At 34.6% G+C, this 72,089-nt stretch overlaps 1 pseudogene; it reads left to right on the top strand.

The window, feature by feature from the left end:
* Positions 1 to 20,939: 20,939 nt before the first annotated feature.
* LOC130854277 (40S ribosomal protein S11-like) lies at positions 20,940 to 57,781 on the top strand (annotated as a pseudogene).
* The last annotated feature ends 14,308 nt before the right edge of the window (positions 57,782 to 72,089 follow it).

The following is a 72,089-nucleotide window of genomic DNA, read 5'->3' as shown; positions in this document are numbered from 1 at the left end:
TTTGTTAATCCTCAAAGAGCATGTATGTTTATCTTTACAGCTAACTCTTTTTTCACATCCTTAATTCAATATTAGATAGAGAAAACTGTAAAGGGTAAAGCCAGCAAGTAGGAAGGGAATATGTTGTTTGTTCTCCATTACCCTTAATTAATTCTTAATCATTCTTACTATTATTCTCAGTTTAAAAGGAAAATATCCAGCATATTTCAGGTCCGTGTAAGCAATGATCATGTTTGGGAATAAATAATATTATAGATTTGTGAAAATTTTTCCTAAGTTAAGAAACTGCCAAACAGACTATTTTTATAGGACTGCCAATGTTGAGTGACTCTTTTAAAATCACTTAGCTAGCTCCTGTTGTTTTGTTCTTCTTCTGATTGATTTGTGGACGTTGCTTCTAAATAAGACTTTTCTCTTCCCATAACGAAAACGCTTCCTTTGGCTCTAGCATTTCCAACAATCCTGTGCTTAACTTTTCTCTCCTTCTTCTTTTGTTGACAATATATCTCATACTATTGAGCCTCATTGCCGATTCCCTAAACCTCTTTTTCAAAATAAATCCTCTGACCTTCTTTTTCTAAAGTCTAATGACCAAAACAGACTCTCACCAGCCCTCCAAGTAATCTTATCTTTTCAGTCACTGACTGTATATAAATTTACTCCTGCCACAGGCAAACGGACTCCAGTCATGCTTTGTGAATACTTACCAAAGAATCTCCTTGAGTCATGGCATCCAATATACTCTTCTTTCTCTTTCTCCCCATGACTTCCCCCGCCTCTTTCTATTGTAGACTACACAATGTATTTCTGGAATATTCCAAGCGCTATACAGGCAAACATCATTTTATGGCTTATGTCTATATTTCATACATCTTTTCTGCGTATAATAAAGAGGTAAGTTGTTATAACAGAAAAAGACCTTAAAAACAGTGTAATTCAATCTTTATTGTACCCAAGAAATTAAAAAAGGAATTCAAGTTATACATTAGTTATACATTCACAACTCTTACTCTATTTGCTTTGCAGTTTACAAAAGATCATAAAGTTATGGCTTGGGGGTTAGCTCCAACAAGTAGATGTGCTTTGGCCCTCATAGGGACTTTTTTGTTTGTTTTGTTTTGTTTTTTAAAATTTTTATTGGAGTACAGTTGATTTACAATGTGTTAGTTTCAGGTGTACAGCAAAGTGATTCGATTATACATATACATGTACCTATTCTTTTTTCATATTCTTTTCCCAGATAGGTCATTACAGAGTATTGAGTTCCCTGTCTTATACAGTAGGTTCCTGATTAGTTATCTATTTGAGACTTTTAAATATTTTTAGTTGTTTCCAGACTCTAATAATCTGAGATTTCATATAAAACTTTAGATTTTCAAATTCTCTTAGAAGTCAGATTATTTGATAATTCTTTTTTTTTTTTCAGCTCTTTATTGGAATATAATTGCTTTACACTGTTGAGCCAGTTTCTGCTCTACAACAAAGTGAATCAGCTGTATTTATACATATATCTCCATATCCCCTCCCTCTTGAGCCTCCCTCCAACCCTCCCTAGCCCACCCCTCTAGGTCATCACCAAGCATTGAGTTGATCTCCCTGTGTTATGCAGCAGCTTCCTACTAGCTGTCTATCTTACAGCTGGTAGTGTATATATGTCTATGCTACACTCTCACTTCATCCCAGCTTCCCCTTCTCCCCCCTCCCCCCACCATGTCCTCAAGTCTGTTCTCTGCATCTGCATCTTTATTCTTGCCCTACCACTGTCGTACAGAGTGAAGTAAGCCAGAAAGAGAAAAACAAATACCGTGTGCTCACTCATATATATGATAATTCTTGATGCTCATCACTTAATGACAGCATTTGGCTAAATCTAAGAAGCACTTACATTAGAGAGACTGGTCTCCCCAGTTGGCAAGTTTCAAATATTTTCTAATATTTCACACTTTTCTCTGTATTACTGATTTATGTAATTTCCTGTCCCTCACACGAATTTGACTTATGACATTCTTTTTCTATAGCCAAGTGCTTCTCACGTGAACCGATAAAAACCTGAAAAATTTGGCCCAGTTTTCATATCTCTGGGGATCAAGACTGCAAAGAAGTATCAGCCACGCAGCTCATAGATGTGCTGTTGACCTGTAGGTGGACAAAGGTGCTTCAGTGGGTCCGTGAAATTCCACAAGCATGTTCCAAGAGTTATCTTGTGTGAGACATTGAACTAGGCTCTGGGGTCCCAATGACAAATGAAACAATCCTCGGAGGATTTTACTTGATTAAAAAGCTGTATTGAAATATCCTCGAAGGTACGTACTATTATGCCTTGTTCGCATCAAAAGTGTAAAATAACCATCATGAGATATATTTATTAATATAACACAATCATAAAGGTAGGACTTCTTTAATGAAAAGTACTATGTAAAAAAAACATTAAAAATAATCGGCCAAGAACAGCACAAATGAACCTTCATTGGACCATTTGACCATTGGTTATCATCAATTGCAGAAGAGTATTCCTACTGGTCATAATAAACAAAAATGCTTCTTCATTTAAAGCTGTGTAAACATTTCACAACAGAAATATGACCCTAATGTTTTTACATATTGATGTTCGTTTGCTATTACCTAAGGGTTCTTAGAAGTTGAAACAATTTGTTATGCAGCAAAGACATTGGCATTACTCTTGTTAAACTAAACTATAATTGGAAGCTAACAACTCAGATCTTTTTTAACCAAACAGATGCTTTTCACTCACTAGTGGTAGTACGTTCATACCAAACAATTTTCTCAATGGTGATGATCGATCTTGCAGATCTATTCACACCCTGTTGTTCACTTACCCTGTTGACTAATGGAGGTGTGTGTTAGGCATCTGCCTATATTATGGGTGGAGCTAGCAGCTTATGAAAAGCAAAGCCATTGTTCAGCACAGAATTTTGCCTTCAGTACCACCATGATCTAATTAATCGAGGCAACCAGCATCTAGCACAATTAAGACATCAGAATTCTTTCTGGCACCACAACTTCTATCTGAATACTTTCATTGAATGAAAAAGAATAAATTGAAATAAACTGTAATGTTCATACTCATTTACTCTCTAGAGCTTATTAATACATGGCATGAGATGGCAGTTAGGGAATGGAAAATGCAATGCTTTCTATATACCCTTTACAAACTCAGTGAAACCATTCAAGCAAATAATAGCAATAGAGTGAGTTCTGGTAAATACTAAAGGTAAAAGGACTTTGAAAGGTCAGGGTCCTCCTTATTCCTGTTTGCTGAATGCCTGGTGAGCCCAATACTTTATACATAGTACAGAAGGACTTAGTCCTTGTCCCAAAGGCTCAGAAGTAATATTAAACAGGCATGGACAATTGTATTAGCCAAGCAGCTGATAAGCTTCAAAATAGAGATTTTTCTAAATTTTTTAAAAAATTTGCCTACTTTTATCTTGTCATTCTCTACTTTCGTTTCTCATACTTCTGTCTTTGCAGGATAAAAAAGAAAACAAGAGGTTAGGCCTTGCCTCTGACAAGACTCATAGAAAATTTGATTTTGTGAAGAGATTTTTTTTTAAGTGAATGTAAAAATAGACTGGATGTGGAAAAGAGGAAGATGGATTGCTACAAGCATGACTAGAAAAATAGAAAGCAATGCAGAGTTGGTCTGAAGAGGTGAAATGTATGACGAATGAGTCTACATAGAGAAAAGGGGCGTTGAGAACAGAGGAGTTGAGAGCTGATTTAGCAACGCATGCAAGTGTGGTCTACTCCAGAGTGAAAAGGATGGTTTGCCAGACTGAATTTATATCTGTCTGAGAGTTGTCCAATTCTGGCTATTATGCCCTTTTAACAAATAACAATGGTGATTTTTGAAAAGCCTGTAATAAAATATATTTCTTGGAAGTTTTGTTTACCCCAATCTTTTCTGAAATTTCATTTGCATGAAAAATAGCTTGCCCTACTCTTTTTTTAGTTTTTATTACTATTTATTATAATTCATAAAAGTTTCATATTTAGTAAGAAAATGAACTGCTTGTATATCTAAATTAAAAGGAAATCTCCCAGTTGAATCATGCTTTCAACTTATAATTTTTTTTTGGATTTAGTGACTGTAAAATACATAGGCATTTTCTCTGTTATCTATGACATCTGGCCGTGCTAAAAATATTAGTTCTGCAATTTCTTTCACATTTAAAATATTTTCTTTTGCCTTAATTTGTTTTTGAAAGAAATGTTCTTTACTTTCACTTCTTACATTATGAAAACTCAGAGTATGTAACAGGGTTAAACTAAATGTGTATTAGAAGAGTAAAGAATTCACTGAGGCAAGACTAATCATCATTTAGATTATCAGTAGAAAATGATTAATAAACAATGGATTGCATGACAAGTTCTGTTGATGCTGTGTTTGGGTAGCCAAATGTTCTAGCTTTACAAATGAAAAAAATCCCTAAGCAGCTTATAGGAGAAAGTAATCATTTAAATTACAAACTTAAGAATTTCAAATTACATACTTCATCAAGTTGAGTCTATTTTAACTTACTGAGTAGATTTGGTATAACAGAATGAAATAATTACTTAGTGTTTTAAGTAAATGGAAAACAGTCTTCGTATGCTTATTAATTTTCTATACAATTGTTAGATAACTTTGAGGAAAATTGCTGAGAATATATCTCTAGAAGATAGTCAGAAATATTCAAAAGTATGTTCAAGAATAAGCATTTATACAGATATTTTTCTTTAGGAATTTCTTTCACTAAGTTAAATTTTTGAAGTAGTTCTACTTTTTGGAAACCTGATTTTGAAAAACATGTCTGAAGGGATGTTTGGGAAGATGAACTGAAGGTGTTTGTTCCCAAGTGGTTCTCTGAATTGAGGCTGAAAGTTTGACTCAGTAGAGTTTTTCAATAAATGGTGTTCATGCAGGTATTTGAATTTAATATCCTACAATTATACCATATTTTATATGCTAAATCCTTATTAATTTCTAGCGGTTTATTAAGAGTAAGAACTCTGGAGTAGAACAACTTGGGTTCAAATCCTAGTTTACCACTTAAATAATGATGTTGGACAGATTATTAAGTTTCCAAGGCACAGTCTTTTTATCTGTAAACTCATGGTAATAGCAATGAATGCCTACCTTATTATTGCTGTTATGGTAGCAATGAAGGAAGGGAGGTAAAACACTTAGAATGGTGCCTGAGAATACCAAATTTTTCTGCTTGTTCATTATGCTATACAATGCTATAAAATATTATTGAGATTTCCGTGGTTATTAAAAGAAATTAAGAAATCATTATCTCTCAAGTCTAGGTTTTGAAATAAGTACATAGTCAGTCATCCTTTTCTTTCAAAGACTTATTATGGCTTGAATTTTACTTATGTGGTAATTTTAATATTGCCCTAGTAAAATAACTAGCTACCACAAGATAAATATCAGTAGTATACCAAGTACATGAAGAGTAAAATCTAGTTCTCCGGGATGGGGCAGCCATTGCCAGCAGTAAAACATTAATGTCAAAAACTGTAGTAGGGACTGAATAATGTAGAGGAGCTGTTACTATTCTCAGCATTAAATCTGTGAAATTAAATGAAAGTAAACTCTTTCAAATTAAGAGTGGCTGACTTGGAGCTCTGCAGTTGTGTTGGGCAAAATGAATTGCAGATGAATCTTGATAATGTGTTTCCTTTTGATATTTTTACATTTATATCATATTGTCTTCCAATACAACCTCTTTGTCTTGATTATTAAGACCTCACAGGCCTTTTTACTCAAAGAGCATATTTGCTTTATTCGAAAGAAAAATAGTGATTCAAACTTTGTTTTAAATCGGTCTTTACAGGAGAGAGTGAGGGCCAATTCTTTTTTAGTTTCCCCTCAGATCTTTGTATAATTGTTTTACAATATTGTGAAGCATAATTGTTTTACAATGTTGTGCAGTTTCCTCTGTACAACATAGTGAATCGTCTGTATTTACACATATATCCCCATATCCCCTCTGAGGGCCAATTCTAACCTGTATTCCTTTGACAATTTTCTTCAGGCTGACAGGTTCGTAAAGGAATGATAGTAGATTAGGGGAGACAGACTATAGAGAGTCTTTCTGATTTGATACTGCTATATTTTATACAAAATTTATGACACAAAACTTTTTAATAGATATGGCTTTGAACACATCTTCTGTAGTCTGTAGCAGATGTATATCACCACCTAGCAACTTGTGAGAAGTTAATAACTAATAATTCACAGATGTTTTTCAAACTACTTCTATACAACAAAAGAAAGAAAGACAGACAGGGATGTGAAAAAAGCCTCCAGAATTGTGCAGGATATGGATGGGCAAGTATATTCTTATCGTTCAAATCTTGGAGTTGACCTCTTTTAGAAGCCTATATCCTTCAAAGAAACTGGAAATTTATATTACTATTTAAATCTTCTTTGACAGTCATAAATATCCACCAATTCTCCAGGCACGCGGGGAAACTTTACCTACAACAGGCTCCGTACATAGAAAGCAATTCATAAATAGAGTTAATGAATATAAGTATTGTTGAATAAATTACTAGTGGGAAATTATCATTTATTCGTTTAAAATATTTATGAAATTCTAATGCTATTCTAGGCACTAAAATATAAAGATTAATAATAACTAACAATTATCCTTGACAATGTAAGTTACTTGGTATTCATTAGTATTAATAAGAAAATTAAGTGCTTACATTTTTACTTTGTGCTAGATTATAGTAACTTCAGCAAATTATTTTATGGTTGAAAATTTTGTAACCATTTATCACTTTGCCTGAGCTCACACACTGAATAAACAGCATGGTCATAATTTGAAGCCACGATGGTCGGTCATCAAGTCCGTGTTCTTCATAATTATGCTAAACTCTCTCTTACATAGATAGTCCTGTACTAGCTACTTCAAATATGTTACTTAATTCTCCCCCCAAACTTTTCGAGGTAATTAGAATAGTATTATTAACTCTATTTTATGGATAAAGATATAGAAGATGAGAAATGGCTAAAGATACCAGACAGGTCTTTAACCTGCCCTACCTGCCCTTCCCAGTTCCAGCTGTTTCCAATTGGAAAACAATTTAGCTGCAAGTTGTCAGCCACTGACTATCCCAGCATTGGTCGGAATTAGTGCCTTAGTCCTGAAGGGGTGGTCTGGGCAAGGCCCTAGAGCATCCACTGCATTGTTCAGTGCCTACACATCCTCCAAGTTCAGCACAATTGTTATTTTCATATGGAATTCTTCCCTGGTCCCTCCAATTAGGTCAAATCCTCTTTATGTGCTTTCAGGGCACCATGCACCTTCACCTTGTAGCATTTATCAGAGTTTCAGTTCAATTTATTTGTGAGTTAATTTAATTGTCTTCTAGACCACGTCTAACACTCCATAAGATCATGGACCGTGTCTAATTTTTGCCCAACATTAGATCCCCGAAGCAAGTAAAATATTATGTATATGGTAAAAGCAATATAAATAAAAAGGAACTTACAAGAACTCAACAGGGCGCAAGCTAAATGAGCCGGGGTCTCTTTGATACATAGCTACAGCTGATAACAAAGAGGGGAAATTGTTCTTACCTTTCTAACTTGAGCGAGGTAGAAGAGGCCAGAATGAAGACACTTGCAATTAGAAGCATAGCAGTGAGGTAGCCAGAGTTCTATTTTTCACCTCTTTGGGACTGAGTTCTAGTGATGGACCCAGCTAGGTAAGAGAAAAGAGGCAGGGCCTGCCATGAGAGTTGGTTCTATTGGAGAGGACGCTCCCTTGGCTTAGGCCAGCATATGGAAACTGAGGTTGACAAATGCGCCACATGGAGGTAGCCATCAGTTCTTAGCAAAGGCTCGGAATACTTACCTCTACAAGTGAATCCCAATCATGGGAAAACCTCACAATGGCTTCTTCTTGCTCTCTTTTTTAAGGCTCACAATAAGTATACTGTGACTTTTTCCCAAATTTCCTATTCATTTCTGGAGTTTGTAACTCAAGTTTATGTCAACAGCAAAACTAGAGGACCATCATTCTAGTGGCAATTCTAGCCTGTGCTATTTTTTTGGGAGTGGGGGACATATTTGAGGCTTTACAGAGTTGTATTATTATGTAATAGTTGTCCAATCACATTTGTGTGGAAATGCAGTATCCCATGACGAGTGACTCATTTGATCCATTTTCTTTTGTCTTCAAGCAGGGCACCACTCTCTTCATATTCCATTAGTTAAGACTGAGTCACCATATTACCTGAGGGTGCTACTGCAAGGATTACATGACAAACAAACCCCTCATCCTAACCTCTCCAGACATCAACTCATCTCCATTTGGTAAAAGAGAAATGAATATCTGGCATGGGATGGACTCTGAGCATCTATATTTTGATGGAACAAATCTAAATTAGCTGGATCAGAAAACCCTAAGAAACCCCTCAGTTACAGAAAGTATTTAATATAATCCAATACAGTGTCATTTGGTCTAGATCAGACCTAATGCTTCCTTTTTAACAGATATTTTGTAATAACCCTTACTATTCTGAAATGAAATTCATTCATATCTTCAGTTATCAATACACATGATTAAACAAAAAAGAATCCATATAATATCTTAACTCTAAAGGATAAACATAAAAGAAAATAATCTTTAACAAAGTAACATATTTTTAATTTGCAAAAGCTTGGGCATGACTATAAGATGGAGGCTAAAACTTATATGTGGAAATACTTTGAATATGACAATTGCAGACCAAGATTGATACAGGTTTGTTTACTGACAACTCAAATACCATGTGCAACCTTGCCTTTATTCACCTGTTATTCAAACTGGTGATTAACTCTCAGTAAAATTTCAAATAAGACAAAGTACAACTTTCTTTCAGTTTACCCTGTAGTAGATGTATTCCTGTAAGTTTCAATATATATTAAAAACCTGCCCCCCAAACTTTGAATTTATATGAAAAATGGACCTGGTTTCCAGAATAAGATACATTAAAATAGATTCCTCATGTATATAGATGACTGGTAGAACATTCAAAAATTGTGTGGGACTATCTGTTACGTTGCAGAGCATCCAACATCCCAGACTCCCATCACCTAAGTAGCATAGCATCCCTCATCATTACAATACAGTAACTCCATAGATTTCCAAACTGATTCCTGAGAATAGTGGTTGAGAATCACTTTGTTAGGTCCTCTGAGATCCTTGTTGGTTTAATGCATCTACCCAAATTGTCTTCTGAGGACCAGAGGGGAAAACTTTATTCATTGCAAAAGATCCTTGAACCCATAGTCCCAACAAACAGCCTGTATATTTACAAATGTGCATGTATACGTGTGTGTGCTACCATATGAAAATTTTGGATATTTTCAAATGTATATGGAAGGTACTGTTACAGTTTATAAAGTAACACTAAATTTAAAATCATTTAAGATGGGTGGAAAACTTTTCAATTATACATTCTGTTAGCTCAGGAATAATCACAGCTATTTATCATCATATGGAAGATCATAAATATTTCTTGTGGTGAAAACTGTCTTCAAAATAAAAAAAAAATGTAGTTTTGAAGCACAAGCAATAATTACAAGGGAAAATTTAATTTGTTGCCAACAATAAGAAAGATAATAATATCAAGGTCAGGGCCAAAATAGAAGGTAAGGAGTCATGCTACAAAGGGCACAGTTTATAGCAGATAAATGGAGGCCACACCATAGCAGCTGACAAGTTGGGAGGTAGATTGGTAGCCAAAGTGCCCTAAAGGCTGTCAGAAATGCTATTGATTAGTCAATGATCGATTTTATCAATATTAGCAAGGTACAGGGGGCAAATTGCCTTTTTCTGTCTCTTTTTTAATGTCCCATTGCCCTCACAACTTATGGATATACTTAAGCTCTTCATAAGCTACTTTAAACTATTCATCAATTCTACTAAAATCAGTACATTTGCTACCAAATATGCGAAGCTGTTTATTCGGCGTTGCATCAAAAAAGTGACAAATTGATTACTTATTAATTGATTTTACTTACTATGAAGCACTTACTGTGTAGCAGGTATGGTTCTGGATTTGTTTAGTTTATTTTAGCTTCAAATTATTCCATCGTGGATGTATTATGTTGCCTATTTACAAATAAGAAAACCAGAGATTCAAAGAGCTTGGGTCTTACTGGAGGTCATGTTTAAGGGTGCCAAAAATTAGATTGATCTTAACAGTAGATCAGAGTGGCTTGATCTGGGGCAGGCTCAGACAGTGAATAGGAGGTTCTAAGGTGTCTCATCTACAAAAGAGAAACACTAATTTAAGCCTGTCTTACATGCTGATCAAATTTGTGAGTAATTCAATTGCTAAGGCTTTTGTTTTAAAGTTCCTCTGTTTTTTTCTTCTACTCTTAAGGTATCCCCCAAAAGAGAAGACAGAATGCACAAAAGATAAATCACATGCATATTTCATAGTAGACATTTTCAGAGATAATTTTAAATTTAGGCTGTGTAATAAGAGGTAAAAGTAAGTAATAAGAAAAATAAAACAATAAAGTTGTCAGTTGGTGTCAATTCAATCATCACAAACCAAATAAATGGAGAATTCTGTATCAGTGAATGGTCATTTTTAAGGGTGATGGTCATTTTTATAAATTGACAACAGTTGAGTTAGCATGAAAATAAAGTAAGGAGAGGTTGCCAGGTTTACTTTACAGACATTCTGAGTGCTGAATTTTACTAAGGTAACTTTTTAGACTTCATTTCCGTAGAAAACAGTTGATACAATTTTTAGTCCTCTGAGCTTCCAAAATTGACAAATAGAGGCATATCTACAGCCAGAATCATGCAGAAACATTTTTACTTAGTGCTGGAGCCTTTCAAAGATTTTTGGATATTTGACTCAGAAAACAAATAGAGATGTGAGAGGTTGAGTCAGAGTTTAGAAGGAAGTGATTTTTTTTTTCCAGAATCTTGTTCCAAAGCAATTACATTTGAACTTGAGTGTATGTGTCAAGAGTACTGGGTTTTAGATTACTTCCTAACAGTCTTGAGTTTATGTTGTTTTTGCGAATATCAGATTTAGTATAATGACTATATCACATTCTTTTCATTTCAACCTTAGAGTATTTCTTGTGAATGTTTTTGAACTTTGTATTTTTCTCCTCAAAGAACTTTGTTTTAATCTCTTAACCAGCTCAAATAGACAGAATGTTATTTCATAACATTTTAAAGTTTGTTTATTTTTATAATTTAGAGGACCATTGGCTTAGTCAGTATTAAGTAGAAATAGCTGTCAGACAATTTTGGTCAATAATATAACAGCATAACAATATACCTGTCTCCTTATGGTAGTTGGTCATCACCTCCAATTCAGCATTTTAAAATCAGGCCTATTATTTATTCTCCTGTTCCTTTTCATAGTGGTTTTATTTGTGTGAATGACTTCACCCAATTTCCAGATCATCTTCAACTCCTTTATCTAATATCTCCTTTGCCTTTTATGTAATCACTTCCCATGTCCTGTGGCTTCTTGCTTCACAATGACTCCCCAGTCAGTCAGTCTCTCTCCATTCCTGATTACACTACCTGAATTTAGGCCCTAGAGTAGCTTCACCAACCCTGCACATCAACCAAAGTTAATTTTGTTAGAACATGATACCTATTTGCTCAAAATGCAATGTCCAATAGTTTTCTATTGAATAAATTCTAAAGAATATAACCTGATATGAAATTTCCACTATTGATTATTCTCCAAAAATTTCAGGCTCATCACCTCTTTCCTTTAGTTCTCCTTTTAGTTCAGTACTTTGTCCTCAACATATAGAGGTTTCCCACTTTCTGTGATTTATTTCATGTTCTTTGATCTACCTGGAATTTTGTCTAGCTTTCCACCTCTACATCTAAATTTGGTTTATCTTTAAATTACGTCTCCAATATCAATAATTTCCTGATTGTCCCAGCCAGATGTGAACTCTGTTTAGTTTCACAAGTTCTAAAACATTCGTTCTCTATGCCCCTTTTGGGACACATGGCATTAGAAATATTCAAGAGAATTTTCTGTTTGTCAACTTAGTGACAGAATTCTGTATTTTCCTGAGGCTATGCATATCAATTACACTGAGTCACACTGATTTATTATTTTAATTATCTGAACCTTTACTATTTAGATAAACACGAGCTTGGTTGCCTTGCGCCTTTGAAAGAAGTCACGTTCACATTGTATGAGAAACAAGACCTTCATAGCAGTGGCGCTCCAGCTGGGATGCCCATCAGAAACGACTGAAGCAAGCATTCAATGCAGCAATTCCTGGGCAATCTTACATTCTCCCGTGAAGTCAAACTCATCAATGCTGAGATCAGTTCCAACTTCAGCATTTGATGAGATCTTCAGAGGTGGAGATTTTTCACAGATGATTTTTCTGAGATAAAATGATGCAAAATTTTAACAAAACATCTTAGAAGTTCTTTTTAGTTGGTGCAGATGATGTTTTGATTTCTTGCCAATTAATGAATCACTTGGTTGTACACTGCTTAGGATGGGGAAAGGATGATTTTTATCTGTATTCCTTATCAAGAGATGGTAAGTATGAAGCTCTGGCTGGGATAATTTGATGTGAGGCTTTTGGTTTCTTTAAGCTGCTAAGCAGCATGAGGCAGGGATGGCTACAGCATGCTCTGTACTCCATCGCTTGTCTCTGTGTGTGTTTTCATCAGTCACACAGCGGTGGGTGTGTGAATGACTACCTCCAAGCACCTCCATGAGTGCTTATACTCTGTTAAGGTGAAAAGGCTTCCTAGAGGAGAAAGATTTTACCTTCCCATGGCAGAGTAAAATGGAATTAAAATTAATGTATGTGTATGTGTGTGTGTGTCTGTGTGTGTTGTGTGTGTATTCAAACCAAGATTCTCTCAGAGAAAGCTAATCAAGCTTTCTGTGACTGACTAAATGTATATGCATAGCTGCCAGAGTATTATGTTTTTAAGAATTATTTCAGACTGTGGGTATAAAAATAAGTGAGTCTAGAAATCTTGGCTATTTTTTTCAGCTCCTTAAACACTATAAAGTTTTAAAAGGTACCTGACAAAGGTCTTCTTATTTATTAATACTGCTTTCTGAAATCCAGTTGATTTTTTATTTTTTCTGTAGTAGGTTGCCAGAAATTAAATAGTTTAATAACTTAATCACTGCCCTAGCTTGATATTTATTTCATCCTCCTTCCTTGAGATATGCAAATATATGTCTTTTTGCTAATATCTTTTCTCAGTTCTCTAGTCTGAAAGCTGATGCAAAGAAGTCATTAAAATTGATAGCAATATCCACCACTTCAGTGAATAAATTACACTTTCCATTTCATAGAGGTCCCATTATCTTCAGCCCTGACCCCTTCTTACTTCTCTACTTGAAAGGATCCTGATTTATCTCAAACTCTTGTGCAATCTTCCTTTCATTTTCTACTCTTAATTTTCTTATCATATTTTTTACACTTTTAGCTTCATTCCGTCATCTCAGTGCTTCTCTGTACCTCATGTTTTATCCTGTACATTTTCTTCTTTCGTGGCTTTGATTAGTTTTAGACTCTCCTTCTCTGCCTTGACTTTTTATTCTAACTAAAACCATATTTATTTTCAGATGATACGCATAGCCCTTGAACATACTTTAATTCATCTTTCAGTATATTTCATTTACTCTTTCTCAAAGTGCCTTAACTTTCTCCCTTTCTTTTTCATTTGGTTTGCATGTAATGTTTCTTCTCAAAATTTACTTTTCTGTCTATTAAAAATCATACTTTTGCCTTTTTTATATTCCTTTGCTTGCTCTGATGGCCTAACCAAAAATCCAACTTTATTACTCTGATTTCACTGTCATATTTTTTTTTATCTGTAATAATATCTCCTGTTACTTAAACTACTTTTGGAATTACAAAGAAAGCACATTTTCTTGGCCTTTGAAAACTGTAAGAAAGTATTGTAAGCAGGAAAGCGGTAAGTGCAGGAAACACTGTGTTGGTGGAATCTTTGTTGAAACTTTCAGCTCTGAACTTCATACACAGAAAACCATTAAATGCTGGGATAATAGAACCAGTGTCATTGTATCCTCTTTGTTTGGCTGTCTCTGTGGTTTATCAGTCCCCATAGAATGTAGAACTGGAGGGGGTCTTGAGAGGTCATTTAATCTATTGCCCTATGGCCTGAAGGTTCTAAGGCCTCATATGCTCTACAAGATACCTTTCTGCTTTAGTTCTTACCAATTTAAATGGTAGTTGGAATTCTTGGTAAATATTTGGGAAGGTCGCAAATGTCACAGGGAAGAAAGAACTTGTATAGACAGAAATTATAGAAATGTCACCTACTGAAAATTTTGAAAAAGAGGTTGTTAGAACAACCAAAGCATTTAGCAATGGAAAAGTATAGGTCTCTGTCTGAGTGCAGAATTTTTGGTACAATCCCAGATAATAATAGATTTTAGTGGTTTGGCCTAATGTTTCATAAGAACGAATATCTTCAAACTAGTGATGTGTGCTTTTATGTCATATGGGAAGCAATGAGTCAAACGTATTGAGAATAATATGTCTATCTACTATCTATACAGCACTGCCGTCCCTTTAGGAAGGGATGACTTATTCTTTGCATTAGATTAACATTCTGAGAAGAAACGGGTATGACAACGGAAATTCTTACAAGAATGTAAATACTGGGTCATTACAGGTTGAACCAAGCAATGATAATTTTAAAATGAGTCATTTCGATTCTAACAATACTTCTGACTCAGTCTCGGATTTATATTATTAAAATGCCATGAGTTTTCAGGATGAACTTTCAATTGATATTTAGAGAGGTAAGGTGGGGGCAGATTGAATAGCATCGAATTGTTTTTATGGATGAAACAGCTTCCGAGTTCAGGTCTCTATATATTAGTTCCAATTTTAGGGAGATTTAGTCAGTCTTTAGTGATTCTTTAATGTTACCAATCCATTGACAAAAATAATAACAGCAAACCAATTAAAACTAGACCAAATGATGATAGCCATTGCTTTGAACAAAAATATCAGAATTATCCTCATATTATTCATTTTGCAGACTTAGATAATTTAAATGCTATAGTTTTTTTTAAGCATTATCACTTCAAGATTATTAAGAATTTCAGGAGAGGTATAAAAATGATTTGAAATAAGCGAACACATGTCAGTACAAATGTTGAACAGATAACTCAACTTGATAGATGTGTTCAGTTAGTGGCAATCAAATTACTGAAATTCAAAGGAATATCTATAAATAGCCAGTAGTTAAGAGTGATTAACAAACAGCATTTAGTGAAAAACTGGAGAAAATATTAAATATTCATGTGGAGGCAATATAAAGCATTTCAATATAGAAATAAAATTTAGACATTCAATATACATTTGATATCTGTGCTAGCATTCCTCTCGCTTTATGAAAGCTTCTAATATAGGCCTTGAAGATGTTACTTTTACATGAACATACTTCTCATAAAATATTTTATTTATGACAGGAGAGTTTTGAATTAAAGAATAATCCAAACTACAAAGGAAATAGGTTAAAAGTCTATGGCGCCAAGTGTTTAAGAAGCTGCCTGACAATGCAAGGGACACAGGTTGGAGCCCTGCCCCAGGAAGATCCACATACTGCAGAGCAACTAAGCTCGTGTGTCACAACTACTGAGTCTGCACTCTAGAGCCAGTGAGGCACAACTATTGAGCCCATGTGCTGCAACTACTGAAGCCCACGTGCCTGGAGCCCGTGCTCCGCAACAAGAGAAGCCACCACAAGAAGCCCACTCACCACAATGAAGAGTAGCCCCTGCTCTCAGCAACTAGAGAAAGCCCATGTGCAGCAACGAAGACCAACACAGCCAATAAAAAAAAAAATAAATCCAATAAAAAAAAGTCTATGGCACCAAAAAGAGAAAAACAAATACCATATGCTAACTCACATATATGGAATCTAAAAAAATGGTACTGATGAACCCAGTGACAGGGCAAGAATAAAGATGCAGATGTAGAGAACAGACTTGAAGACATGGGGTAGGAGGCGAAGGGGAAGCTGGGACTAAGTGAGAGAGTAGCATTGACATATATACACTACCAAATGTAAAATAGACAGCTAGTGGGAAGCTGCTGCATAACACAGGGAGATCAACTGGATGGTGGGTGATGACTTAGAGGGCTGGGATAGGGAGGGTGGGAAGGAGTCATGGGAGGGAGGGGATATGGGGATACATGTATAAATACAGCTGATTCACTTTGTTGTACAGCAAAAACTGGCACAACAGTGTAAAACAATTTTCTTCCAATAAAGATCTTAAAAAAAAAGTCTACAGCAATTTGGAATAGTATCTGTGTTCTACTAAATTAAAAAAGAAAACTATCAAAAACAAACAAAATCTTTTCCAGGATTAACATACAGAGAAATTAAGGTTAACAACACAGATAACTGATATCTGGTATGGTAACTAACATATGCCAACTTTGGTATCAAGCTTTGTGTTCATAACCACATTGATTCGGGATCATCCAAAATAACTTTGTTTCATTACTAGTAGTTTACATCAGAGGAATTTCACTTAAATTCTTTGATTCTGAGAATAACTGTGGGATTAACTGTGAGACTCTCACTTCAAATGCTCTGATTGGATATTTGTCTTTATGGTAAGATAATGTTTACCTCGAAGAAACTGCTATGAGAATCATAATAATGGAATAATGCTTATGTATAAATTATGTAGAACTGCAGCCGGTACATAGCAGATGAACAATAAATTATAGCTCCTCATCACACTGTCACTATCATTTATGCCTAAACAATTGTCATTACTTCCTTGCTAGACAGTGTTCTCCAGTCTTCTCAATAGTACTCTACATGCAATTTTCAAATTACTATTCTCCAGACAACATGTCAATTGCATCATGTCCACAGTCCAAATTGTCTGCTCATTAAATTAAATTTTAACAACTCAGCCTGGCCATCATATTTCCCTATGTTGTTGCATTAGCCTATTTTGCCAATCTAATTTTTCCACAAGTTCTAAATGCAACAACCAAATTGCACTGCTTTTTACTTCAGAATATATAGTTCATACTTTCTCTTACCTGTATTTCTTTATTAACATTTCTCAAATTAGTTTGCCAGGTGTAGTATCATGGAATCTGTGCTCGCATTTGCCTTTCTGTCTCAAATCAATTTTCTGCCCCTCCCCTCTTCTGCACCTGCATCACAGAGAACTAGGTTTCCCGGATTCCTTGAGAAGCTCATTTCTGAGTAAAATTAATCAATGGGAGACACTTAAAGAAAGTGGAAGGAAGGGAAAAGTAAAAGTATTTCTCCCTTTTTTTTCTTCTTGTCCCTCAGGCAGGCAGATTCTGTAACAATACCTGCATTTCCTTCTTGTTTCCTGATTCAGCCAGTTCACCTCTTCCTCTATGGTCTTAGATTCTACTGGAGGCTCTGTACATTAGGGTCTGATTAAGCTGCTTCAATTTTCCTCCAACTTCAGGGTGAAGTTAGCTTTAAGAGAGGACTATTCTCAGAGAGAGCTGTTTTGAGTTGTTGGTTTGACCCCCGATCATTTCCATTATGTGTGTATCCGTTTTTCTGTATTAAGTTCCCTTAGATCATAGAATGTACGGACCATGACTGCTAGAGAGTGCCATACATATGGGTTTAACCACTGGCTTTGTGATGCTGCGGAAGCTACTTCGCTGAGTCTGTTTCTTTGCCAATAAGCTAATCATGTTCTGGGGGATTAAATAAAGACCATGTACGAAAACACAAATGTAATGTCCTGTATACATCAATTAATTGATACTTGGGTTTTCATTCCTTATTTTCCCTGCTGTGAAACCTTTAAATGCATATGTATGGATTGAAATTAATTAATTATTTGAATGTAAGGGATAAAGAAAAATCTTTGATGATGTTTGCCCTTCCGATGCATCTCATTATTTATATCATTTATGCTCTGAAATTGTGTCTTATTATTAACTAGAATCTTAAGGTGTTTTCGTTGTAAGACATGTTTGATGGCTTTAATGGGTTATTAAGCAACCATGGTGTAACAAACATTTTTTTAGGCAAATGTAGAAGGTCCTATACTAAAAAAAATATTACATGGCTCAGGGGATGTGTGCCAGGTGAATATGGATGAACTGAAGGCAAAGAAATCCCCAAAGTCCTGAGGGAGACAAGTAACAGGAGGAGGAAGGGATTTGTTGGATAAACATTAAGGTCAGGGGATTAGAATAAGAAATCAGAAGGAACTTTCCAATTACTGAGGATTTTCAATTTCTGCCCTCAGTCTGAACAAGGAACTAAAACAATCTGGGACTGTTTCCCACCTATGGAGGCCACCAAGTTGGGGATCTTCTCCTACGACAGCTCATGGGGTGGCACTTCTATTTTATATCTCATGATTATTCTGGGGACACATTTGGACCCCAAACTATTTTTCTATTATTTCCCCTAGAACCATGACCACTGTGGTCTAGTGTTGCTTGTAGCCAGGTATTTACATTTTGTCCTGGGATGAGCACTAGCCAACATGTCCTTTGTCTTCCTTATTTCAGGTACAACAAGCCTGTGAGCTCTGGTTGTATAAAGTATCCAATTCCAGGAATGATGTTGCAACAGTGAACAAAGGTTGATTCCACATCCCCCAAATAAACAGGCTTCTGCTTTAAGGACTTGGGATCCAGAGAACTTCATCAAAACATTTCATTTTCTGGATTGAAAAGATAAATATAAGCTCTCTTTTAAACTAGGATGCTGAGACCCTACCACAAACCATTGTATGCATCTGGGATAAATTTTGGTAGATATGCTAGGACAGGAAATAACTCAACCTGTATTTGGAGCTTGTTGGTGTAGGAGTAACCCAATTTCCTAAAGACTTTTTCATCCAAGGATTAGATGCAAAGACTAGTGTCAGGCGAGATCGAGAATAAGCAAAACTCTTAATTTATTGTGACTTGTCAGCTGTATACGTCAAGAGAAACTTGATTTCCTGAGGGCCAAGGACTCTTCAGGCCTTCTTACCTCTTAATTTTAACCATCTTTTGAATTCATAAATTTTAACTTTTAACCCACAGAATATCCTGGTATATTGAACAAAGAGATATTAAATATTTGACTGAAATAACACACCTTATTAGATCTCTTAAATGATCTCTATCTAACATATTCTTGCTTGTCTAAATATAAAGGCAGCTAAGTAATTTTTAAAATGCCAATTACTCTTTGAAAATACATAGGATTCAGAGTTTTCCCCCCCAACTGTAGCTGTTACCATTGTAATGGAAGTTAACTCAGTTTCTTGATATAGGATTAAGCCAGGTTACTTTAAACTATGGAAATAGTTTTTCCTGAATAGCTTTACTCTATTTGTTGTGCTCCTAATGTGAATGATAATATTAGCCAGCAGGATTGACATGTAAAATGAACAATATATAATATGATGCAGAATTAAATAAGTGCCAAAAGAGGGGTGCTATGAGAATGAAGCAGAAGGAAAAAACACTTCTGATAAAAGCATTGAGGAAGATCTAATAGAAATCACATGTAAGCCAGGAATTAAAATATGGGGAATGTTTAGCTAGGTAAAAACTGAAAGAAGAGTATACTAGGTTAAGAAAACAACATAGGCAAAGTCACAGAAGCTGGAGATTGGGGAGAATGATTGGAGAGCCACTTGGTATGGACTAGAGTTTATAATTCCTCATGGAATGAGTTGTGAGATGTGCTAAGAAGATAATTTGAGACAAAAAAACATAGGATTTGGACCCTGAGACTACAGGATGGTGTTATTTTGGTAAAGAGACACCATTTCAGGATATTGAATAGGTACCCAATGCTATTCAACCTCTATTTTGGAAAGGTAAATGTGTGAGTATCTTGGAAGATGTATTGGTGGAGAGACTAGGAATAGACCAGACAAGAAATTTTGAATACTTAGACTAAGTCAATGGCAGTGAGAATGGAAAGTATGGATGAAAAAGAAAAACATCCTAGGAGTTGAATCAACAAGATCTAGTAACTAAGAGAGTCCTTAGTGGACAGAGAAAAATCATTTTCAAGTTTCCAGAAATTCATAACTGAAAATGACAACAATATTAATAGACCACAATAGAACACAATATCTGAAATAAATTTGCAAAGAGGACAAGCAGTTTAAGATATTGAATTGGAAATGTATGTGGGTACTTGTATACATAAAGTCTTCTTGAATCTGCAGCTCAGGAGAGAGGTTGCAATTGTGGCTGAGTCTTGCAAATACAGCAATTTTTAGTTTTTTTGTCCTTAGTTTATGATCCGTCAAAAGGATTCCCATCCAGGTCCACAGGAGTGACTTCCAGCAAGTATCTCCTGAGTCTCAGACGTACATTTTCAATTTTATATTTGTTGCCCCCACAGAGATGTTTTTAAAAAAAAAATCAAAACCAGCATGTCTAAAACTGATGTCATCATTTCTATTCTTCCAGCTAAACTTGCTCCAGTTTCCGTAGAAATGACCATGTCAGTGTCTGCCATTACTATCAACCCAGATGTTAACGACTTGAACTATAGCAACACAAAACAGAACATACAAATGCAAATTTGTGAGTCACCCTAGACTCCTCTCCATCCTGATATTACTAGTTTAGGCCCTAATTCTTTCTTTTTAGGATGACTGAGACAAATTTCTACCAGGAGCCATCGCCACTAGACTATCTGCCAAATCCACTTCCCATACAGGGAAAATGAGTGACAGGTAAAAACACCGATAAGATCATTTCCCACTTAATCACACTGCAATTTATTTGTTTATGTATCTATTACTCTCTCCATACATTAAACTCTATGAAAGAAGGAGCAACGATATTATTTTTCTCATGATTAGTGTCTGGAGCAGTAATCATTAAGGGTTTTGAATGCATAAAAATATTTTTATTTAGAAATAGTTGATATAAAATGGCAGTCGAAGCTGTGGCAGCAAGGTATGTCAAAATTTAAAGAAAAAAGAGGATCCAGAAAAATAACTTTTGAAAAAAGGAGATAAAAGGAGATAAAAGTAGATACAACTGTGAAGGGTATTAAGAAATACATAACATAAAAGAATCAAAGGAAAGTAATATTTAAGGGAAAAATGTTTTGAGAAGGAAGACTTATTTACTTACTTTACCTCTGTAAGTACTAAACTATGACCACCCTCTCCTTGACATAAGCTGCTTTTTCCTTCTTCTTGTCAGCCTGAAATGTTCCCTTCCTGTTTCTCTAACAGCCGTGTACACACTGCTGTCATCCACAGTTCCATCCTATACCTGCTTCCCTTCCCACTCAGGCCAATCTCCCTGGGAAATTATTCCAATTCTAGCATATAAACGATCATTTATAGCACAGTGACTGCCAAGTCTGTATATCCAGCCCTCTTTGTGACTGTGCTCCAATCCTCCAATCCAGCTTTCAGCAAGATTATAATACATCCATACTTCCAAAACGAAAATAGCCCTCCTCCCAAATGTGTTCATCCTATTCCTCCTGTCTTCTATAGATCTTGTTAAAGGTAATGATTCTTTTTTACTTCACAAGCTTGAAATGAGTTTCATCCTTGACTCCTTTCTTTCTTATATTCCACTCTATGTCAGTCACCATGTTTCATCAGCACTACCTTCTAAATGTCTTACGTTTTCTCCACGACCATTTCTACTTCCACTGTTTTCACTCAGTTCTTCAGCATATGTTGTATGGATTATTGCAGTAGATTCAAACAGGTATGTTCACCACAATTTCTCCTAATCCAAAGTATCCTTCACATGATTGTCAGAGAGAATTTTCTAAATTATAGTGTGAACAAACTCATATGTTTTAAAAAAGCAACAAATAAAAACATCTTAATGATCAGAGAAAAATTTCCAGATTCATGAATATCTTAAACATGGACCCTTAAAATATGGCCGTAACTATATTTTTTTTGTATCATCTTCTTCAAATGCTTTTTCCACATCACAAAAACAAATAGAAAAATTCTCAATTTTTTAAAAAATTCAACATGGCTTGTTATATTTCCATGCCTTTGTAGAATCTGTATTCTTGTCTTGAAATTTTCTTCCTCTGTCCATATAAAAGTCGGTTTTTGGAGAATATTTGCTTATCCTTGAAGAATTGTTTTAAATGTCACCCCTATTGTGGAAATCTTTTCAGATTTAAAAGTGTTAAATCCAACTCTTCAGAGATGAAAGCCTCTGGTCTGTAGCTACAAGCTATGCATTCTTACAAATTTATATCTGTGATAGCCATTTAAATTGTGATCTTAATAAAAGTTGTCTGTTCAAAAGAAAATTACCTCTAGTTACTTTTCCTGCCCTCTGAATTATCTCATCGGTATAGAGTTCGTCTTTTGAACCTTATTAGTTTTTCAATGAGCGTTTGCATTAATTTCACTGTTAATGTTAAAGGAAAACCCATAGCTTTGGAAAAACCAAATATATATATTTGTACCATAATGCATTGCTTCGAGCTAATTTATATCAGATGCTCAGCCATTAGATAAAGAGGCATTTCTTGATTGGAAATAAAACAATGAAATCACTATCAAGAAATTGGTTCAATTTTTTCCCTTTATTTTGTCTTGCTAAGAAAATAAAAGACACAAGTTTTGCCTTATAGCGGTGCTATACTGACACTATATTTCCCCCCACCTGAGAGCTACGATGCATAAGTAGCAACAAGCAAATAATCAAGACTCTCACTAGGCAGAGACACATCCAGTCTACAGCTGACAGTCCCTGCCAAAATGCCTTCTGCTCCAAATTTTGGCCAGAGCAACCTGGTGAAAAAGAAAGCTGTGTGATGCAGAAGGGGAACCAAATGAAATCCTATCATGCTAAGCATCACAATTGTAAAGTCAGGATGAATAAGAAGAAATGAAAAGCTATTCATCGAAGCTGCCTCCACATGGGACAAATGATTCTTATGCTTGAAGTAGATTTAACTGTCCCCAAACGGCAATTTCACTCTCGCACAGGAAATGAAAATAAAAGCAAGCAAGCAGCCAGTTAGAAACAGTCACCACCTTCTGGGTACAGCCGCTTGAGAACTGGTAGAATATGTAGCGCTGTAGGATCCATGCAATTATAAAAACATCTGAACGGGATACTTGAAAATGATCTTTAACTCTACTGGGGATGTTGAAATGACTTTTTTGAACTTTTCTCATTTTTTCTCAAGTTTCTTTTTCCTGACTCTCTGAGGTAAATTATGACTTAAATGTCTCATGCTAGGCTTTCTGTTTTGGATTTGGGGGCTTAACATAATTTTATTTTGTATATGTTGAGAGGTTTTAATAAATTGTGTCAACCAGAAAAACAGTGGGAATCATTGTTTCAGATGTGAAGTGACAGCCTGCAGGCCTAAGCTGTTATTACTTGAAATTCCATTGAATTCTAAATTTCAGCACTCTTTTTTGTTTTTCGATTCAGCTGTTCATGCTTCATGTATGTTTGCTAATTACAGAATTTAATTCTTGAAGCCCAAGCGTTGTATAGCAATTAAGGCCATGTTGTAAATGCAAAAGCCTGTGTATTTGGAATCAGATGACTGAGCCTTTTTATTCATTATGTTTGTCTGTTTGTGTGTGTGTGTCTTTGCCTGTTCAGGCTGCTATAACAAAATACCATAGACTGGGTAGCTTATAAACAGTAGGAATTTATTTCTCACATTTCTGGAAGCTGGAAGTCTAAGATTAGAATGCCAGGAGGGTGTGGTGAGAACTCTCTTCTGGATTGCAGACTTCTCCTTGCACCCTCACATGGCAAGAGGTAAGGACCTCTTTTACAAAGGCATTAATCTCATTCAGGAGGGCTCCATCCTCAGGACCCAATTATCTCCCAATGTCCAACCTCCACATATAATTACACTGAGCATTAAGATTTCTTTTTTTGTTTAAAAAAATTTTTTTTTGGATCCCACTGCATGGCATGTGGGATCTTATTTCCCCAACCGGAGATCGAATCCAACCAGAGATTGAACCCTTGCCCCCTACAGTGGAAGTGCGGAGTCATAACCACTGGACTGTCAGGGAAGTCCCAGCATTAGGATTTCAGCATATGAGTTTGGGGGGACACGAACACTGAAACCATAGTAGTGTGTGTGTGTGTGTGTGTGTGTGTGTGTGTGTGTGTGTGTGTGCGCGCGCGCGCGCACGCGCGCATGTGTGTATAGTTCTAATTGGATCTGCCACTTACCAGCTATGGTAACATGGGTGGGTCCTGACAGTCTCTCCGTTTCTGAATTTTCAAAATATTTATATATTAGCAAGAAAGCCCAGCATACTCATATCACAGATTTGTTGAGAAAATCATGAGATCATGTGTTAGGTCATTTTGTAAATTTTAAAGTAATACACACATGAAATACCTTTCTACTTAGATGGCAGCACTGTTTAAAATACACTGAACTAGGGGGTCATGTCACTTAAAATTCTAATTTCCCTTCTATTACTTATTTGTTTTATGCCCATAGGTGAGTCAATGAACCTTTCTAAGCCTCTTTTACAGGGAAACTGATTTTGTGGCTCATGATTATTTCAAAGACACATATTGGTTTCATTTCTCCTTTTATAATTTTTAGTTAGCAATTACGACAGTGAGCAAATTAGGTGTTGTAACATATTGAACACAGATTGCAAGATTAGGAAGATCCTCAAGAACCCAAGATTGTAATAAAGATCAAACATGATCTAGCTGTGGGTCATATGATTATAAATGTTTACTATCTTAATACAGAGTTCACTCTTGCTATGGCCCTTTGTTCATAGTGCTTACAGTCTAAGTTATTTTCACGTATCAGAGATGAATATGGTGGTTCAATCATGGTGCCTTTAGACTCCCTGAAACCAAAGGCACAAATTTGATATTTGTGTCAAAACTTAGAATTGTGATTTGGATCAGAGAACAGAGTAGCTAAAGCTGGTAATAATAATAGTAATTTATACTTAAATGAGCACATGCTATATTTCAGGTAGTCTTCTAAAATGGTTTATATGAACATGTGATGTCATCTTCACAATATCCCTAAGAGATAAACACTGTCAGTATGTTAAACTTTACAAATGGAGAAACTGAAGAACTGTGAGGTTTAGTTCACATAAGCAGTAACAGACAAAATTTAGGTGTGAATAAAGGCAGGACTCCAGAAAACCACTGTATTATACTAGCTAAGAATCAAGATCTAACTACTTAAGCTAACCTGAAAATACGTTGGTCTTATTAGTCTATACCTAAAATGGTAAAAATCATACCTTAGTCTAGCTCTTCTAATAGGTGAAGTTTCTAATATCTCAAGGGTATTTGAATGAGAACATTCAAGTTATTATAAATACATGCCTCTATGTGATGGATTCTCAGTCAGCTCAGGCTACTATAATAAAACACCATAAACTGGGTGGCTTATCAACAACAGAAATTTTTTTTTCTCACAATTCTGGAGGCTGAGAAATTCAAGACCAAGGTGTTGGTCAATTCTGTGCCTGGTGAGGACTCTCTTTCTTGTTGCAGCTGGCTGTGTTCTTTCTGTGCCCTCACATAGAATTAAAAACCAAGGATCTTCTCATTTTGAAGACCGTCTTTCCTTTTCTTCAGTCTATCAATTACTCAGATTTGTTTCAGTTTTGTGCTCTCTTTGCTATGCCTATTTTTTACAATGTTTAGAGTATGGTTAAGTCTTTTATGTGCTAAAATGAAAAGATGCTTCTCTTGTCATAGATTAGTTGACCATAGGTGTGTGGGTTTATCTCTGGGCTTTCTATCCTGTTCCATTGATCTATATTTGTTTTTGTGCCAGTACAGTATTGTCTTGATTACCGTAGCTTTGTAGTATAGTCTGAAGTCAGGGAGTCTGAACATCCCAATGTTCATTGCAGCACTATTTACAATAGCTAGGTCATGGAAGCAACCTAAAGGTCCATTAACAGATGAATGGATAAAGAAGATGTGGAAAATATATACAATGGAATATTACTCAGCCATAAAAAGGAACGCAATTGGGTCATTTGCAGAGACGTGGATGGACCTAGAGACTGTCATACAGAGTGAAGTAAGCCAGAAAGAGAAAAACAAAGATTGTATATTAACACATATATGTGGAATCTAGAAAAATGGTATAGATCAACCCATCTGCAAGGCAGAAATAGAGACAGATGTAGAGAACAAACATATGGACACCAAGGAGGGAGAACGGGGCATGGGGGGTTGGGGTGAGATAAATTGGGAGATTGGGATTATCATATATACACTAGTATGTATCAAATAGATGACTAATAAGAAAAAATAACAAATTGTACACTAAATATATGCAGTTTATTGTATGTCAATTATATCTCAATAAAATTCTTTTTAAAAGAAAAAAAGATGTTTCTTACAAGCCTTTTAATTCTTCAAGATATAACTTATCTCAACTTTAACCATCATTTTTCGAGGAGTAATTTATATTTACTTCTTTCCTACCTACAAGTAATATTTGTAACCTAGCTTCGGCTCAAACATTAAATGAAAATAAATCTCTTAAAAGTTGTAACTGTGCTCATCATGACACGATATAATCTTTCCTTCACAGCTTTTTCCTCCTTTACCTCTTTTTAGCACTTGAATGTGATTGATACTGTGCTCCTAGTCTTTATTTACTCTCCTTTAGATTTCAAAGCATTTCAGAATGCAAACTACTACCTCTGTATCCACCCTCTACATGCCTCCTTAACTGATTCTTTTTTTCATCCACCCAATCCCAATATGTGGACATTCCCTGTGGTTCTGTCATCTGCTTGGGGCTCTACCTACTCCTCCCCCTTTGCGTGACTAACTCCTATTCAGTATTCAGGTGCCACATTCAAGGGTTTTTTTCCTCAGTGTAACAAAATATCCAGGGATGGGGGCTATCAAACTTTAATATAATGGAATCATTACTTAAAAGTAGCTGAGTAGGGTGATGAGTTCATTACATAAATATACAGCCATTGGAAGAACAATTTTTTTGGCGGTGACTTCTAGGAGTTTGGTCATGTTATAAGGGGGGAAAATGGCTATATGAGTGGATCCAAACAGCTGTAACACTGAGATTCAGGCCAACTTTGTCAAGTAGGTACCACACTGGGGTTGGTAGTGATGTCTGCACCTGTGTGTTTGTGTGTATCTTGATAAATTATACTTTATATATCTCAGAGTAAATAGAGATTAGCTTCTACTAGTTTTAACTAAATTGACCTCACAAAATGGACAAAGAAATCCTGCAAAAAATATAGATTAAAGATTATTTTGATATTGTTAGTAAAATCAGACCAGAAGTAAATGGTAGTATTAATACTTCTACTTCTAGTCAGAAATCCTGATAAGACACACATTAAGGACTAAGTAATGATGGTCCAAAAAGTTCTGAACAATTTGTACATAAAGAAATAGAAATTAAGAAAAACATTTTTGAATATACAGATTTATATTCTTTAATGAAGAAATTCACTATATTTATTGCAAGATGCCAATAGAAAAATATTGCATATTTTAGCTTGGTTTTAAATAATGTCAAATTTACACAAGACTTCTAAGTATAGTACAAAGAAGCCTATGTAACTTTGACCCAAATTCACTGATTTTCACCATTTTGTGAGATGTGCTTTACCATTCTTCCTCTATATATGTATATATATGTATTTTTTTTTTTCTTGAGAGTTAGTTGCAGACATCATGTACTTTGCCTCTAAATATTCAGCATGTATTTGCTAAGAACAGGAATAATCTCTCAGATAACCAGGGTACAATGATTGAATTCAAGAGTTGTAACACTTATACAATCTGACACTACACACTGTATACTATTATTTACTATACACTCCGTATTCAATTTACAAAAATTTTCCTAATGATACCTTTAGTGGCAATTTGCCCCTTATCTAGGATTGTGGATTACATTTAATCTCCTTTTTAATAGCTCCTCAGCCTTTTTCTTTTAAAAGTTCAGCCAGTACTTTGTGATTGTTCTTCACTTTGGTTTTGTCTGCTACTTCTTGATAATGGAGGTTCAAGTTATTCATTTTTGGCAGAAATCTGACATAAATGATGCATATTGCTTAGTAAATCATATTAGGAAACACATACTGTTGCTTTGTCCAATACGGTGGTAGTAAATCTTATTGAATAATTGCCTACCAGATATCTCCCCTATAAAGTTGTCCATTTCTCTTTGTAATTAATTAATGAATAATCTGTGAGAAATATTTTGAGGCTATGTAAATATCATGTTCCTCAGCAAATTTTCACCCAATAGATTTAGTAGCCATTGATGACTCTTGCCTAAAGCAATAATTAGGTTTTTTTGCAAAACGGTAAGGAGTATATTTTAAAAATAAATACTGTATCTAAAACATTAAACAACACTTCAATTTGACAGCTTTTTATCCCATTTTAAATACATTAAATAAGACTATTTAAATGTGTATTCCATTCTTACCTCATTCATTATAATTTTAAAATGTTTGAGCATATTTTATATCGAATCTATAATTTAGGTGGCAGTATCTCTAAGTCGTAAATAAACATATAACTTTAGATATGTCAGCAGAATAATCTCAAAAACATTTTATTTTCTAGAGTTCTTTCCCAAAGATTTTGGGAAATTTCCATCCTGGGTCACTTGAAAAGGACATGGAAAATTCTGTTATTAGTTCTTTAATTTTATTTCCCACAAACACTAACTTTTATTGGATATTTAAGACATCATGCTTTAGTGTAAAATTAAGTCATTCAAATTGAGATAAACTTAAATGATCTTGAAATACTTAAATGCTGCTTAATCTAAATACTAAAATGTAATGCGTAGGAATGGTAGAGAAAAGATTCTACTCAAAGACTCACTTTGTTACTTATAACTTCTCAGAAGGCAGACTTGCAAAATTCCCACCCTCCTCTGCTTCCTTGGTACTACTGTCATTTAGTCTAGTAATAAACATGATTAAGAGTAGTACTTGATGAATTAGGACTATAAGCTATGGCCAAAATAGCTTGTTTTGGCTCTTGAATCACATTTAAATTGACTTAGTACTTTGAGTACGGTACTCAGGAAGGACTTGTTGCTTTCATCAGAATTAGCTTTCAAGGACAGGTTGGTTAATTCTAACCTTGCCCTGTAGTCTACTTAGCTCTGATTCCCTTTCAAAAGAAGCATCTTAGTCTTTCATAGGACAAACAATCTAGTATATACTAATTTTTGACTGTCAATAAATTTCGCCCAAATGATACTGGATATCCTAAGCAAAGATTAAAGCCCTTACTAAAAGTCTTCATCTTGGGGGTTTTGTTAATAGTGTTCAAACATCTTTATCTTACTTCCCTTGCTACATCATAAAACATCATTGGCAACATGGTAGCAAATGTGGAATGGAACACTACACTTCATAAAACTATGAAGCAAATACAACATCAGGTCAAAATCTATAAGGTATGACCACATACCAAAAAATAGGAAATGTGTACTCTGCTAGGATCCGGGAATACTACATGAACAAGACTGAGCAGTCTCTGCTCTAAGGAAAGCTACCTTCAAATGAAACATAGAGCTAGAAAAAAAATTCAAAGGAATGAATTCATTTTAAATTACTACAAAAAGGGTAAAAATGCCTAGAAAAAGTGTAACAAGAACTTTTCAGTGTATATATAAAGAAACATAAAATTCTGTTGAGGAATATAAAGAAATACAGCAGTAAATAGAATGGCATATTTTTAAAATAAATAATAGAACTAAATGTTGGAAAACTGTCCATTTTCCCAACATAATATATAACTTTAATATCATTGCAATAAAAAAGATATATACACATACATGCATACTTGTGTGTGTTTGTATTTGTTTGTATATATATATATATTTGAAATAAAGTAAATGAAAATAGCCAGGAAAATTCTGAAAGAGAAGAGAATGGAGGGCATTGGAGGAAACAGCTCTATGAGATATTTAAACTGTTTAAAATATATTGTAATTAAAGCATTTCAGGGCTGATATGTAAGTAGAAAGACAGATGAATGAACACAATAGAAAATTCAGAAAAACATCCTTATGCATGGGCAACTTAACATACCTAACCCTCTTTTGTAACACTAATTCTTTATAAGAAAGTAAAACATGCAGAAAAGTGTTAAGATGAAAAGCCTATTACCATTTTATTTCATGGCAAAATATTGTGATTTGTTCCCTGACTTATAAAATCACATTAATTTTCATGTATTATATACAACATATAACATAGATTATATGAATAAACTAAATGAAAACATAATAGTTAAAAAATAAATTACATTTATTTAAATGAAATTATAGTTATTTAGTGTGAATTGTCCAAAATCATCTAAACACTTCATATCTATGTATTTAATTTTATATAGATTATACCACAATAACTTGTAAGTCAATCAGAAACATACCAAGAGTATGTAGGTCATTAAGGTTATATTTTATAATGTTTTAGCAGATATTAATGTGAGAAATCTTGATAGCTAGAATCCCTGGCTAAAAGGGAAGTGTATAAAATGTTAGCATAATAGTCACATGGAAATCATATAGTATGCTTTCTTTAATTGAAAAAAAGAAGTGAAAGACAAATCAAAACCCAATTTAATTGATATTTAAATGGTATTTAATTGATATTAAATAATCTTTTATATTTTTATCCTATACTCAATTATTTTTATATGGCTTTTAAAGATGTAATCCTTTTAACAGCTTATAATTGACTCCCACAAAATTTCTGTGCAATGGAACTAATTATGTTTCTTGCTTCCTTCTTATTTGCTTCTAGGCAACTTATATTTGATATTCCATGGATATATAGTGATATATTTATTTCAGTTTACATCAAACTTCAGAGAATGTAACAAAGCACAGATATAGTCTTAAGCAAGATGGGTAGCTATGAGCAGAATCATCTGAGCAGTCTTACACCACATTGTTGCATTTGATGGACTGAGTTCTTACGAATTAGGAAAATGAGTGACTGATCCTTTAAAAGCTCTTTAGAGAAAAATTTTAAGAAAGTAACAATATATTTTTTTCAAATACCTCCTTAAGTATGTATAAAATTTGTTTTTCTGTAAAAGTCAATTCCGGAAAATAAGTAGGAGCTTTTGTGGACAAAGTTAATGTAACTATGATTAGAAAACATCAGAATTGCAGGCATCATCTACTTTTAATAAATTCATCATCTACTCTTATTGCTTAAAAGTGCATTACACATGCATTTTAATTTCACTGTGAATGGGATCTTTTGCATACCCTTGACAGCAGAGAGACAAAGTCAACGCTGTCAGGAAAAGAATCCACGGAAGCTCCTGCTGAGTGTGCAGCAAGCTGTCCGAGTTTTACATGAAGAGGTCAGGATTTTCTAGGAGAGTCACTTTCCAAGTATAGCATGCTTTCAATAATTAGTATCCTGACCACTCAGGAGATGGTTGTAGACACAGCTGTTGTCTAAGGTAGCGGACACATCAATGGCAAGCCACTAGGTATTGATTTGTGCGGTGGCATCCTTCTAACTATGTCATCTGAGTGAAAGAAGCCCCAAATTAACCAATAATAAAGTGTTAGAAGTTGTAGTAGCTGCCCTCTTGGGACTTGTTCTAGAAAAGTATAGATGCCCATCCCCCACCCAGGCCATCAATCCTGCTAAAGGACTCACAGTGACATTAAGTTGACCAGTAGGACAATGTAAAGACTACAATAATACTATATCCCATTTGGGGTGTGTGTGTGTGTGTGTGTGTGTATGTGCCAGTTTTATACCAGTTTTCTGTATGCAAATACATAATAATGTATGCATATCTATGTAAATAAAATATACATACATGCTATCATGATCTGAAGAATTCTTAACTAATGAGAATCATATATAACAATCAAATTGTCAGGCATTAGACATCTTTCATAAAACAAATCCCATTACTTTGATAAAACTAATTGCAAAGCCCAAAACTAAGTTATATTTCCATTACAATTGGATAAGGATAAATTCCTTGGCAAGAGTTGCTTTTTTGTTGTTGTTTTACTTTCTGATTTGACTATATTTTCTATTTTAAATATGGGCCTTATCTACAAAGTTTATGAAGAGATCACAAATAAATCAGAATTAGACTATACTAATACTACTAAAGCCAGAGGCCACATGTGTTTCAGAAGCAGTCAACAAAAAGATTATAGTTACATCTATTTTGGTCCAAATTATCCTTTGACCCATCATTATATTAAAAATATTCATTTGCAAAATTTTTGGATATTATTTTATAATTTGATATTAGCTTTCAGAACATACATTTTCTTGTGTTGGTCTCCACATTTTTGTAGAACTGCATGGATTTACCCTTTTAGCTTTTGCCTGACCAAAAATTAGGATTCCATCTTACCATTTGACCCATCCCCCCTTGCCTCAGATATATGAAGTTTGTCCATAATGGGGCTTTATAAAAACAAAACTTTAGAAGACAACGCTTACTTTTAAAAAAGTAGAGGCTGACATCAACAGGAATGATACTGACATCAATAAATATAGGGCACAGCTTGCAATGGCTTTCCATAACCATATAAATGCTTTAATAATCTATTAAAAAACTACCATTCATTAATTCATCTAAACTTATTTGCATTCCAGAATATAACAACTTGGATAAGATAATTCAATAATTTTATTATTTCCTACATGTCAGTATCATAGTAATTAAGTTTGGCAATGATACTTGAATGATGAGGTATATGTTTATTCTCCTGGAATCTGGGCAAGGGCTTGTGACTGCTCCAATGAATTGAAGTGATACCATGAAGCTGTCTAGGTTTATTCATAAAAGAGATTCAGCTTTTGGCCTGCCCTGTTTCTTTAGACATAAACCTTTGGAACCTGAATGCCATGCAATGCTGGCAACCCTGCAGACGCCATCCTGGAGAGATGATGTGAATAAACAACAAAGAGAGACCTGCAGGAGGCACTCCATCTATTTGTGTCTTCTCAGACCAGGCGCCAGTCATATGAGGGAAGACACCTTAGAGAGGACCCCAGCCACAGTCACCATTTGACTGCAACTGCCTGGGCGTCCCCAAGCTAGAACCGTCCAGCTGAACCTCTCCTAAATTGCTAACTCATGGACATCATGACAGGTAATACGTTTTTATTTTTTTGTTTTAAGCCACTATGCTTTTGAATAATTTGTTACACAGCTACAGTAACCAAAATATGTACCAATCATTACACAAAAAAATGGAAAAATAAGACTGTCTCAAGATTTCTGGAAGTTATCCCACCACCTGCATTAGATGCTCCTTTTAATTTAAATTGTACATTTAAATTAAATTAAATTTTAATTTAATTTATTTTTTAAAGCACTTGCTTATTAAAACACATATTTATGGATTCTTCCCCAGATTAAAGGAGTTAGCATCTTTTGTCCTGAAATCCCTGAAATTAGTTCTCTCTCTCTACGTATACAATATTTGTATTAATGCTTTTGAGTAGTCTCTTTAAAAATGATGGGATTTAGGAGATCTTGCAGCCTGAGAAAAACTCCAAATTGAAGAGGGCAGCAGCCATTGCAGAAAGATCACAAATTTGGAATCAGACAGATCTAAGTCCCACTTCACTGACTCCACTACCCACTTGTAATGATGCAACTTAACTATCTTTGTCTCAGGTTCTTTGTCTATAATATGGGGATGATGGCTACCTACCTGTTATCAGAGTTGCAAGCATGAAACTACATGGAACAGCATATAAAGAGAGCCTAACTCATTCGTCACTTAACACTAATTCTTTCCATTTCTTGCCGTAGTTGTAATACTCTAAATAGACGTAGCAAATGTTCAGGAACACACAACTAGCCAAATTTAAGATAAAAAATATTTTTTTTTTTTAGAATTGAATATATTAAAGAATGTAGTCATTGTTTTATTAAAGGTTTCTTTACAAAGCTTCCCAACCCCCCCCCCCCCATCCCTCAGTTTGGCTTCTTTCATTTGTTTATTTCCATATGGCTAATACCAGATATGATTTTCTTAAACTTGAGTTATAGTTGCAAGGTTTACAGAGAGATAATTGGGTACCATTTGATCCTCAGAAAAAATTATGAAATTAAAATGCAATCCTGAATCTTAAATAATTTTTGAATGTTTTGTTTTTTTTCACTCATCACAGAATCCATAGGTTTCTTTTTGCCTACATTTTTAAATGTGACCGTAAGAACATAAAGAGATAAATTGAACAAATGAAGATCACATGTCAGTGTATGTTACTTGATGATATTGACTTTCTTTGAAAATTCCTTAGGAAAGTTTCCTCAACCAAAATGTATTTGAAAACTTCTCAAATTTTACCATTGAAATAATATCAAATATATCAGCAGTATTGTCAGCAATGAATATCAGAATATAGATGATATGCAAATATTGAAATCTTGGCATATACATATCTGATTGAGACATTATCATTTACCCTGCACTCATGTGTTACCATATGCCCTCATGTTCTATTTAATAAACTTTCCTGAAAACATAAACATTTTTTTTCTGCAAAACTTACTGGCAATTGGCAGTCTTCAGAAGGAGGAGTGACATTAGTTGGACTATAACACCAGGAAATATAGGCCATCAGTCTGGAATCTGAAACACTTCTGGAAAAGTGGCAATTTCCAGGAGTAGCCCTGACAAGGAAAAAAAAAAAGGCACAGCTCTTAAGGTGTGCTTTCATACTCGAGCCACAGGAAATTCTATATAGATCCCATGGATGCTATTCTGTAAGATCTAGTCCTACAAATATGGGCAAGAAGCCAGGTGGGCTACCACAACCATTATGTTAACATAACACACAGCTTTGCATCTAAAGCTATTTCTAGGCATACATATTTATTCTTCTTATTTCCTCAAAACCAGGCGTTTCAGTGAAAACTGTGTCTTAGATGTACTCTCATTCATCACATTAAAATTTCTTTAATAGCTTTAGTATACAACTTTTCCAGAAAGACTATCTTTACAACAATTGACCCTACAAGTCTAGACTCCAGGGGGATAAAGTCCGGAGATGTACTTAAGTAGCACTTTGAGTCCAAAGAGACTTGGCACATTAAACTAATAAAAAATGACTGTAAAACCATCTGTAAACATGAAGTGCCATATAAATGCTTATTAATAAGCATTTTTCTTCAATTTATATTTATTTTTATTCCAAGATGTCTCTTAAAAAATGCATTATGGTTTATCGTGTATAATGTCTTTCAAACAAATTATATTCAAGTCATTTTACAGAGTTAAATACATGTCAGTATATGGCATAAATTATAGAAGGACACTTTGAATGGTAAATGAATTAGTGCATTCAGTCATAAGGCCAGAGAGAAATGGGTTGTGTAAGCGTCTGGTTTGAAATATCTAGACTCCCTGGAACCAACACTTCAAATCCCAGCAGGCATGCTCTGTCCTTCATTCTTCTGAGATGAGTCCATTCAGTTTACAGTCTGCTGGTTTTTTGAATGATCCCTTGAAACAGTAGGCATGTCTGCTCTGTGTGAACATTTTACAGAGTCAGTGTAAGGAAAAAAAAATATTCATGAGAATTTAAACAGAACGAAGATATTTTATGTGGGTAATATTTTAGTGGTGAAGAGAGGCTGACTTAGAACATAGCAGGAGTGAGGGATGGAGAAGAATATTCAAAGTTTTAAAAGAGAAAAGAGAAGTTAGTATCTGACTGACTGCTATTACTGACCCCTAGAACTGTTTTTAAGTATAAGGAAATGGATTTCAATATAATGATAGACTTTACAGCAGCGTGGAATTGACCTGCATGACATAGTTGATATTTTGGATTGCCTTATGATTTTTTATGAAGCATTAATCTGAATCTGTAATGAAAAGCATTTATTATCTAGACAAAACTTATAAGGTTTTAAGTATGAGGCAGAAGAATAGGGCACTATAAGGTAATAAAAAGAACACAAGTCACATTTGAATGTAACTTTTCTAAAGACGTGAGCATGGTGCTGCTAAGTGGTGATTTTCAAGTTTTCCCAGCCTCCAAAAACTCTGCCAAGTGTCACACATATGATTATAAAAAAGTGGCATTCAAATATGCTAATACAAGGACTTTAATCTTTCTCAGATAATGGCATGTGTTGGATTTCCTCAGATACCTATCAGGGTTATGAGGATGATTATAGCATAAATTAAAACTGGGAATGGACATGATCCCAGGCTACTCCTTTTCCACTTTGAGACACTCCACAAGTCCTGGTGGTAAATACAAAGCTAGGATAATCTAGGTGTATCTTCAAATTTCATCAGTAGATTTTGGCCGACCAGTGATTGTGATCAACTGTTTAAGAAAAACTCATTTTTCTTAAAACTAGTATCAGACATTTTACTTCTCTAAGACGCCTCCATAAATCTACTTCTTTAGGCTTGTACTGTTTCTCAATCCCTGCTATTATCTTTGCAAATGGCTATAAAACAACCCATAGTACTGATGAGGTGCCTTACAGACAAGCTAGAAAACCTATCAGCTTGTCCTGAGAAGAATAAGTTAACAGAAATAAAATAGAAGCATGAGACCAACCTCTGGATTTTATTAAATACCTCTTCACTATAATGCAGGTATGCTTATGGCAGTCTTGAAGCAAGGTAACCATTGCTGTCTATGGCTATACGAATAAAGTAGAATCATATTATCAAGTAAATAGATACATTTCTGCTCTTATTTTAATTTTTTCACCTAGACAATGCTTGCTGTTTTTTCAAAACCCAAGGTTCTTCTCTATCAAGAAGGTTTCCCTAAAAATAAATACTGTATGCTAATGCATATATATGGAATCTAAAAAAATGGTACTGATGAACCTAGTGGCAGAGCAGGAATAAAGACACAGACATAGAGAATGAACTTGAGGACACAGCGGAGGAAGGAGAAGCTGGGACGTGGTGAGAGAGTAGTATGGACATATACACACTATCAAATGTAAAATAGATGGCTAGTGGGAAGCTGCTGCATAGCACAGGGAGATCAGCTCATTGCTTTGTCACAACCTAGAGGGGTGGCATAGGGAGGGCGGGAGGGAGGCTCAAGAGGGAGGGGATATGGGGATATATGTACACATATAGCTGATTCTCTTTGTTATACAGCAGAAACTAATACAACATTGTAAACAATTATACTCCAATAAAGATGTGAAAAAAAATAAAAAAGAAGGTTTGCCTAACTCACCTCTTTGGTTTAGATCTCCTCCTATAGTTCTAACAGCATCCATGTGTCCCTCACATATCTCATGTCAGTTATTATCACATCTCTCTCTGTCTTTCTCCTCTATTTTACATCCTCAGTCTGAAGTGAACTAAGGGTAACACTAGCCAATAAAAAGAATTAAATATTTTAATAAATAAATAAATCATAAATCTCTTTCACAATTGCCCCTAAATTCCCCCCTTCCTCTGATGTGCACATCCTGTCTAATCTCCTGCTTTTGAGTGTGGATATGATGGGATATCACTCCTGTGATTAAGTTATTAATCAGTTAGTTTTGAGCTAATCAGAAGGAAGCTTATCTGGTGGGCCTGAACTAATCAGATGAGACTTAAAAGGGACTTGGCCCTTCCTAAATCAGAGAGATTGGAAATGTAAGAAGGCCTATAGAGGGGACCATGTGGCAAAGACCTGAAAGGGGTCTCTATGAGCTGAGACCAGTCCTCAGCCAACAGCTAGCAAGACAATGGAACCTTAGTCCTACAGCTACAAGGAAGTTTATTCTGCCAAAAACCTGAGGGAGCTTGGAAGTGAATCTTTTTTTCATCAAGCTTCCAAATAGAAATATAAGAAGCCAATACCTTGATTTCAGCCTGTGAAATCCTGAGCAGAGGACTCCACTAAAATGTGCTGACCATGGAAACTGTGAGATAAAATTTTGTTGTCTTATACTACCAAGCTTATGGCAATATTTTATTCTACCATAGGAAAACTAATACAGAGACTTTCCTAAATCATCCTACTAAAATTTGCAAACACTACCCTACACTCTGGTCTTGCTCAACCCTCTTTTCTGTTTTAGTTTTAAATAATGTTATCAACCCCTATCTTACTACATAATTTATGTATCTATTTTGTTTATTTTCTATTTATCCCTTTCACCATGGAAGTTCTGTGTGGGAACAGGTTTTTTTTTTATTGTTATGATTCATTTATTTTTATAACCCCAGTAACCTCAAATATGGCCTAGCATGTAATAGCAGTCCATATTTGTAGGATAACACATGCATGTGAGAGGAATAAATATATAAAAACCATATTCAGCATGTCTACAGCCTGTATTGGAGGCTAGCTTATACAATAGAACTAAATACATAAGTAAAAGAAATATAATAAACAATACAAATCATCCTAATACCTTATAAATTCTGATTGGAGTCAAGGAAGAAGACTGAATCAAATTCCATAGAAATGTATAGAGTTACTGGCAACTTGTAACTGATTAGGATACACCATGTAGGAAATTCATCTGATCTGTGATTACTGATTTGCATTTTTAACTTGAATTACAAATAACATCAATAGTTAGTAATTTGAATTTTTAACTTGTGCTACCTTTTTCTTAACTATTCATTTGATCACTAAGTGCATTTAAGCTATAGATTTCCTGGCCAGGTGGGCAAAAAAAAGAATATTTTTTAATCTAAATTGCAAACAGTGATACAGAGGTAAAACAGAGATAGGAGCTTCAACTATCAGTATGTCTGCTGATTATTTCATTAAGGTAAAAGAACAGCTTTTACTTTTTGTAAAATTTTAAAATATAAAGAGCTCAATTATGAGAATTGTTTTTATGCATCTAATGGTTAGTCAGAAGTAACTGGTGTTTGAAATAGAAGTGATTGATAGCATGGAAAAATAAATAACATTTCAGTATTCATAGCCAGACAAACATTATTATTAAGAGTTAAAGGCGTATCCTATAGTATGGTAAGATAATTTTCAAGAATGACAGGGGAACGATAGATACTGTCTCATAACTAGTATTATAGGCAAGAAACTATATCAACAGTTTGGTAGGTCCTCAAATTTAGAGTTTCAAATGGTCTTGAAAAGTTCAATTTGACAAGGAATAGCTAAAATAACAAGTGCTTCTTCTTAGCAGATTTTTATCTTCACCTTTGATTTTTTAATGTATGCTCACAATGTAGACTATTGGGCATAAAATTAAAGACAAATATTAAAGGGGCATAAGATTTTTTAAAATGCCAGAAGACCACCAACAAAGAACAATAAAAAGGAATTCAGTGGTAATTTATATAATGAAGGCAGACAAGGAAGAGACAGACCCAAGTTTGAGAGCAACAGAGTAATCTTTTTGGATTACCGAAAAAAAAAGAGAGAAAAACCCCACAAATAAACAGTAGTTATATGTCAATTACACCTCATTAAAGCTGGAGAAAAAGAAATAAAAAAAAAAAAACAGTAGAAATTTTGAACTCCCCAATTTTTTTTTGTCTACTCTGCCAAGGAGAATTTTCTGGAGATTTTAAAAAGGTACACAAATAGTAATAGAAAGAACTTGAAGTTGTAGGTATGTAAGAAAGTATAAGAGAATTTGCTATTCTAAAGTATTCACGACTCCAAGAGCAGAAAAATTTCATGCCAGCCTGAGAGAACCATCCGATAAGATTCCTGAACTACTGCTCATCTTTTCCCATGCTTTAAAGTCAAATATATATTTTCCAGATCAACCAGAGAACAAATTATTTTCTACATATTCTAAGCAGAGGAAGTAGAGTAAAGCATGAGGTAGTATAGCTCGTTAGTAGAACTATGTATAATTCTCTGTTGTGTGGTAGGCACAATTTTAAGAGGATGTCGAATAACACATACCCTGTATAATGCCTTCCTCTTGAGGATGGGCATGATCTGTGACCCATTTTTATGGATGCAACAAAAGTGATGGGATATCGTTCCCATGATTGTGTTCCATTATACAGCAAAAATGAGGGATTCTGCAGGTGAAATTACAGTCTCTAATCAGTTGATATATTTTTTAATAAATTTATTTATTTATTTACTTTATTTATTGGCTGCCTTGGGTCTTCGTTGCTGCATGCGGGCTTTCTCTAGTTGCAGAGTGGGGACTACTCTTCATTGTGGTGCATGGGCTTCTCATTGTGGTGGTTTCTCTTGTTGCAGAGCATGGGCTCTAGGTGCATGGGCTCTAGGTGCATGGGCTTCAGTAGTTGTGGCACATGGGCTCAATAGTTGTGGCTCATGCGCTCTAGAGTGCAGGCTCAGTAGTTGTGGTGCATGGGCTTAGTAGCTCTGTGGCATGTGGGATCTTCTCGGACCAGGGCTCGAGCCCATGTCTCCCACATTGGCAGGCAGATTCTTAACCACTGCACCACAAGGGAAGCCCAGTTGATTTGTAATTAATTAAAGAGGAGATTATTCTGGGTGGTCCTGGTCTAATCAGGTGAGCCCTTTAAAAAACCATTAGAACATCCTTGAAGTCAAAGATTCAAAATGTTATTATCAGAGACTCTCTCACTTCATGTCCTTGAAAAAACAAGCTGCTATAATTATATAGTCACAAGAAAGTGAATTCTATCTACAAGTTTGTATGCACATCCTTCCCTAATCAATTCTAGAGTTGAGAATGTATCCCATCCAACATCTTGAGACTCTGAACATAGAACCTAGTTAAGGTGTACTCAGCCTTCTGACCTACAGAAACTGAAACAATAAATGGGTGATGTTTTATGCCACTCAATTTACAGTAATTTGTTACACAGCATAAAAACTAACATAATGGGTGCTGTAGATTGATTGTAAAAACTCCCCAAATCTTAATCTCTTTCCTGTATTCACACCCTTTGCACTGACTGAATAGCTTTCCATTAAGAGTTTAGTTTCCACTTTGAATCTGATCTACATGGAAGCAACCTAAATGCCCATCAACAAATGAATGGATAAAGAAGATGTGGCATATATATACAATGGAATATTACTCAGCTATAAAAAGGAATGAAATGGAGCTATATGTAATGAGGTGGATAGACCTAGAGTCTGTCATGCAGAGTGAAGTAAGCCAGAAAGAGAAAAACAAATATTGTATGCTAACTCATATATACGGAATCTAAAAAAAAAAAGGGTACTGATGAATCCAGTGACAGGACAAGAATAAGGATGCAGATGCATTGAATGGACTGGAGGACACGGGGTTGGGGGGGTGAAGGGGAGGCTGGGACAAAGTAAGAGAGTAGCATAGACATATATACACTACCAACTGTAAAATAGATAGCCAGTGGGAAGTTGCTGTATAAGGAAGGGAGATCAACTCGATGATGGGTGATGCCTTAGAGGGCTGGGACGGGGAGGGTGGGGGGAATCACGGAAGGGAGGGGATATGGGGATATGTGTATAAATACAGCTGATTGACTTTGGTGTACCTCATAAACTGGTAAAATAAATAAATTAAATAAATAAATTTAAAAAAAGTTTATTTTCCACTTTGAATCTGATCTACATGGTGACTCAATTTAATCAATAGAATAAGGCAGATGAAATGTCGTATCATTTCAGAATGTTCTGTTTTATTCCTTTGATCTTTGCCCCTGTTGTGAGAGCAAGTCTGAGGTGAACTTACTGGAGGATGAGTGATGACGTGGAACAGATCCTAACTGTTTCAGTTGAGGACAGCCTACACCAGCCTACATACCGCTGTCTCTAACATATGAGAGAAAGCCTTGCCAAGATGGGCATATCTGCACAATTGACGAAGAGCTAAAAAGTTTGGTGAAATTTACTTGACTAGAAGCTCCAGTATTTGTTTGTATAATATAGCTGACAAAAAAATTGAATGAGTTTAAGCAGCCATGACAGCTGTGCATCATCTAAAAAAAGGGAAACATATTTCTTACTTGCTTTTAGGGTGCTTAATTGAAATAGAGTGTTTTGAGAACTACTGCTAATGTGTGGGCTTTGCTGAAATTATTTTCCTCAAAAGGAGTTTATATAATCATGGGAATTTGAAACCATATTCATATAGAAATAGATTTTTTTAAGACATAATGAAAAAATACAGATAATGAGATTGCATCACATTGGAGGCCTTATTATGCAAAAGAAATCTTCAATTTTTTTGGTGTGGCTAAAGACCAAATATTTCTAACCTACAAATGAAAGTTCCAATAGAAAAGATGCTGATTCAATTAAAGCAGTAATGTTCGAAAACCTAGATCATAAAGAAAAGAAAAGAAAAAAAACTCTTAGAAACCAGTGGCTTTCCAGTGGCTAGAAATTGCTTAAGCCTGGAATTACTATTTCTCATACCATCCCTGGAGCTGGGACCTGGGATTACTGCCCCCATGCCATTGGTAGAACTGATGTGCTGGACAGATGGTAGGACCAGATGACTTCTAATATTACTTCCAAATTTAAGGATGTTTATTAGATTGTATCTTGGAGCTTGATTTTAATTATATTAACATAGCCCCTCATACTATAATTTACTTTTGCATTTTCTAAACTCTTACTCTTTTAGATAGTTCCATTAGAATTAGTATAGTAGCAGCTTGGGAAATAATTTCAAATATAGAATATATCATGAGATGTAATAATATTGTCAGGTCTGGCCATTAAAGTTTTCTGTACAGATTATACCAAAAAACAATATGCATAAGTTACTTATTTTAGGATATGAGTTTCTTTCTCTCATTTTGAAATTCAAATACATAAATATATCAAAACAGACATATTCTTAAACTCTCAATACAAAGAACAGCAACATGCATTCAGATTACTTTTTAGGTAGAATAAACAGATCATGAATATTTATGTGGTTTGGAAAGACTTGTATTCCACACTCTGTAAGGCCAACCATATAATTATGCAAAGATCGTTTCACTTAAAATTGCAAATGCCATATTTTAGTTTGTGTTCAACAGTTTTTAATGCATATTGATAATGGAAGGAAATAGCTTCTATTTAAAAACAATACATTTAGGTTGGAAAAATGCCATTTCAGCGTATTTTAAAATGTTAAAATAGCTGGAATTGTGTTACGGTAAGAGCTAACAAAGGTCCAAATGCTGACTGATGTTTAAAAACTAGACATAATTGCCTCTATTGAAGAGAATATACTTCTAAGATTTAGTCTGATAAGTTCCTATGCCCTGATTTATGCACTTATTGTGTTTAGCTTGTTCGGTTTGACCTGTACATAGAACAAAGTGAATGAGGAACGCCAAATAAAGATTATTATGAGTTAGGAGCAGAGTGATGTATCTCTAATAGGAAATTATATGAATGGCAATTTAGTTCTTTTATCTTGTTCTGTGACAGATCATGTAATTAATCTTTTAAAAAAAGAATTTGCAGTCATAATCTCTACGTAATACTCTGCTAGACATTTGGGATGCAAAAAATATGTTACCAGAAGGGATGAAGAGGATGCCTACAAAATATACAGGTTATAATACAAGGAACAGAAGTATTTTAGTAAAAGACAGGGTGGTAAGTAAAATACTAATGTCCTCATGTTCTGTTAAGTAGAAAAAAGATGGGCTTAGGAATAGGACATCATTTCAAGTTCAGGGTGAACCACTTTTTAGCTCTGGGTCCTTGCACAAATTTTTTGATGGCTTTGAACCTCAGTTTCTGTGTTTATAAAATATACGAAGTGAGGCATTTGTTACATAGGAGAACTTCTTTGTATGCTAGTTTCCACACTTTCTTCTCCTTCTCCTCCTCTCATCTCAATGAGTCACCCTAGCCCAAGCCAGGGAGCCACTGCTCATTTGGCACCTGGAATTCGGGTCCTCTTTTTAATCACCATTAAAACTGAAAACACCCATTCTGTATTTGCTGTTGCAAAATATTTTCCTCTCCTCACTTAAGTTTAGAGGCAATGCTTTAAATAGAGCATTTTTACAATAAATATATTATATATTTAAGGAAACCTTTAGATAGGATTGAAAATATTTTTACTTTCTTAGTGGAAAGAAAAAAATCCTCAATAACTGGCATTAATGTCAGAGGGCAAAAAGAACTTGAGGAACAGTTTTTTTGTAAGTATACTCTCCTGAAATGTGGAGATGGATTTCTTTTGTCTCAAAGATTTAATCTTTATTCCAATTTAGGTTAGGTTTTAAGATTAAAAGGGCACACAGGGATCATTTGGTCCAGTCCTCTGCTTTCAGACTGACAATTCATTATTACGGCAATTCACAACTGAAGCAACTGAGGTTAAATTGAAAAGGGGAGGGGAGTTTCTGTAAGAGGACTTGAATAGCATTTATCAAGCTACAATATGAAGTTGCAATAGGATGTTCCACTGTGGTTTGTGTTGTTTGTATTTCCTATCTTCTCAACAAACTTCTAACACCTTGTTCAAGATTTTAGGGCACTTCTTTTGTTCTCCTATTCTGAAGATTTTTCTATCCAGCAGTTAAAGAGTTATAGGTTCTATACAAAGCAAGTTAAGTCATTATACTTTTTCTGGCAGGAACTGGCTAGCTATTTACCAATTCTGTCTCTCTCTTCCTGGAGAAGAAATTAAACTATACAAATAAACTACATTTTCCAGCGTCTCTTGTCATTAGTTGTCAGAGTGACTGATTTCTAACCAATAGAAAGCAAGCAGAAGTGATGGGTGCCATGCTTCTTTAGAACAATTTCTCATACTGGATCTTCTAAACTCTTTGTCCACCCTGGTGAACTGGGATGGAGACCACTGATGACTTTTGAAATAACTTGTTACAGGTAGAAATACCAGATTAAAAGGGTTTTAGGTGATAGCCACTTGTTTGGTAAGACCAGCATTGGATTCTCTCCTATATTAGCAAGAAAAAAAAGTCTATTTTATTAAACAACTGAGGTTTTGTGGTTTAACCATGTTAATTGTTAACATTATCATATCCATGAAGTTTCATATCTAAGTCAAATGCTTTGGGGAAACACATATGTTTTTTCTGCTATTGATTTAAAATACATTTGTTTTAGCTGTATGTGTATATGTAGATATAATACATATACATACATCTTGTATATACAGTTTTATATTTATTATATATAATACATACATGCATTATACATGTATTAATATTATTATATATAATGCTTATATAATCTATATAGCACTGACAGGAATCAAAGGGAAAAGACTGAGCTACTGCACTGTAGATAAGAAGAACTGCAAGATTTACGTGTAGCACCAGAAAAGAGAGCATGCCAAACATGAAGCCTTACAACTGAAGAAGAGTATGGAGTTGAGTGTTGTGTGAGAAGAAAAGAAGAATTTGAAATATTGGAAAATACAGCCTCTCGGACATTTAATGTGATACCACAAGAAGCACTGTGTGGTATGGGGGAGAGCAGCGATCATTGACTGGTGCTATCATAGTTATTTGTTCGACTGGACAAGGAGGGCCTTTCCAACCTGAAGCATGCAACGAGGAAAGAGGTAAAGGAATATTGTCAAAATCACTTCTAACTCCCGCCAGTAGAGGCATCACAAGTGGCTTGGTGTACACATGTACCAGAATCAAGGATTTCAGAAATAAAGAATCAAAATGGGAGAGGTCTTGAATTTAGGCTATGGATGTGGAAAATTAAGATAGAGAGAAAAGAGAGGGTTTGAAATATGCCATTAAAAATTATCCGTGAAAGATGAAGGTTTTATTAAAAATCTATCCTTTGCGGTGCTAAAACCTTGAGAAATATTTGTTCATAAGAAAGACAGTACCATTGAAAATATTATTTGACCTTGTTAGTGCAATAAAAACTATTCCAGTCACTAATGTATCTTGAACTTGGCTTTTATATATTAAAATAACTAATTCTTATCCTTGAGGAAGTGTCTGAAAACTAAAACATACAGTTGTTTGCAAAGCCATTATTACAGATGAAAATTCTTGGAGTTTTATAATTGCAAATTAGTGTACGGTAGTCTTTTCACACACAACTGATCAGTGTATTTCATTCTGGAAAAATAATCAGGTACATATGGACATATGAATAACAAACAAAGCAGCTACTAGTTAAGACCATTTGTCTTAGAGCTAGTTACCTTTGGAATCAACTGAGTTTCTGTACTAGTGGTCACGATTTCTGGAATGATTTTGTTTTTCATCAGTAAGCCTCAGTTTTCTGACATCCAAAGTGTGGGTAAGACTATCTCATAGAGTGATTTGGAAAAACATGAACTAATATTTGTAAAGTTTTGGTTCTTATTAAGCCAGGTACAAATGAAGCTCTACCAAAATCATTTAAAACCTTAGTGAACACTAACATTTTCATCTCTTCTCCAATGGAAACCTCAGACAGGGTTCTGTGTCTTTACACGGATACACATATAAGTATATATGTACATGCTTATATATTCTTGTATAAGAGTATATGTATTTATACATATATTTGTTCATATATACATATATGTTATGTAAGTTCTGTGTGTGTGTGTGTGTGTGTGTGTGTGTATACATACTTATGTAAAGAAACAGCAAGAAAGATCTGGATTCTCTGTTTACAGATATATAGTGAAATAAAGCAAATAGATACTAGTAGTATCAGAATTTACAGAAGTAGACAATGGAGGCTAACTATTGCTGGTAACAGTGACATGAATATTTAAGCTTACACTAAATGTCAGCATTTCTAATCCTGAGAATTAAAGACTCAGAGTACATATAAATTTGAAATATTCCAGTGATTGAAAGGGTCTTCTCAATTATATATTTACTTTAATATGCAGATATATGATCAATTTAACAAAACCTCTGAGGAAAAATTCCAAAAACTATAATTATAGTCAGATATGTATCATTAGCTTTGATATGGTTAAACTTCACTTAACATACATTTCTTCAGGTGTAAAACAGATTAATAGTTTACCCACAGGATCTTCTACGGCTGTCATAATTATGAAATCATGAAAATTATGATTAGATGAAAAATTGAAATTAAAATGCTATAGAATATTTGATGATATTACCATTATTGTCAAAGATATAATACCAAGAAAACTGGATCCATAAACTTATATAACGATTTTTGTTAAGAAGGTCATAAACAGAAAGCAGTAACTACAAATGGAAAAGGGGCAATGATGGTTAGATGTTTGTCTTTCAGAAGAACCCTGGGAAAATTAGGAAGGATTCCAAGCAGAGGCATAAAAATAATATTTAAGAGATGGAAAATGTATCTCATGAAGATAGGAGAAGGGAGTTAAGGTGGTTCTGTCTTTAAGATAGAAGAATAAAATTGGTCAATCTTCAGAAAATAAAGTGAGTCTATCAAAAGTATGCCATCATTCTGCATGTTTTGTTTTTTTAAAAAATTGACAGAAAGGGAAGTTTTGGATGAATATAAGAAAGATCACCCATGACAGGGTCAATACTGGAGAAAAAGGCTATAAAAAATAATCCAAATTAGTTTTATTGAGTGTATCTGTCTGTAATCTATCATTTATCTATATTCTATATATGCTTTGGATTATCTGTTTGAAAATCAAGAACTAGACCAATTTACCCCTGGAATCCTCTCTAGTTCTATCATTTCCAGAATAAATACATTTCCTAATTTCTCTACATGTCAGTCCTTTTTACTAAACCAAGACAAATAGCACTTAAGTTTATCATTGCTAGGAACTTCCTACAGTTTTTATAAGTATGTAGACTGATTTTGTGTGTGTGGCTGGTAAAATATATGATTATTTCACTAGTTTTCTCTGTTATTGCTTTTAAGGTTATGGAGTGAAATTAATTCATGTAAGAAGATATGTTCAAAATATAGGGACCTCTATATTAAGACTACTTAAAATGAAATGAAAATAGTAAAGATTATCATAAAATATAAATAAATATTATTCCAAGCATTTGTCTGCTTTCTTTGAAAGTGGGTAAGGGAATTAACAGAATCTGAAATATGGGCTAAAATAGCAAATATTATGTACGGACTAACTCTGAAGTGATTTTTTAAAATAATATTTTCCATATTGGAAATTCAAAATTACCCAGTTCTGTCTTGATTAACTTAGAACAGTCCACAATCAACAGAAACAGACAATTCTGTTAAGAGAGCTAATTGATTTGTGGAATTTTCATTTCAATAATGACCTTGAGCCTTTGCTGTCTGGAATGCCCTCAGATCATGTCATGGGGCTCTAGTAAAGATCTATCGTCAAATCAATTACAAAAAGCAATGGAACATCGGATCCTTCTCTTGAAATTAACTAGGGAAAGTAGGTCAGCACACCTTCAAATGACACAATGAATTATTATGTTTTCAATGACCCAGGAAGGAAAGCACTAGTGATTGATGGGAGGTGATATTTAAATGAGAATTGAACATTTCTGGGATTAAACGTGTAGCAATGATCATGAAAACTACCAGAAACTTAAGTCTGTTAAAATAATTTCTTTTTTTCAGGTTAGCCACAGAAGTGTTCTCTTCTCACTATTCTCTGTATCCAAAACTACGGTTCTGGGAAGGGACTTATATATGGAGGTTATTGCTGTACCATTTAAAAACACAATAGTGAGAATAGCAGATTTCTGAATTTCATTTTTATTACTATATAAGAAAAATATGCAAAATGGACAATCATGTATTAACTGCTACAATTTGTTTTCCTACTATGGCAGTTCAACTAAATACGGTTAGAAAAATATGGTCAAAGGTGATAAATTTAATGACAGTAACTAATTTGACAAAATAATTATGAATATTATTTAGATAGTGGTTCTATTCTGCAAACATAAAACTAATAAATAACAGGTGCAACTGCCTCCTTCCAATATTGGCTGATATCTTAGATAATTATTGTGTTTTTATATGGGCGCTTGGAATCTTTTTCTTTTAATTAGGTGATCTAGCACCTAGACTCATAAGCTTATATTTAGAGTTTTATTTTTATCTTTGCAGACAATATAAATTGCAATATGCTTTTATTGCAAATGGTTATAAAATATTAAAATTTCAATTCAAATATTAAATTAAGGAATAATTTTGTTGGATTCCATGCAAAATACAAATTCTTATAATACTCTTGCCTACATAGAAATCTATCCTATGACTGCAATGTGGTAGGTAAGCATGTGGGCTCAGGAGTTCAGACCTTTCCCCACCCCCAATTTAGAAGTGTGTGGCCTTAGTTAAACTACTTATCATTTCTAAGCCTCAGTTTCTTCCTTACGTAAAATGGTATTGATGACAGCCATTGTCACATAGATTTTTGTGAAGATGATGTTAGGAAATGAGTATAAAATGATTAGCCAGAGTTCAAATAGTAAACAGTGTTACCTACAATGATGATTAGAGTCAATTAATAAATATTCCTTTATGTTAAATCCTTAAATGTTTCTATTCAATTAACTCTAAAGACTTCAAACTGGTAATGTAGTGTGTTTTATTTATTAATGCAAGGAGTTTAGTTTTTTAAATTGTGGTGAAGTCATCAATAGGCCTATCATACTATTTTATAAATTTTTGTATAGTACGTAGTGTGATATTTTGACTTTATATTAAGGGGTGACAGTGAATTAATATAGCCATTTGATGTGTGTTGATAGTATAAATTACTGTATTATCTTTGTACAGGGGATAAACTGTGTTCAGGAAACACATTCCTAAAGTACCAAATTTCTCATTTTTATACCCAATGGGATTAATGAGTTTTCTATTTCATTAACACAGACCCTTTAGTAATAAACCACATAAGTTAAGCACAGAAAATAATCTCAGTGTGCTCAGCAGTTTGTCATACTCACTTAATAGACCAGACATTTTTATCATCTTTGATTTCTGGGATTTCTTGGCTTTTAGCACTTGTATGGTATTCTCAGGATAGAAGCAGAGGCTTAGATGAGAATGGACAGTCTTTCCAGCATCTTCCCCTTCTTGTCTTAAAAAAGACCCAGGCTGCCAAGGAACTCTTGATTCAGCCCTGCTTTGTACTCAGCCTAGTCCCTGCCTATAGGAACTGAAAGATGCAGGAGGGTATCGTAAAGCACCCCGTGGAGTGTTTTTCTCTTTAGACATCTTGAAGGAAAAAGTAGCTCTTATCTTTATAGTCTCACTGGGTTGGAGGTCAAAATAAGGGAAGAAAGCTCTTTAAATTCTCATGTGAAGAATAAGGGACAAAGAAAAGTAAAGAGTGTCTTTACATAGAATCCTAGACATAAACATGAATTAACCATCCCATCAGTACTAGCAATTAGACATTAAACTTTAAATATCTCTCTGGAGTAGCAGCAATTATTACGAAATGTGTAAATATGGATGGAAGAAGAGAGAAATTGGACACACATTTCACCTTGTTTGAAAGAAAAAGAATTCTCATTGACCAGCTGTTAAAGACCTAGCAATCTGTTTGGGAAAAGTAGACATAAACATATACAACCTCAGAATAAGAAAATATTTAAATGATATTTGAAGATAATAGTAGCAGAGCTATGCCAAGCAATGAATAGCTAATTATTAGATGGATTCAGAGTTCCCACAGCAGTACAGAAACTTTTCCTCTCTAGATTTAGCCAAGAGGTTCCTTTGGGAAAAAATAGGGTTGGTAGCTAGCATTAATGGCAAAACTTTTGACGACCGCAAGTAGAAATGAGGTTAAATCCTTACTATATTTATATTAAAATGCACAAAACTGTTTCAGGCACTAAACAAAAGTCCCTCCTGCGTATGCAGCAAAATGAAAAGTGAGACAAAGCAGAATGAAAAGCAGTGGCCCAAGGCAACACATTCTTTTGTCAACAATGCTCTAACATTTCTGAGAGAAAACGGTAGAGGAGAACAAAGCTTTTATGCTTCAGGATGCGTGGTCCTGCACGCAGGTAGTTGCAATAAAGATGGAACTAGAGAAATGTCAGGGATTCTTGTACTAAGTGTGGATTTTGTGCTATTTTAGACAGAGAGACTAAAAAATAATTTTACAAAGCATATACTTTTGTTCTTAGTGTTTAAAAACTCTGGTATCAGCAGATATTATAGGATAAGAGTAATATAAGGCACAGAACAAAATTAATAAAAATGAATATTAAATGGTGAAAAGGAGCTGGAAGGGCTTTGTATGAGAGACTCCAGATTCACCAACTTCCCTGTGAGGTGAGATAGTATTGTGGAAAAGAGTCAGAGACCTGCTGCATATTATTTGTAGTTGATTATATTTGGAATTTGGCTTAAGTGACATAAAATCTATGTAGGCTATTTCATTCTCTATATTTAGCTATTCTCAATTTAATATGTTGTCTTCTTTATAAAGTCATAAAAGTTAAGGAGCACTGCTGGATTTTTAGTTTCTTGAATGGTCTCAACCGTATAAACATATTTTAGAGCAGTATCTTGGTGAAGCCAATTTTATACACTTCACTGCCACTGGCAAAAATATTGTGTGGAAGAAACCATCCAGTATGCACATAAGGATGATAGTTAATAACCAGGCAAATCCAAGACCTGGGTTAATTACATATATTAGTTTTCCTTTGCTGCATGATAAATTTGTGTCTCAAGACAACACACATTTATTATTCCAGTTTCCACGGGTCAAGAGGCCACAAATGGTTTAGCTAGCTTCTCCACTCAGGGTCTAATTAGGCTGAAATCAAGGTGTTAGCCAAGGCTGCAGTTCTCATTTGAGGCTTGGGGGTCCTCTTCCAAGTTACTGTTGTTGGTAGAACATAGCTCTTAGCAACTCTAGGACAAAGGCCATTGGCCCCTAGAGGCCACCCACATTTGTTTGCCATGTGGTCTTCTCTACAACATGACAGTTTCCTTGTTCAAGGCCAAGAGGTGAGCATCTCAGTTACTTGAAATCTTTCACTCTGGCAAGGGTTGGACTCTGTTTTATTTTTTTATATTTTATTTTATTTTATTTTTTATGCGTCTTTATTGGAGTATCATTGCTTTATAATTTTGGGTTAGTTTCTGCTGTACAACAAAGTGAATCAGTTATATATATATACATATATCCCCATAGCCCCTTCCTCTAGAGCCTCCCTCCTACCCTCCCTATCCCACCCCTTTAGGTCATCACAAAGCACCAAGCTGATCTCCCTGTGTTATGTAGCAGCTTTCCACTAGCTATCTATTTTACATTTGATAATGTATATATGTCAGTGCTACTCTCTCACTATGTCAAAGGCTCCCCTTTCCCCCCATGTCCTAAAGTCTGTTCTCTACATCTGCTAATCTTTATTCCTGTTCTGCCACTAGGTTCATCAGTTTTTCTAGATTCCATACATATGTGTAGCATATGGTATTTCTTTTTCTCTTTCTTACTTTCTTCACTCTGTATGACAGACTCTAGATTCACCCACTGCACTACAAATAACCCAGTTTCATTCCTTTTTATGTCTGAGTAGTATTCCATTGTATATATGTGCCATTTCTTCTTTATCCATTCATCTCTCATGGACATTTAGGTTGCTTCCATGTTCTGGACTCTGTCTTAAAGGGCTTACATGATCAGGTCAGGCTCACTTAGGAAAATCTCCTTTTTGATTAACATAAAGACAACTGGATTAGAGTTCTTAATTACATCCCCCAAACTCCTTCAGCTTTGCCATTCTAACATAATTCAATCGTGGCAATGAAATCCCACCACCTTCACAAGTTCTGCCCATAGTTAAGGGCAGGAATCTTGGAGTTCACCTTAGAATTCTGCTACCATATTACAATATTATATAATATTAATGTACAGTGGGATTACAGACAGTTCTGGTCTCCTGTACTTATTTTCCTTCATTTTTATAGAGGTTATAATAATAGTTCTGTTTCATAAGATTGTAAGGATTAAATGAGGTAATAATTGCAAAGGTCTTTCAATAGTGCTTGAACACAAAGTGCTACATAAGTATTGTTGAAAGAAAATAGAGTATTTAAAATAGTTACTGGCACATACTAAATATTCAAGAACGTTAGCTGTTATTATTTTTTTAATTATTATTAATTCTTGAAATGTAATGTTTAATCAGAAACAGTGCATGGTGTTTGGCTGTTCTTTTGTAGTTGTGGTACAAGAGATAAAACTATATACTATGCATTTACTTTCATATTAATGCAGTGATTTATACAAATAAGGTATTTGAAATTAGTACCATACATATTTTAAATTGCATACTATCTCAATAACCACATGATAATTAGAAGTGATGTGTTTGAAGAACTGATTAATTTCAGATAATGATTTTCCAGTACACAAGAGACATGGGCAGTTTTTAGTATAATTAGACTTTGAATGCCAAGGTCGTGATCGATAAGTGTTAAAAGACCGTTTGCAAAAGCTTTACTTATGGAATTTATACAGACAATCAGATTTTTCTTTAAGAAAAGTCAAACCCCATTGTTAAAAATATATCTGATGGGATTATTTGCTAATGTCTCCATTATCTTAACTTTAATCAGCATTTTACAAGAAAAGAGCACTATCAATAATTTTTCCAGCAAAAGGAAAATTTTTTGTTTTAATTTGACATGTCATTTTAATTAATAGTCGACAAGATGGCATTCTAAATTTGCTTCAGGTGGCAGTTCAATGACATCTATTGATTTTGTATTATTGGATTGAATATTGTCATCATGATTTCTGTGTGGCGTGCTTCAGGCGCATCACATTTTCTTCTCTGTGTGAGGTGTGTGTGTGAATTGTCTCAAATGTTACACAATTTCATACTGCTATGATAAGAATCTCTCTCAATGTATATTATATAACATTACATATATTTATATGTGTGTGTACACAAAATATTTCTCTAGCACAGTCTATAGCTATGAAATTAATTCTTCATTCAGTCTTTACGGATCACCTCCCATCAAGCACTCTGCAGAGCATAATAAGGCTCTTACACATGATGAAGATGAAAAGGACCTAGGAGAGTGACATTCAGTGCAGTCTTAAATAAGCTAAAGATTATGCACATCATCCTTTAGGGAAAGGGAAGATCTGACATCGCCACATGGCCATCAGATACCTTGGGATAATTTTTGATTTCTTTCTTTTCCTTACATGCCACAACCCTAATCGTGTTGGTTTTGCCTTGAAGATATATCCAGAATCTGCCCCATTTACCACTATCACTGTGACAATCCAAATATAGACCATCATCTCCTCCTACCTGGGCTGAACATCACCCAATCAGTTTTCTACTTCTGCCTCTGCTCACTTCCTGTCTACTCTCCACAGAGAAGCTGGAAGGACCCCGAGAAAACAGAAATCAAATCACAGCATTCCTTTTCCTGATACCCTCCAATGGCTTCCCATCTTAACTAGGGTAAAAGACAAAGTCCTAACAAATGTCTACAAGGTTCTAATGATTGGGCTACTCACTACCTTTCTGGATTCATCTCCAACATGTGTTTGCCTGTCACTCCCCAATGTTTCAGCCGCACAGAACTCCTTGTGTCCTTAAACATGTGAAGGACACTATCATCTCAGGACTTTCATTTGTTCTTCTGCCTGCTTGGTATTAGTCCTTCCTTTAGGTCTGTTAAATGCAACCTAACATGTTAGAGAGGGCTTCTCAGTACACAGTCTCTGAAATAAGATCTCTCTCCATCATCGATTCACATGCATTTGTTTATCTGCTTATTGTCTCCCTCACAGCCCTGAACCATTACCCTCATGGAGCAGACACTGTATTTTGTTCTTGATATGCCTCAGAACAGAGAATAGTAGCCTGATACTTAGAAGGTGATCAAGTTTTATTTAATTAAAACTTTAAAAGAATTAGCTAGTGATAATATCAGAATTCTATTATATTCACAATCATTTTTCTGTTCAAGCAAATAGATTGCTCTGCTCATGCTTTTCTTCAGAGTGTGATAGAATTTTTCACTATTTTTACATTTGTGTGTGTGTCATAATCACTTTTATTGGAGCTAATCTCTGGAAGAAAATCTTTGGATTTGAGAAAATGTCAGTCTAAAACATAAGAGAAATTAAACTCAAATTTGATTCTTTTTGATTTGTACTTCCTATTTTTCATATTGTTTTCTCCATCTCATTCTTCCTTCTTACACTAGGCCTTCTCTTTTTCATTTCCTATATTGAACTACTAAACAAAAATGCATACATTCTCTGGTTAAAGTTTGTAAAGTGAAGGTACTTTTACCTTTCATCAGTACCCCTAAAAAGGGAAGGAAAAAAGAGCAAATACTAGATGACAAAACCCTACACCACAATAAAACAAGAAAATGCCAGAACCAGAAGCTGCAATTAGGAAGGGATCTGTGAAGTCTGGTCTTGGGTGCAGTAGAAGGCTATAGCCTTCTTAGAACTCCTGCAGATTATAGATTTCTCTGAATTTGAAAGACTTTCTCAAGGATACCTTAAGAGAAGATAGTGTCTAGAGGGCTGGCATTTCAGAAAAAGTGGCAAATATCCCTGCAGAGAACCAGTTTAACTTTCCAGAAAGTAGAGTGTTGAAGATAATGTTGGAAACAGGTTAATCTTATATTATTTCTGTCTACAACCTACCCTTGTGACTAAAAATGAGGAAATAGGAAGGCAGTGACCTGTGGCAAGATGGAGAGTCTTTGCTGCCATAAACCCATGCATGGAGGGAGATACACCCACCAGAGTAAATGAAATTGCATGGTAATGAAAGTTCCAGAAGAAAAATTGGCTAGAAGCTATAAGCTGCTCATCTCAACAGTTTTCTTCAGCAAAACTATGTATAAGTAGATTAGCTTTCCATTGCTGTCATGAAAAATGACCATAAACTTAGAAGTAAAGTACAACAAAAAAAAATCTCATAATTTCTATAGGTCAGAATTCTAGATGGGTTTGGTAGGCTCTCTGAACAGGGTCTCACGAGGTTGAAATCAAGATGTTGGTAGAGTTATATTCTGTAATGTATATAATTGGACAAATCTACTTTCAAGCTAACTTAGATTGTTGACTGAATTCAGTTCTGTGCAGTTAGACTGACATCCCTGTTTCCTTGCTAGCTATGAGCCAGGGGCTGTGTTTACTCCTGGAAGTTGCTGTATTCTTTCTCATGCTTTCCATCTGCCCCCGTGTAATAATGGCAGATGACCATCTTCTCATACTTCAAATCTCTCTGACATGGGCTGCATCTCTCTGACTCCAGCTGAAGAAAATTCTCTGCTTTTAAGGACTTATATGATTACACTGGCTTTATGTGCATAATTCAGAAAACATCCCTATTTAAACGTCAATAACCTTACATCTGCAAAGTTCCTTTTACCGTGTAATGTAACACATTTATAGGTTTCAGAGATTAGGGCATGGCCATCTTTGGGGGACCACTCTGCTTACCACAATAAGAATTATTAACATAACAAAAATGCACTTATAAATAGAATGTAAAATCAAAGAAAAGGAATACAAGTTTAAAGCCGAGAAGGAAGATAAGTTGAACACAAGAAGAATCACATGAGGAAACGGGTCAAGAGTTCTGAAAACAAAAGTTCTTCATAGTCTTAAAGAAGTGATGTTGGGAGTTCCCTGGTGTCTAGTGGTTAGGAGTCAGCTTTCACTGCTGTGGCCTGGGTTCAATCCCTGGTCAGGCAACAGAAATCCCACAAGCCACACAGCACAGGCAAAGAAAATAATTAAATAAAACTAAAAAAAAAGTGATGCCAATAATGATCTCCCTTAATAAAAGAAAAAAACAAGATACATGGATTGAAAGACGATGTCATAAGACAATAAAGTAAGTGGAAAAGAGGCTTTACAGAGCTTGGCAAAGGAATTGAAAAAAAATTAAAATACTGCAAGGATGAAAGTTATATATTAAGTGAAAAAAATACTATGGAAAAACATAAAAGAAGCATCAGGAAGAGAACTGAGATAATTACTCAAAACAAAATGAAGCAAATAAAAAATTTTAAATAATTTTAGAAAATAAATGTATATAAAAGATGGAAATGATAACTATAGATAGACATAATTAGATGTTTGGGAGATTAGGGAAAAAAGTTAAAAATATTTACAAATATGATAGAAGAAAACTTTTTTGAAAGGATCTTCAAATACACCAAGGCAAAACTAACTTCAGAAGAGATTGAAAATGTTATAAATTTGATGGATTAAATGAGTTGAGATAAAGAAAGAGGTGGTAGGAGGGTTACTAGATTGTCAAATAATTGTGCTAACCTCCTCACATCTCATCTTTCATAGCAGGTTGTCAGTAGGACCTAAAATTAAAACATTTAGCTTTAAAAATAATGACTCTAAACTTAATATTTTTTCATAATCATTTTATCTTGAACTTAAAGGAAACAAGAGACATTAGAAAATCTCTACAGTGATTAACAATGATAAGAACTCCTATTTGGATTTCAGGGAGGAAGAGGAATTTGGCATTAGTTAAATTTACTTTTCTTCAGATAAATTCAGGTAAAATTTAATTTTTAAATTCATTTTTATATAATTGTACCTATTATCTATCTAACTATTTAACCATCTTCAATCTACCTACCTGGCCATCCCTTCTATCTAGATACATTGACAAGAAATGCCCTTTTACTGGTAATGTCTCCATCCGAGGGCAGATCCTGTTTGGCATGGTGACCAAGATGAAGATGCAGAGGACCACTGTCATCCGCCGAGACTACCTGCACTACATCCTAAAGCACAATTGCTTCAAGAAGTGTCACAAGAACATGTCTGTGGATCTTTACTCCTGCTTCAAGGACATCCAGATCTGCGACACTGTCACAGTGGGCGAGTGCTGGCCCGAGCAAGACAGTGCATTTCAAGGTGCTCAAGGTTACCAAGGCTGCCGGCACCAAGAAGCGATTCCAAAAGTTCTGAGACTGGACCCCTACCCACCGCCCCAAACAAAATAATTTTCCCAGTTAAGAAAAAAATAAAAAATGGCAAATTGTATAATCTATTTGGGGCCCAACAAAACTCTTGTCTCCCAAAATGTGTTTCTAGAGATCATTGGGGACTATGATAGCATATATCTGAGACTGTAGGTTCTATTTCTGTTTTTGGACTGGACCAGTTCCATTAATGGGAATGTTTCCCTGGTAGAATGACTCACAGGCTGACTCTAACAGAGCTACATGAAATCTGGATGTGGCAAGAATAGACAGCTCTGTCTAGACTTCCTTATGTTTATTTAGTACATATAGCTTTTGTTATAGATTGCATTGCTTAGGGTACCAATAGTTGGCCGATATCTGTGCCTGGTGAGACTGGGAGTTTGACTTTCTCAAAAAGCTCATCACCATACTAGTCTCTTGAGCCTTCTCTCTAAGCACAGAGGTTTATGTGCTGCCACCCTGTTATGATCTGTACTGCTAGCCGTGTTTTGCCTTTTATTGTACCTAAAAGAGAAGTACATATTGCTTTTAGGTAATAAAAATTTTAGATAGTAGGGTTTTGAAGGCTTGAGAGTAAAGTTCTCAATGATTAAAATGACTTCCTATGTAGGTAATGATCTAGTGGGCTTACTTAAAGAAACTGGTTTGTAAAGGATAACAACTGTAGGAAGCCGTGGTATCTTAATTCATCTTTTTGTCAATCAAGTGGAAAAATGAACTCTGTAATTCTCACCTTTATTCACATTATATCATGATCATAATTTGACTCTGCAAGCAGATGTTTTTAGAAAGCTAAAAATAAAATTATAGAGGTACTGAAGTCACGACAGCATAATTACAATGCTAATTTAATCAGTACCTGTTAATCAGTTTTAAACAATATTTTTATTTCTTCAAATTTTCAATCACCAAATCCCTTCTGGCATGAAACCCAGATATATTATTAATATTATTCCCCAAATGCCATTAATTTTAAAATTTGTATCACAATCGTGTACATCTCAAAATATTTTGCAATGTTTTTACATTTCATCTTTTTGTAATAAACTTTAGTTGGTTAAGTAATTTAAAGTACGAAGTAAAAAGGCCTCTCAAATACATTTTCTTCAAAAAAAAAAAAACAAAAAAAACTTCTCATTCCAGTGTCTGTGAATGGTTTTTCTCTTCTCATTCACAGTGACATACAACAAAGAAACTGTGTGCTAAGAGGACAAAATGGTACAAGGTGCAACTATAAGGCCAGTCATCAAAGTAAAACATAGGTCAGAAACCTTGCTTACAGTCAAACCTCTACTTGCAAGTCACTACAACTCTCCAAGAATCTCACTCTCTTCTCTAAAATGGAAGGGTTAAAGCACACTGGATGAAGTCCAACACCAAAGCACACTGGTTCCTTCCAGCACCAAAATTCTATGATTTTCCATTTAATTCATATTGTCAACAAAGGAAGAGTCCATTTGTTTCACGGTCTAGAATCCTAAGTTATTAGTTAATGAGTAGGGAATAGCACGCACAAGGGAGACTCAAAGCGAGATATCTGTTTTTTTTTTTTTTTTGTCATGAAAATGTGAGTCCCTGTGTAACTCATTTAACTTTTTTGAGTCTTGATTTCCATGTTTGTAAATGAAACGTTTATACTAGATGATAACTAAGTGTATCTCCTTGGTCTTTATTTACTGTTTTTGATACTTATCATTGTGGACACAATAGGATCTATATGGATTTTACATTTTCCCTCTCCTCCTCAATACCCCAGTGCCCTGCTCTTCATAGTGTGTTGTCGTAATGCCAGCAATGTTTTAGGAAGTACGTAAAAAGTAAGTAGGTATCAATTTTAATCCAAGTATTATGAGAGTGGGAGGAAATATTACTTGTAAATATTAGGGGAAAATGGATATTTTAAAAAACACATCAAAGGAACGTTAATGGTTAAAAAAAAAAAACCAAGATATCAAATAATTCAGTTATTGTTTTCTGCAGTTACAAATTATTTGGTTTAAAATACTCACCCCAGATATTGTCCCAAAGGATCTAAAATTTCCTCAGTTTGGAAACTATTGGTATGTCTAACCACTTTCTACATAGGGTAAGTTATGTTTTTATCTCTATATTTCTCAAATACGATCATTTTATTTTCCAGTGAGCATTATTGAACTGTTTTCTGCTACTTCACACACTAGTTTGCAGAGTTTAAATTTTTTTTGTAAACATTTTTTGGTTGATATCTTAAAATCAAAGCATTGAAATGTATTTTGTGCACGTTTTATTCAAGGGTTGAGACCAGAAAGATGGCTCATTTTCTAACATTTGCATTTTTAATTGACTTTTGATACAATTAGGTTTATTTCATGTATATTGAATGGCATTGCTGTGTGGTCTATCCAATCCAAATTGAAGTCAGTTATAAAACAACTGAAATCACAATACATAGGTTTTGAAAAAAATACTGGACTACTTTAAGTTTTATTTAGCTGTTAAATTTGGAGGTGATCAGGGTTCGAGCTTGTGCTGTAGAAGATAATTTAAAATTATTGAAACACTTCACACATTTTAAAAACCACTTCAGTGGGGGAAATGATGGTGTTCGGAAAATGGTTGTGAGGGTATAAAATTATCAGCGCGCTTAAGTGCATCAGTGTGAAAGTGATCGAGGTTCTTCGCTTGCACATCACAAAGCAATTGAAAATTACTGAAGTGCTTCGAGTGGTTCATGTTTCCAGAAGAGTTTTCAGTCTTTCCTCTTCAGAGTGCTTTAAATTTTTGAATGTCTGAATAATTCCATAATGTTGCATATATACCTCTGGTTGCGATGATCAGTTTAGAAGTCATGCAAATATTGAACTTCTAAGCTGAGTTTAGCAACTATGAAGTGATTGGGGATCATTGATTTCAAGCAGCCAAAATAAATCCTTGAAGCCAGCTCTCCATTTGAAAATCAAAATACAAAATTTAGGCTCTTATTCAGAAAAATGAAGCTGGAGTAGAGAGATTTTGCAGGGAGGGGAGGGATGGGATAACTTTTTTGGTTTGTATTGCTTCTGGATAATATAAATACCAATTTCAATTAAAAAATTTAGTCAGAATGCAATTTTCTTGTAGATAACTGAAAAAGAGTGTCAAAGAGTATCAAAGTGCAGACAATTAATGAGATAATTTGGGATCTGAAAGTCACAAGAATTCACATCTGATTTTTAAAGTTACCAATTACAAACAAGGTGTTTCCAGAATTGTTAATTCAGAATTTTAGAATGATTCCAACAATTCTTCTGGCTCCATCTTCTACTGGATTAGTCAATACTTAAACTACCTTGTTTTAAGGCCATCTATCTGATGCTTTAAATGTATGTAATCTGATACATAACCAATCAACACATATTTATTGAGCATCTACAATGTGTCAGGCACTATGCTGGGCACTGCAGATAAAATACAAACAGACCATCCCCTCATAAGCCTTAGAGTTAGAAAAACTTTTAGAAGCTTTATAAGGCAACCTTCCTTTACAAAATAAGAAAACCAAGCGGTGCAACTTTCTCATTGTCACGATCCTAGAGTGAGAGACAGAACAAAAATTGGCCCTCAGAGGTAAGGCCCTCTCCTTTGAGTAACACCACTGAAAGTTCATTTTAATTTGCTTTTCCTGGTATTAATACATTTTTGAAGTGTGTGAAAAGATAAGATCGAAAGTTTGGAGATTGTTGGAAATACAATGTTGATAATTACTAAGGGTAATCCGACCTCAGTTCTCAGCCAAGAACAGTATCAGTAAATAATATAAACAGGGTGCATTGTATGTAATTTAGAGTGACTGCTTATACCTGAATGTTTGAATATTCACCTTCGGATCATATGGATCAAAAATCTGATAAACTAACAATCTAAAAGTCAGTAGAAATGTGAATGCCAACTACTGTTATGAGAGTAAAATTCTTTTAAAAAAGGACACAAAATTTACATACAAAAACAATATTAAGAAAATTAAAATAAGTGGGAAACAGCTAAATAACTGGAGTTGAAATATTATATACAGTTTTAGCCAATAGATGTTTATTAGAATGAAAATAACAATATAAGGAAATATATCATAGATTTGACTATATAATTATTCTAATCTTTATAGTATTGTTTTTATATTTGCATTCAAAACTACAAAAAGTAATTTTAGGTACATTATTTAATTTTTAATGCGATAATTCCATTTAGGACATGAAACTGTCATGTAAAATTTATTTTTGTGAGTTCTTCACATCTTGTGAGAATGAATTAAAGCCAAACGTCAAAATTTCACAAGAATGACTTAAAAGAAAGCACAACATTCCAGATAAAGTATATTTGACCCAGACATAGTAAAGAATATAAAAAAGAAAAAATAGGGAATTCCCTGGCAGTCCAGTGGTTAGGACTCTGCCTTTCCACTGCAGGGGGGCAAGGGTTTGATTCCTGGTTACAGAACTAAGAAATATTTCAGAGAAAAATGAGTTCTTTTCACCACATCAAACATTTTGGATACCAAGGCAAGAGTACCAAAAGGAAGCCAAGAATCATATATCTAAATACTTAAAAGTTAACAAACTGTCTTGATAATATACTTTAATAAAAACATAATTGAAAAGTTAGTAAGTCCATGCTTTCTAATAATACAAAATTATAAAAATATTGGACAATTTAAGGACTTAACTCATGTAATAATTGTTTAATAAATTATGTTCACCAGAAAGTCTCTTGAAATGTTTCATTCGATTTTTGAAGACTAATTATTTTTCTGGTATAATGACTCTTCCAGCCTCAGTCTCACTAAATAAATAGGCCATAAGTGATATTTCAATATCACAGAGTAGTATGACATATGGTTTACATATGTCATATTATTTTGGATTGATAGTATGGTACAAAAGTATACCTAAACAAGGTAAGATAATCACTAAGCCAGGAATACACCTTTAGGGTAAAATGAAGTCTAAACACTGAAGTACTTCAAAATGTGAGGGGACAGATGCAACACAGAACACATTGTTTCATAGAAGATGTTCCTTCCTAATCCCTGTTGCTTCACATACATAAGCAAAGCAAAGCTTTTTGGATTCATTCAAACCTGGCATGCAATTCAAACTTGTTCTTTGTAAGATGTTCTATCTAGAAACTGTTGTGTCAAGTAAGTTGTTGAGCATGATTTTGCCTGAAACTGTAAAGTCCAAGTATCACTTCATGCTGAAGCTGACATACACATTTTTAAACAAAAATGTTAAACTTGACAAATATTTCCCATAAGTTCACCAAAACTACGAATTCAGGATACAAAATTGTTTGTAGAATACTATCGTAGTTATTTAAAACAAATTCTTAGGAAAAATCTAAAAGAAGTCTTACCTTTAGTATTGATGAGGTTTTTTTAGGTGTTTTTAATTTTCTCTTTATCATTCGCTATATTAAAATGATGCAAAAATGTTTTAAATGTGTTGAACACATTAAAAACCCTTTAGCAAGGTACAGAAATATTGATTTATGTTGACACAAAACCATTAATGAAAACTCTGGTTTTGTATGAGTGATCAACTAGCTTCAAGTCTACCTAATAGTATTAAGAACCAGCTCATTACTTAATCCTAAATAAAATCTCACGGGAAGTTTTGTCAACAGTTTTTCTGTAATCAAGATATCTTTACCTATTGTAGACCCACATGAATTATACAAATAAAATTAGTACTTGTTAAGCACAATTTTGTTGATTTATTTAGAAGGTAAGCAAAACGCATCATGCACTTGGCTCATTTCAAATACTTAATTCAACAGATATTTTTGAGAACAGATATTTTGAGTTCATTTCCAGGTATTGTGTTCCAGAGATGAGAAGATGTGGTCCCTACCAGAAGTTCATGGTTTTGGAAAGGAGAGAGGTATATCCTCTGTGTGTGCATGTCTATTTTAGATAGATACATAGAAGGGATATACATATACACAAATATACACATACAATAATATGTAAGTATATAGGTGTATATTTATATATGTTCTAGACATACTAATTTTTAGGCAAAGAATAAATTTAATGAAAAATAGATATGTATTTGCCAGGACTTATCAACTAATTCAATACATGCACAGTGCACTTTAACGAGGTTGCCTGAACTTTGTGAAATAAAGCTGAAATGTGAGTCTTTTCTGCTTTTGATACGTCAGCCTGTGCTCTCCTGGTTAGACCCATGGGCAAGGGGCAGGGGGACTGAATTTAATGATGTTGTTGCCCCAAATCCCCAACAGTAAAAGCGTGATTGGATTTGAGCCTCAAAGCTGACATTTATGAGTGCTGTGACAGTAAACATTTTCGTTCACTTGGCTGAGGCTTACTTTTCTCATCTGTATGCTAAAGATTTATTTCAAGGAATAAATGAGATAATTAAGTGAGATTAAATACATTGATTGGCACAGTGTCAGACACATATTATCATAAGTGCTCAATTACAAACACGTGTGTATACACATATGTATAAAAAAAAGTGAGGTGCAGAAAGTTAAGTAAAATAGCTCATGATCACGCAGCTAAAAAAAATGATAGAGACTGTGTGAAATCAAAGTCTATGACCTTTCCATATCAACTTGAAACTCCTAAATTTTCAAGATGAGTCATTATTACTCTTCCTTGATTCCATGGGATTAAATAGTACTGTTCACCTACTTTGTGTCAGGCACTAGTCTAAGTATTTTATGTAGGATGTAGTGATTCTTTGTAATCAATATTTGATCTTGAATTTGAATTGTACACGTTTTTATCTTTTTTTTTCTTATATGGTTACAGATTTTAATGACTTGGGCAAACAAATAATAGAGTCCGGAAATCTACTTTCGTATACAGACTCTAAAATGAAAATGTGTAGGAACTTTCCTGCACTCATTCAAATAAAAACATGTATAATGCCCTGGAAACGTAATAGAGACTTATCAAACATCTTGAAAATTATTTTGTACTTTACACTGCCCATGGCCGATTCCCAGTCATCCTATCTGGCAAAATGAAAAGAAGTCTTGTTGCTTTAGTTTGCAGTAATATGTCTGTCAGTTAGAAATGCCTGCAAGACAATCACTCAAGAACATTAATTGAGTATCCACTTTGCACAAAATACCGTACATTGTTAGATAAACTTGATATTACCAGTGGTGCCAAAAAGCCAGACTGTAACAAATGTGTTATTTGATATTTGTGCTTAATAGTGTTTTGGCATTTTAGTTAGTTTTCAGTTTAGGTCTAATATTTTTAAACTGATTATATACCTACCAAATTATCTGCATATCAAATCAGAATAACTTCAGTAAGGTATCCATACAAAGTGAAAAATCCAACAGCTGTACCTTTACTACGATAAATTATTACCTATCTTTAGTCAGAAACACTTCCTGAAACACAAATACGTGGAAAGCATGTCTTCCCTTCAAACCTTTTGAGTTCTTCATAATCTACATCACTCTTTCTTAAAAGGGGTGTCTGAGAAACATCTGTATCAGAATCCCTGGAGATGGAGGTTAAAAACTGTAATTTCTGCCTCCTTACAGAGTAAAATTCCCAAGGATGCTGCCCAGGATCTGTTATTTTTAATAAGCACCCTTCCTGATCGTTTTGCACAGGAACATTTCTTTGCTTCTGGATGCACAGGACTCTACCCATGACACTTGGCATGATTTATAAAGACCTTGCTAATGAGGTCCCTATTTGCCTTTTACAGCCTCATTTTCCAATGACCGCTTTGCCAGTTATTAATGGATTGTCCCTCAGAGCCAAATCCACTTTTCTTTGAACTGCTTCGTGATACTGGCCTTGGACCCTGGAAACGTTCCTCACTGGTCAGCTGCTGCCTTGTGAGATGTTATGAACAGAGGGTGCTGGAGGGACACGGCAAGGTCATTATCAGGGGGAGATCTGTTTCTGGTCTGAGCGCTGTTTTCGCAGATCACTTCCAGGCTTCTATGGCAAGGCTGCCAGAGGTGTGGTCCAACATGTTCCGCTTCCAGCAGGTTTTGCTGGCACTCCTGCAGGTAGCTTCCTGCTTGTCCGTTCTGACCTGTGGGACCCTAGCGACGTTCTCCCCTGTCTAGCGGGCAGCAGTCACTCCCTCTCCTTTGAGGAGTAAATCTCAGCCTTGGAGGAAACCCTCTTCTGTGTTTCTTTCTTCCTTAAATTCTTTCCTCAGCCTAAAAGATAGAAGCTACTGTCAACATTTTCTATCACTATATTCTTTGGAATTCTCTTTAATCTTTTTAATAAATTTCATATTTTGTGCAACCTTCTTTCTGGATGCTCTCTGGCCTGTTCTTGTTTTACAGTATCTTCCAGAATCAGGTCAAAGATCACCTCCTCAAGGTTGCCTTTCTTAATATCTTCAAATAAAGAGGAGAACTTTCCTCTCTGTGATCTCACAGGGCCTCTGTCACCTTTCTTCTACAGCATTTATCTCTCATAAGCAAAATCATTTATTTAATTCTCTGCCACTCTCCGTAGTCTTTGAAACTGAAGCAGCAGTGTTCTATCATTTAGGTGTCCACCTCACCTAACACAGGCCAGGTACCTAATAAAGCATTTGTTCCATGAATAGCTGCTGATGCTATGCTTTTTCTTCTTCTTCCTCTTATTCTTCTAAATTTATTATTTTGAGTGAGGGATGTTTTGAGGGTATATAATTTTGGGGAAGTGTTCTTTATCTCAGGGCTGACTGAGCTTTTCGTTTTGTCTAAATCCATGGAGCAATATGCTTTGTAGATAAAGAAACGAACACGCTACAGTGACTTCTGTTACATTGAACACTGAGCTGTTAGGAATTGGACCCATGCCAGGACACATTTCTCATTGACAATTAAACACCCATCAACTGGTAATGATGACTCCTAGTCACTTGTGACAGAGACCAGACAGAAAGGCTATGATCTAGATGGGAAAGGTATTTGATCTCATTACTCATCCTTGGAGCCATTCACTGCTTCAGAATATTGGATGACTAGAGCCCTCAATGAACAGAAAACTATGAAATATAGGATTGTTGATGAGAAGTACACACATGCTATTGTAAAGAATACACATATGCTTTCTATTTGCTGCATGTATGTGCATTTTTGGTAAACATTAAACATTTTCTCAGCTATTAAATTCTAGTTTTCAAAAGTAGCAAAACTGTTGCATGATATACACACAGAAAGTTGGTGTAAAAAGAATGATTTTTTTACACAGTATTTCCTTCTCAACAGTTTAATATTAAAATGCTAATATTAAAAATATATAACTAATAATCCGTTTACAAAATGAGTAAAATGGTGGCAAATGTTTTCTTTCTTTTTGTTTGCTTGTTTGGCTGCGTTGGGTCTTCATTGCTACTTGCAGGCTTTCTCTAGTTGTGGTGAGTGGTTCATGGGCTGCTCATTGAAGTGGCTTCTCTTGTTGCAGGCTCTAGGCTTGCTGGCTTCCATAGTTGCAGCAAGTGGGCTCAGTAGTTGTGGCTCGCAGGCTTAGTTGCTCTCCAGGAAAAGGGATCTTCCCGGACCAGGGATTGAACCCATGTCCCCTGCATTGGCAGGCGGATTCTTAACCACTGTGTAACCAGGGAAGTCCAAGGAATGTTTTACAGAACACAATCATTTGGAAATCGGTACTGTACAGAGTAAATTCAAGTTTGGTTTCTCGAGCAAGTAAAATGCAATTGACTTCCATACATTTTTTTAACACTCTTCCAACACTAATAATAATGTGAAACTGCCTTATTATTTTAGACACAGAATCTATGCTTTATCTAGCAATTTCAGAATCTTTGGATTTTCACTTTTCTTTTGTGAGGAACTTACTAAATTCTCAACTATGGAAAGTAATATGACAATCAGTGGAATTTCATTTGTCCTTAATATTCCATAAACTATTGGCAAGAACATTGTGTGGAGGTGTTCTCTGGATAGGATATTATTTAGTTTGTTTCTAAATTATGGGTATTTAATATTGTAAAACAAAACTGTATAATACGCACATTTGACAAATATTTATCAGGTATCTATTATCACTATACATTACATACCTTTTTTCTGTATACCATTTAGTTCATTCCTGAAAACTATGAGGTTCATAAAATAATTTATTATAAATTAGAAAATAAGATTCAGATAAGCAAGGAAACATTGATTCAAATTAATACCATTCTAAAATAACTTTGGGGGTCAGAAAATATATGAGATGTGAATAATTAAATAATTGAAGAAATTTTTCTTTCCATAGGAAAAAACCTCCTAAAATCTCTGGTTAAGGATGTTTTAATAATGTGACACTAAAATTTACGAGAATGACAAACACACCATTGAAATGTTTCCTGATTTGATATTTAGCAAAAGTTTACCTCCTTTTCCTAGTTTTTCTTGGAGCACCATGGGTGTAGCAATATGATTTGCTCTCTGTACCTTCCTGCAACAGCATAGGGGTTAAAAACTTGGAGTCAGACTACCTGAGTTAGATGATTAGCTCTTGCACTTACTAGCTGAGTGAATTTAGACATGCTATTTACCCATTCTGTTCCTCAATTTTATTATTTGTTGAATACAAATAAATATCACCTATCTTTAAATTTTGTTGTGTGGATTAGATGGCATATTGCTTAGCAAACACTCATTACTAGTTCTTACTCTTCAATTTTTTAAAAATTAAGTGTTATGATCAATAGTTTAGTCTTTACCAGACAGTTTAATTACAAATATATATACATTTAATTGTCACAAGTTCCTTTTACAGGATTTTTGCTAAGTTCTATATTTAATTTTTGAAAGAGGTTATGCATTTTTTAAAAGTGTGTTTTACTTAAGCATCATAAAGGTACTTCGTCTACTCAACAGCAATGCATTAAGCAGGTTTAATTGATTAACAAGTCAATGGATGCTAATGACTTCTGATTGCCAGCATTGTTTAAAGCCATGATGCAAATCAACTAATGATGCAAAATTTGAAGATTTTATTTTTTAATATGCTTTATTCATTTTCTGACATGACTATAAATAGTCACTTTAAAAGCAGATTATAAAGATGCAAACTCATTTTTATTATAATCTGCATATGATAACTTGCAAAGCACTTCAATTGCTACAATATTAAATTTGATTTTTTTTTTTGCGTTTTGAAGAGTTGAAAGAGCAAAGGTTGTAAACATACACAAATTAGGATTATATTCTGATTTGACACATTTACCTGACATGTCTCCATGTATCAGAACTTACCTTTCAAACTGCAGAAGAATTAGGTTGTGAAAGGTTGTGAGAGATGTAATACTATAGTGCCAAACAACTCATCTCTAGACATGTCATGGTCAACCCTCATTGAAGGGCCTTGATCTTGCCCACAACAGTATGGAAAGCTAAACATAGAAGTCTCACTGCCAATCATTATTTAGGGTTCCTTGTTGCCTTTTGGATCAGTCACCATAGGAATTAAAGGGAATTTGTTAATACACTTGAAAAACTTATGGGCTCTGGTCAGTAGGAAACCTTAAGTTTTTCATTTAATTTTATCTGGCTCAAATGAAGCCACAAGGTATCTTTTATAATTACCTTCGTCATTATGGAAGGATATTACAATGCAGTCCTTTTTCCTATTAAAATATATTTTTAAAAAATATTTCCAAAGCAAATTTCAGTGTGTTTTTATATTGTTGAAGTAAAGTTAAGGCAGAATTTCAGGAATGAATGTTTGGATAAACTTTATATAAGAATTTTATACATTAAAAACAATTCTGTGATTGCTTATCAATGAAAATGTCTAAAGTTTCCATCTCCCCAAAGCAGTGTTAGTATAGAAATTGTATTTATATGTTTTCTTTACATTGATTAACATGGTTATATAATTTTCTCCCTATTAGTCTTTTTTTTCTATATTTTTATTTTCACTCTTTTTTAAATGATCATAATATATCCAGAATATCACTATTTATTGTTTTCATTGAGTACAATTTCTCCCTTGTACAAGAGGAAATCTATTCTCCCTGATAATACCAACTAAAATTTATGACATAATGTATAGTTAATAAAGCATTTCTCAATTAATCATGATAATGATGGTGATATTTTTAAAGTTTCTCTTTTAATTAGAGCACTTGAGCCCCCCTCTTTTTTTCCTATTGATTGGCAACACCAAATAGGTTAAAATAAGTCTTGTAACACAGAGTTGATTTCACATACTCCTCGTTGTCAATTGAGCATATTCTAATCTGGTTAACATCAGCGTAAGTATAGCAACTCCTTATTGTGAATATCTATGTTCAAGATACTTTATAGTAGATGCAATTCTTGCAACACCTTGTAAGCAAGGCATGTGTTATCCAACGTTGGTAAGAGAGCAGCTGAGATAGAGAAGATGGTTGATGTACCTGTAGTCACCCAACTACGATGTGACAGTTCTGCACTATAAACTCTTGTTTCTCCTTTAACTATGTGACACAGCATTTAAGAAAATTGAGGCCTATTTTCAGAGTCAAACAAAGTGGATGAAGCCCCCATACTAAGTGCGCAAACTTGGGCAAGTTTCTTTATTTTTTTGAATCTGAATTTTCTCCTCTTTGTAAATAAAACATTAATCCTGGCCATGTTGCCAGAAGTGATATATGGTAATGAGCATAGCTCCTGCCCAGCAATTGGCACTAAAAGATGCAAATTACTTTATTACTATTTTTTGTCCTCCCTCTTGCATTTCTACTTTTTCCCCTCCTATCTTCTTTCTCTGTCATGAAAGAGTAAAATAAATGTCCAAGTTCAATTTCTGGGTCTATTTTGTTACATACTATATGACTTTGGGGACATTACACTGCCATATGAAACAGTTTTCTTGTATCATAAACAAGGGGTATCCAGGTAAGATACGTAAAATATTTAGTATGCAGTAGGTACTCAGTAAATGTTGGTCCCTTCCTTTCTTCTTTGTTTTTTTTTAAGTATGAAGTGCTATGTCAGGTCTTATTATTATTAGGAATTAAAAGTGTCATCAAACTTACATTTAATTTGGGACTTCCTAGGTGGCACAGTGGTTAAGAATCTACCTGCCAATGCAGGGGACATGGGTTTGATCCCTGCCCCAGAAAGATACCGCATACCACAGAGCAACTAAGCCTGTGCGCCACAACTATTGAGCCTGTGCTCTAGAGTCCATGAGCCACAACTATTAAGCCCATGAGCCACAACTGCTGAAGCCCATATGTCTGGAGCCCATGCTCCACAACAAGAGAGGCTGCCACAGTGAGGAGCCCGCACACCACAAAGAAGAGTAGCCCTCGCTCACCGCAACTAGAGAAAGCCCGTGTGCAGCAACAAAGACCCAACACAGCCAATAAAATAAATAAATAAATAAATACTAAACAAATAAATAAAATTTACATTCAATTTGATATCCAGGGGGTCCCAAAGAACATTTAACTTCTTGTGTTCTAATTTTGCAAGTGCTGTTTGCTGACACGATGTCATGGTTGCCTGCTGATTATTTAGGAAACAATACTTGTTTCTTTCTAGATGGGAAAAAATGTTCTCCTCTTAATCCACCCTTTCAGTTGTACAGTAAACACCAATCTCTCATACATTATTTGAGCACTGGTTCTTTCTAAATACTTTTCCAGTGCAGAGATTTTACTATTTTAAGAATGATATCTTGCCCTTGTCTCTATATTAATTCCTTTTATCTTCTCTGTGAAATCTCAAGATCTGGTTCTTCTTCTTAAATTAGCTAATTTAATATTCCCATAGCTGTCTTGTCTGACCTCTGCTCCAATCCCCTTTGATCACTCACAGTGCCTCAAAATCATCACTTTATTATTTTTGTCAAGTCTCCATCAGTCCCGCCATGCTTTTCTAGGCATTTTTCTTTTTGACCATTTTCCTCATTCTCTATTTCTCCTTTTTTTGTTTTTTGTTTTGTCTCTCATTTCCTGTTACCTGTGTCCCTGCCTTTAGTTCTTCTTATACCCATTTTTTTTCTTTCCTTCCTTGCCAATTTTTCTTGGCTGTGATCCAATCTCCCCTCTTCCAAATCAAAAATGACTATTTTTCACAAGATACAGACAAGGTGGATTAAAGGAGGTAGGTAGTATATTCGTAAAGAACATAAATGTTTATATAACATAAAATACATGGCGAAAGAAAGATTCTAGGCTTGGAAGTGATTCGTGTGGGTAGCTAGAATTTTCTGTGGCGGATATATTTCCAATGCTAATGAGTAAAGGTTTGATGTGTGTCCAGTAAATGAAAGCTTGTCTGAGGAGACCTTGGAGAAATCATAACCTTGCTAGGAGGTAGAGCAAAAT

Source organism: Hippopotamus amphibius, chromosome 5 (genome assembly GCF_030028045.1).
Source record: "Hippopotamus amphibius kiboko isolate mHipAmp2 chromosome 5, mHipAmp2.hap2, whole genome shotgun sequence".
NCBI lineage: Eukaryota > Metazoa > Chordata > Mammalia > Artiodactyla > Hippopotamidae > Hippopotamus > Hippopotamus amphibius.
This window is presented reverse-complemented; position numbering and strand designations above follow the sequence as displayed.